The sequence below is a fragment of the Zingiber officinale genome, chromosome 10A (genome assembly GCF_018446385.1).
Source record: "Zingiber officinale cultivar Zhangliang chromosome 10A, Zo_v1.1, whole genome shotgun sequence".
Lineage (NCBI taxonomy): Eukaryota > Viridiplantae > Streptophyta > Magnoliopsida > Zingiberales > Zingiberaceae > Zingiber > Zingiber officinale.
The window spans coordinates 92271083-92343171 of record NC_056004.1 but is presented as its reverse complement, the minus strand read 5'-3'; the positions used below and the strand labels follow the sequence as shown (position 1 = coordinate 92343171).

Below are 72089 nucleotides of genomic sequence, written 5' to 3'. Positions count from 1 at the left end.
AGATGCCTACAAAGTTTCCAAAGATCTTTCAATTCTTAAGTTAGACGAGTTATTTTGTGAATTGGAATTACATGAACAGTCTAACACAAGCCATGTCGAGAAAGGTGTAGCGTTGTATGCAGGTTCAAGCAAGGAAACAAAATAAAAAATGAAGATCGAGCCAGAAAGCGAACCAGACTCGGACTCAACGAACGAAGAAGAATTAGTCAACATGGTCCAAAGGTTGTTGACTAAGAAGAAGTTTAGAAGAAGCACCAAGAAGATCCCACCGAACCAGATCCAAAACAAATCAGAAGTGATCTGTTATGGATGCAACAAGAAGGGGCATTTCAAAAATGAATGCCCAAATCGGAAAGAAGAAAGACCCAAATCAACAAGACGAAAGAAGGCTCTTCAAGCGACATGGGACGAAACTTCTTCCGACAAATCCGATGCGGAGCAAACGAAGCACTCGAGCCATCTTTACATTTATGGCAAGAAATGAAAATTTCGGGTCCGAGTCCGACGAAGGGTACGAATCCGAGATCGACATCGAGTCTGACGAAAGCAACGGATCAGAAGATCCAAATATGGTAACCATTTATTCCAAGTCTAATTTACTTAAAAGTAGTTAAATGTTTTTTTAAAAAATTATCGAAATCTGAAAAACAAAATAACTTGTTACTTAAGGAAATAGACCACCTTAAGCAACAAGTTAACTTGAGTGACTCGACTAACCGAGGTCAAGTCGGAACTTCAACTCAAGTTGAAAAACTTGAGGAAGAAAATTTCGATTTGAAAGGTCAAGTCGAGCGACTCAAGAAAACATTAGAAATGTTCGAAATGGGATCCATGTAACAACCCAAATTTCCTCATTTCGAGTCTTAATAGTGCTTAAAAATAATTAGAAATGCCTTATAAATATTCTAGAGATTTTTAGAAATTTTTAGAGTATTTTTATGTAATTTTTGGAGGTCGTTTGGTATTTTTACTAAACGAAAGAAGTTTCGACAAAAAAATGTCCAAGCCGAGATTCGAACCCGCGACCTCTGGCTGAACCAAGTTTTAAGCAGATACGGCTAACCAAGTGTGCAAGCGGGTTATGCTAACCTAGGAAGGAGAGAAATATATTTATATGGTAATAGTTAATAGAATACCTAGTTATAAAAAAAGAGAACTTAAGTATTATCCCGGAAACCTAATTATTTCTCCCGAAACCTCTCTTCCCTCTCACGTCGGCGCTTCTCGTCGGGCGAAACCGCCGCAGCAAGCAAGGGGTGTTTCCGGCGGCCGGCGAGGGTGTTCTCCGAAGGTTTCTTCACCATCGTGATCCTTGCGTCGAGGAGAAGCCGGGAGCACAAAGAGGGGGCCAAAATTGCCGAGATTTGGAGCTCACCTGAAACCCTAGAGCCTTCCCCTTCGGCTGTAAGTCCAAGAAAACCTAAGGTAAGTTGCTACTCACCTACGGTAAGAGTTGTTCCGAATTTGATTTGGTGTTTTCCTTGTATTTTTGAGTATGCCGTGAAGATGAATGGTTTTTAAAAGGTCTCTGCCGTGAGCTTCATTAAGGATACAAGAGGGGAATTGATATTAGGCAGAGTATACTAATCTGCTGTGAGCTTCCTTGTTTTAGATGATTGCTGCTGTGAACCTCAAAGGAAAAGAAAAGAAAATAAATATAGTGCATAGATAAGGCATATGGGTTTGAGCATGGGCAGTATTGAACTATGTTGCTATTTCCTTGCTATAGATTCATGCATGAGCAGTATCGATTTTAGATCTCTAGATTTCTTTCCTTATGCCTTGCTTTGCTGGAAACGATTCAGAATCTGTAGATCTACTGAATGCATGCTTTAGTATATCATGGGTTAACTTTTGATAGCAGCAGTAATTATCTTTTCCTCATGCTTTGCCTTGTTAGAAATAGCTTAGAAGTGTAGACCCATTAAGTGCAGATTTTTGCATTTTGAAGCAGTGAAGATTTTTACCTTTTGTAGTAGTGCAGATTTTTTTGCATTTTGTAGCATTGCAGTTTATCTCCCTTAGCAGTGTAAATTCTTTGTTTCTTATTTTGAAGCATGCTTAAAGAATTTAGATTTGCTTCCCTTTGTTTTAATTCTGACATAGCATGCTTGAGGAATTCAGATGTGGTTTCCTTTATTTAATTCTGTTGTAGCATACTTAAAGAAGTCAGATTCAGTTTTCCTTTGATTTATATCTGTTGTAGCATGCTTAAAGAAGTTAGGTTTGTTTTCCTTTGATTTATTCTGTATTATATGCAGAACTCCAAGCTTAGAGTAGATTTTATTAAGCATTTCAGTACTGTTTTATTAAGTATTTCCATGCAATTCTGTTAAGCATTTCAGTGCAATGTTAATAAGCATTTTAGTACAGTTTTGTATGAGACATCTTTTTATTAGAAGTATTAACAAGGATAAGTAAGATAAAGAAAAGAAAGAAAAAGGCCAAGGCCTTAAGTAGATCCCAAAGTCAAAACTATAGGGATTTTGGCACACAAGGTGCTTATTAAAATGTCAAGACATTTAAAGAAGAAGTAATTAAGATATTTTACTTTGAAGAGGCTCGTACCCGTCTTCCGAGGTTGTCGTTAAACAAATCTAGGTGTCCAATTCCGAGGTCTTGGCCCTGGTAGACCAGGTATGCTCTTTTAGCATTGGTGGCTCGCTACCCCAACCTATTAGGGAACCCGCATAAGATGGTACTATGCCTGGGCCCAAGAAGAAAGTTTATTATTATTTTAAAGTATTATAAGTATAAGCTTTTGAACAAGTAAAATAAGTTTCACATAAGTATAAAAGTATTAAAGTATAAGTTTTAAACAAGTGGAATAAAAGAATAAGTTTAGAACAAATGAAATAAGTTTCATTTTGTTTTAAATCAGCAAGTTTAGTTTTCTTTTATGCTAACATGTTATTTAGATTAGCTTACTGTTCTTTGCTATTATAAGAGCATGAGTAGCTTTACATGTTTAGCATTTCAGTCTGTTTGATTCCTTTACTATTGGATGAACATGAGTAGTCTTCAGTAAGCATTCAGTTAGTTCATGTTATAGATATATGTACATGAATATCGAGTTTTTTTGTGAGTTAGATAGCGCTTACTAAGAATTTCGCTTATAGTTTGCATTTCCTCTTACTGCAGATACAGGAAAGGAAAAGTTTTAGCAAAGGAAGGCGACAAGGTGGCGCGGATGGTGTGTGATGCCAGGACTATGGGAGAGACTTGGGCATTTTTAAGTTTCCGCATTTTAGTGATTAATTAACATTTAAGATTGTATCTTACATCTCTTGTCATTGGAGATTATTCTGTTTTAGATTGTATGCTAAGAGGAGTTTGACACTTATTTAACTGTGTGAGAGTTTGTTATATGTTCCAGCCACCTGTGGCTGATGTATACTATGTTTGTATCTTAGTTTATGGTCACCGGTACAGGGGAGACTCTGTCAAATTTTTTCGGTAAGGACTCCTCGTGGTTTCGATCATACCGGTTAAGTAGAGTCAGTAGTTAAGTAACGATCACCCTTAGAGAGTAGTAGTAAGAAGGGTGGTCGTTACAATCCAAGTGTCTAAATATGGTACTTGGATCACAACGAGCCGTGTACAACAAATCAGGACTCGGTTACAAACCCAAACAAACAAACAAATCATATTTATCATTAATCAGTCAAAATACTAGAAGGCAAGTCCAAGCATGGGTTCAAACAAAACTTTTTACCAAACAAATTGAATCAACTCTATACTTGGTCCCTAGGAGTCAAATCCATTACTTAGATAGACCTTATCTAAGATATGACTCAGGGGGAGCAAGTAGAAAAACAATACAACCAATTTGATTAATCAAACTCAATACTTAGGATTAGGTTTATTTTATGCTTAGAACGGTTAGATGAAAAAGGTTTACCAAACCCTATAACATAGCATCAGAATGGATTGGGATGATAATACGTCAAGGAAACTTTGTCGAAGGCATGTCTAGGCTGAATATGGAATTCTACCTGGTGCACTAGACCTAGTGGATCTGACCGAAGCTACCCCAGTCAAACATGGGCTAGTTAGATCAAAATTTAGTATTAAGTTTTTTAGGCAGAAACAGTTTGGAAAGTCTTCAGCAAGTGGTCTAATGATACACAAGTAGCTCATATGCCTCGCTACTGAACTGAAAGCTTATCCTTAGGGCGCCTGCTTGATTAACCCAAAGCTAAGTTTGAATCTAACATGGGTTCAATAACCTTTCTCGAATAATTAAATCAAAACTTTAATTCAAACTTTAATTCAAAATTAATTATCAAACTTAATTCAAACCTAATTAAATTCAAAATTAATTATCAAACCGAATTCAAACCTAATTAAATTCAAAATTAATTATCAAACCTAATTTAAACCTAATTAAATTAAACTTTTAAAAAATTATTTTAAACTTATTTAAAACTTATTAAAACTTATTTAAAATTATTTTAAACTTATTAAAAATTATTTTAAACTTTTTAAAATTATTTTAAAACTTATTAAAAATTATTTTAAACTTTTAAAAATTATTTTAAACTTATTAAAAATTATTTTAAACATAAAAAAAATATTTTAAACATATTAAAAATTATTTTAAAACTTATTAAAAATTATTTTAAACTTATTAAAAATTATTTTAAACTTATTAAAAATTATTTTAAAACTTATTAAAATTATTTAAACTTTTTAAAAATTATTTTAAATTTATTACAAATTATTTTAAACTTATTAAAAATTATTTTAAAACTTATTAAAAATTATTTTAAAACTTAAAAAAATTATTTTAAACTTATTAAAAATTATTTTAAAATTTATTTTAAACTTATTAAAAATTAATTTAAAACTTACTTTAAAATTATTTTAAAACTTATTAAAAATTATTTTAAACTTATTAAAAATTATTTTAAACTTATTAAAAATTATTTTAAACTTATTAAAAATTATTTTTAAACTTATTAAAAATTATTCTAAACTTTTTAAAATTATTTTAAACTTTTTAAAATTATTTTAAAACTTATTAAAAATTATTTTAAAATTTAAAATTATTTTAAACTTATTAAAACTTATTAAAAATTATTTTAAAACTTATTTTAAAATTTATTAAAAATTATTTAAAACTTATTTTAAAACTTATTAAAAATATATTTTAAAATTCATTAAAAATTATTTTAGAATTTATTAAAAATTATTTTAAACTTATTTTAAAACTTATTAAAAATTATTTTAAAACTTATTAAAAATTATTTTAAACTTATTAAAATTTATTAAAAATTAGTTTAAAACTTATTAAAACATATTTTAAAACTTATTAAAAATTATTTTAAAACTTGTTAAAAATTATTTTAAACTTTTTAAAAATTATTTTAAAAACTTATTAAAAAAATTATTATTAATTAAAAACCTAATCACTTTACTTGATTAGAACATTAAATAATAAATATTAAATGCATTTCAATCAACTAAATTTCAGAACAACTTACTTACTTAATCTTTTAACCACACTTTGGTTTCATCCTACATTTTGTAGGATCCCAAAGCTCTGGATAAATGGATCTTGGATAGCGGGTGCTCCAGACACATGACTGGAGATCAGCATAAATTTAGCAACATTGAATTCAAAAACTTAGGGTCAGTTGCCTTTGGAAACAATGACAAGCTAAAGGTAATTGGTACAGGTGAAATTCAATTACAGTCCAACATTTCAATTAAAAAGGTTTTACTTGTTGAACATTTTAATTATAATTTGCTTAGTATAAGTCAATTTTGTGATTTATGATTTAAAGTTAAATTTTTAGCTTCTGAATGCTTAATAAGTTACAATGACTCAACTAATATATTACTAAAAAGTTTTAGAGATAAAAATATATACTCTATTCATCTACCTAAAACAATTTCCAAATATTTTCTAACAAATAATGATGAAACTTGGTTATGGGATAGGAGATTAGCTCATACTCTGTAACGACCCGCCTCCTACTGACTAGGCTGTGAGGCCGATCGCTACATTATGCTGTGCTAAATTACTATTGCGGAAATCTGGATTGATTAAAATTTTACTAAACTGATTACTGTAAAATCTGAACTTAATATTCTAGGTGTACCTAGGAGTTGTACACATGCTAGGGAAGATAATCTATGCCTCTCGGATGTCCTGCTAGCTGTAATCAGGCATTTCAATCGATCCATGAATCGATTAGGCTGTCGGATCGATCCAGCTTGATACTGGCACGGAAGAAAACTCTGGATCGGTCGACTGACCGATCCATAAGCAATAATGCTTCTGTATGCGGCTGGATCGGTCTACCGACCAATCCAGGAGCACACTGATCGGTATATTGCTTCTGTATGCGGCTGGATCGGTCTACCGACCGATCCAGGAGAACACCGATCGGTCGGTAGACCGATCGAGTGGCTCCTATAAGCTGTATCGCTCTCTGTTCGCGACTGGATCGGTCAGCTGACCGATCCAGTGGTACAACTCCATTCTGATCGATCTGTAGATCGATCTGGGTTTCTGATTTCGAATCAGAACCCCTGATTTCAGCACTTGTTCGTGCCAAATCTAACACAACAATTATATAATGCATGGAGAACGTTCTGATATCTATTAACTAGCATTCTAACACGATATAGTGCAAGGTTTATTAATTTATAGCATTTAAACCACTAGAAATGCGTAAAAGTATCTTAAGAAAAGAGACTAGGTTCTTAATTTGCTAAACTCCCTAAGGATCTTCGTTCCAGGTTCCTGCCACACACACCATCACTGCATTGACCTTCAGCTTCCTCTGCTAATCCATTTTCCCTTTACCTTTATCTGCAGTATAAGGAAAAAGTATCTATAAGCTTTAAGCTTAGTAAGAAACCATCTACCTCACAAAAACATGCAACGATGCAATCATGTTTTTAAAGAATGCTATTTAAAACATGTACTGGATTTGTTAAAGCATGGCATACTGAAGTTACATGGCATAAATACTTAAACATGGCATGCATAATAAAATCTAAGCATGGAGCTATCTCATGGTATCAACTAGGAGAACTAAACTGAAACTAAAACTGAGCTAAAACTATATTCACATAACTAGATTACGAGTTTGAAAGCTATTATAATAATAAGTGAAAATAGTAATCATGCTTCTGTTTGGGCCCGACAACTGTACTTGCTGTGCGCGCATCCCTAACTAGACCCGGGTTTGCAAGTCCCGCATTTAGTAGGGTTTACTAGGTTATCTGAACCTAGGGACGACTGTGGGAGCCCAACCCAATGGACATCTGATCCAGTACAGTGCCACTGAAAATAAAATACTGAATATAGCTACTAATTGCTTATTTTGCTGTTTCTAGGTTATCTGAACCTAGAGCTAGGTTATCTAAACCTAGAGGCGACTGTGGGAGCCCACCCATTGGACCGTAGTCCCATGTAAGCTGAAACTAGACTAATATACTGATTTAAATGCCACTAATGCATTTAACTAAGCTGTTAAAAATATCTGAGGTGGTATTTAGCTACACTAATCATTTTGTCGAACACCTGGTGTGCTCCAACTCTCCCCTCTAATAGGGAGACCACCTCTAGGCACCCGACAACGTCTAGAGCCTCCAACTGAAGGAGAACAATGTGTCTGGCCCATCTAGAGGTGCTCAACTAGATCCCTAATCTGTGAGGAGGGTTTAAACACACCCTGATAACATCATCTTCTGCATGTGACACCACATACTATGTTATCTACAATATAAATTATATGAACAACTACAAACAAATGTAGACAATTTGACCAAATGTGATTCTTTATTCATAATGAATGTTTACAAAGCTTAGGCTTTCAGTATACACTCCAACAATCTGCCACTTATACTAATGACTAAGCTGCCATATCTTCTACCATACATCTGATTCCCATTCCCTCCACATGCCGATCGAAAGTTTTCGCCGGAAGGGCCTTAGTGAAAGGATCTGCCAGGTTATCCGCTGATGCAATCTTGGCGATGACAACTTCTCCTCGCTTCACGATATCTCGTATCAGGTGGTACTTGCGCTCTATATGTTTACTTGCCTTATGGGCTCGTGGTTCCTTCGAGTTTGCAACTGCACCACACTTATCACAATAAATTGTGATGATTTTGGGCAAACCAGGAATCACATCTAAGTCCATTAGAAAGTTCCTGAGTCATACTGCTTCTTTAACTGCCACAGAGGCTGCTACATACTCAGCTTCCATGGTTGAGTCCGAAACGCATTTCTGCTTAACACTCCTCCATGAAATGGCTCCACCTCCTAAAGTAAACACATAGCCTGATGTAGACTTACTGTTATCCCTATCTGATTGAAAATCAATCCGTAACCCATGTGAGCGATCGTCCGCTTGGTAAACTAGCATATAATCTCTAGTCCTTCTCGTGTACTTTAATATATGTTTTACGGCAGTCCAATGTCCTTGTCCAGGTTACGATATCTGCTGACCATGCCCACGGCAAAACAGATATCGAGTCTCGTACATAGCATTGCATACATTAGGCTTCCTACACTGAAGCATAAGGAAATGCTTTCATGTCCTCTATCTCTTTGATGTCTTTGGAGACATCTCTTTAGATAGAGCTACTCCATGTCTAAAAGGTAAGAAACCTTTCTTGGAATCCTACATGCTAAAACGAGCAAGGATAGTATCAATGTATGAAGCTTGGGATAAACATAACATCTTTTTCTTGCGATCCCTTATTACTTTGATCCCAATAATATGTTCACATTCTCCCAAGCCCTTCATATCAAACTGTTTAGACAACCATACCCTTACGTCTGATAATACTTTGACATTGTTGCCAATTAACAAAATATCATCTACGTATAGTACAAGAAATACCACCACGTTTCCGTCACTCTTCTTGTATACACAAGACTCATCCGGACACTGAATAAATTCATAAGACTGGATCACTTCATTAAACCGGATGTTCCAAGATCTTGAAGTTTGCTTTAGTCCATAGACCGATTGAGCTTACATACGAGATGCTCTTTGCCCTTTGCAATGAATCCCTCTGGTTGCTTCATATGGATGTTTTCTTCAAGACTTCCATTAAAGAAAGCTATCTTGACATCCATTTGCAAAATCTCATAATCTATATGAGCAGCAATGGATAAGAGTATCCTGATAGACTTAAGCATGGCTACCGGTGAAAAGGTTTCCTCATAATCGATTCCTCTTTCGAGTGTACCCTTTCACAACAAGCCTAGCTTTGAAGGTTTCTACCTTCCCATCTGTCCCTCTTTTCCTTTGTAGATCCACTTGCATCCAACGGCTTTTACACCATCAGGTGGTTCTACAAGCTCCCGGACCTTATTAGAGTACATAGACTCTATTTGAATTCATTGCTTGCCAAGATGCTGGATCTATATCTTGGAGTGCTTCATATGTTCAGGGATCAGTTCATGTTTACCAGGGATTAAGTCCAAGACTCTCCCAAAACATGAATCTTTCAGTCGCTTTACAACCCTCCCACTACGGCAAGGCCGTGGTTGTGTATCATGTGACACGTGTTGCAGTCTCTTGTGGTACTTTATCTTGTACTGTTGGTACTAAAGTAGACGTGTCCTCTAAGTTCTTCTAAAACAACTTTACATCGGGCTTGTGATCCATTATATAGTCTTCTTCTAAAAGCCGGCATTGGTGCTAACAATGACCTTCCGATCTTTAGGACTATAAAATAAACCACCTTTTGTTCCTTTGGGATACCCTACAAACACGCGAACTTCAGTACGAGATTCTAACTTATCAAGATCTGTTTCAGACATGTGCTGGACTACCCCAACCGAATATGTCTTAGACTGGGTTTTCCCCATTCCACAATTCTATGGGAGAAGAAACTGATTTAGAAGGTACTAAGTTCGGAACATACACTGCTTTCAGAGCATATTCCCAAAACAAATTTGGTAATTCTGAATAACTCATCATCGATCTAACCATCTCCATAAGAGTCATATTCCTTCGTTCTGCTACACCATTCTGTTGGGGTGTTCCAGGTGCAGACAATTGGGATTGAATCCCGGCCTTTGATAAGTAATTCCTAAACCCTCCTAAGAGGTATTCGCCACCACGATCAGATCGTAGTGTCTTGATACTTTACCTAATCGTTTCTCCACATCAGCCTTGTATTCTTTGAACTTATCAAAGCACTCGGACTTGCTGCGCATTAGGTAAATGTATCCATATCTTGAATAATCGTCTATGGAAGAGACAAAATATTCAAAACCTCCTCTTGCCCGGACAGACATAGGACCACACAAATCTGAGTGAACCAATTCTAACACTTCTTTGGCTCTATACCCTTGGCCTTGAACGGCCTTTTGGTCATTTTACCTTCTAAGCGATTCACAAGTTGGAAAATTTTCCAACTCTAATGAACTCAAAGTCCATCGGCTATAAGCCTCCGAATCCTACTTAGTTAATATGACCAAGCCTTAGATGCCAAAGATATGCTTGGTTCATTTGCGAAGGTTCTTTTCTCTTATTAGAATTAGAAGATGAGTTATAAATTTCCATGTTTTGCTTTGTGGAAGAAATTGGATTTAAAGTATACAAATTGCCAACTAATGTACCAGAACAGATACAGATAATCACTTTATTTCTTTTAATAACTACATCGTTACTGAAAGAAACTGAATATCCATCTAAAAACAGTTTAGAAACTGAAATTAAATTCTTTCTAAAACTGGGTACATAAAGATAATTTCTTAAAACCAAATTTTTATTTCTACTAAAAGATAAGTAGACGTCTCCCACTGCAACAGCTGCCACCTTAGTAGCATTTCCCATGTAGACGGTAATCTCCCCTTCAGATAGTCGTCGGGTTTCCTGGAACCCCTGCAGGGAATTGCAGACATGATCAGTGGCTCCCGTATCTACACACCAGGTGCTGGTAGATAACACCGCTAAACATGTTTCAACAACTAGAGTATGAGATATACCTTTGTTTTGGTTCCTATGAGACGACCCGCCCAATGTCCTGCTTGTCAGATGAAGCACTTGCCTCGCTTCTTCACTCGACTTTTAAATGTCGACTGAGATTTATTCACTTTCTTTCGAGCCACTTGTTTCTTCTTCTTCTTTCCTTTTGGTTTAGAAGTAGAACCATTTTCAGAAAGTGAATTTGAGAATTGTGACGAAATAATCCTTCTGCTGCTTGAAGTTCTCACAGTAGTTCCCTAATAAATAAATCCTTTTATTCATATTATAGTTCAGCGAAACCGCTCAAAACTTCTAGGTAGCGTTTTGAGGATCATATCGATCCGGGTTTCCATCAATTTCTCCTCCAAGGATCAGTCTCGTTCGGATAAGCCATCATCTTTAGGATATGATCCCTACAGGAGTACCCTCTGTATGGTGGCTGCCATTATCTTTCTCATAGCTTCTTGTCTAGAAGCCCTATCCCGATGACCAAAGAGTTCCTTGAGATTGTTCATAATATCATAAGTCGTTGGTAAATCTTGATGTCGATGTTGCAATACATTTGACATTGAAGCCAAATGTAACACCGGCCATCTCATCCGCTTTTACCCATCTCTTATGATATTCAATCTCCTCTTGGTAGATTCACCTAGGTGCATCTGGGCAGTTCAGTCAGTACAAATTTATAGCTTTCAGCAGTCAAAACAATGTTCAGGTTCCTTTTCCAATCTATGTAATTAGGTCCAGTAAGTCTATTTTGTTGAAGTATGATGGACAGTGGGTTGAAAGTCATCCTAAGAATCACAAATAACTTTTGGTCAGAACTCTAAATTTAGAATAATATTGATTCCTCAAACAATACTATTTTAAATTAACCAACACCTTATAACACCGTGAATTTTGTATGTCACGTTAGTGTGGACGTATACAAATTCAACATTTGTAAAAGGAGGGTTTTAACCCATTAATTTTATTATCTTGTCAACCTAACTTTTTGACAAATAAAATTAATAGTTGGTATTATTTGGTCACACAAATAATAGTAGTGACTCCGTTGGGGAGGATACTATTAGATGTGTCTAAGTGTATACCATTACTTGACACTAAGTCCATTAATAAGATTATGTCCCTTCCGTTGGGGAAGATCACACGTTCTTAATTAATTTCCTATAGTCATCCAAAAATGGAAGTCTGTTCTAGTGATCCACAAACAAGCTCATCCGTTATGGAGGAAGGCACTCAGAGCCAACGCGCAAGCTTGTTTGTATCACTTACAAACCAGTAATGGAGACCATGGGATTTATTTAAAATCCCTCTCCCACTTAGTTATTTATAAATGAGGAATTTTAACTATGCTAGCCTACTAAACTTGTAAACTAACATGCACACACAGCACAATATAAAAGCAATAAATAGAAAATTTAATTTTCAACTATTATGGCTTTTATCTCTAGTTGTTCTCCGTGTGTTGTCATCCCAAGCTGCTGCCATATTTGGCCACCGCCACCGGGTCTAGCTGTCGCGTCCATCTTGCTCCTTGTTCCGCTGCGCCTCTGGTCCTTAGAAGGTTCCACGCTTTGCAAGATTCGATCCGCGACATAAATAGAATTTTACATTTTTGATCCTATATTCCATAAAAGGAATGTACATGTATCTAGATCAAAAATAAAATCCTAATAAAACTAAATACAGCTCCTGCTGTATTTTAATACAATCATGCACACACATATAAATGCCCTTGACATGTCCAAGGGTCCAATCACACATAATTACTAAAAGCCATAATAGTTGGATCCTGCATCCACAAAGTTAGCACATCCTACTATTAACCTGCCTAAATTATGTATGACATGTGCATAATTAAACTAAATACCAAATACACAGAGGCAAAACCCTAGCTCTGATACCAATTGTTGGTTGCTACTTGGAAAACCTATAGGTTCCACTGTACAAAAATTTTGTACAAAGGTCTGAACCTTTTCCTAGCTACCATGTGTTCTTTTAAATTAAATTTTGGATCGCCTGCGGAACTTAACACGTTTGATCCAAAACTTAATCTATTTGTTCTTTTAGGTTTTGACTTGGATCTCCTGCGGAACTTAACACGTTCGACCCAAGTCTCCTTAAGTTATTAATTCCATTAAATATTAATTTCCATAATTGGTTCCCAGTACTGACGTGGCGAGGCACATGGCCTTCTTGGATATGGGAGCAACCACCACCGACTAGACAAAACCTTTTATAGAAAGATAATATTTAATTTCCTAAAATAACTTTAGGTTAACCAAAGAGAACAATCAAATCACAAGGAAAAGAAAAAACAAAAGAACACAACATCGAAAAATATATTCGAAATTCTAGAACGTAAGCCTCTTGTATTTGGTATTATTTCCATAAATAACTAGCATGATGCGGAAAGAAAAATTACTAGTTATACCTTGTAGAAAAAAATCTCTTGATCTTCTACCGTATTCCTCTTCTAACCTCGGACGTTGTGTGGGCAACGATCTTCCGAGACGAGAAACCACCAATCACCTTCTTCTCCTCCTAGCTAGGTTCGGCCAACAAAGAGGAAGCTTCACCAAGGAAGAAAATCAAAACACTAACCAAGCTCCAAGAGATGCTAGCTTTCTCTCCTTCTTCTTCTTCTTCTCCGAGTAGTATCCGGCCACCACAAGAGCTCCAATGGAAGAGAAGGGTTCGGCCACCACAAGAGGAAGAGAGGGAGAGGATGGCCGGCCACACCAAGGAACAAAAGAGGGAGAGAAATAATAGATGTTGTGTCTCATGAAGGCACCCCTACCCCTTCTTTTATATTCCTTGACCTAGGTAAATTAGGAAATTTAATTACAATAAAATTTCCTTAATTTCCTTGACATGATTTAATTGAGAAAAATAAAATAAATTTTCCCAAATTAAAACCAATGGCCGGCCACATCAATGAAGGAAAAAATTAGACAAGTTTTAATCAACAATTAAAACTTCCTAATTTGTTTCCGGAAATTTTAAAAAATAAAATTTCTCTTTAAAAATCTCTTCATGGTTGATAAAAGGAAATTTCTATAATTTTAATTTTATCAACATGTGAATAATTTTAAAGAGAAAATAAAATATCTCACCAATCTACAAATAAGGAAAGATATATAATCTCTTTCTTTAATCTTTTGTAGATCTTTTACAAGAGAGATATTTTAATTTTAATTCTCTTTAATAAATTATTTCTTCCACATAATAAAAATTAAAATTAAAATCCCTTTTTAATTTAATTTGGCCGGCCCCCACTAGCTTGGGTTCAAGCTAGGGCCTGCCACCCAATATTATACCTAGGCCGGCCCTAGCTTGTTCCCAAGCTAGCTTGGCCGGCCCCTATTGGGTGGGTATAGAAGGTGGGTATAGAACTCTATAAATAAGAGGCTACGATAGGGACCAAGAGGAGGAATTGGTTTTGGTCTCCCGATAAAATTAAGCATCCCGTGTTCGCCCCGAACACACAACTTAATTTTATCAATGATAATTCATTCCACTAGAGAACTATCATTGAACTACCGCACCAATCCCAAATTACATTTTTTGGGCTCCTTCTTATTATGAGTGTGTTAGTCTCCCTGTGTTTAAGATATCGAATGCCCACTAATTAAGTGAGTTACTGACAACTCATTTAATTAATATCTAAGTCCAAGAGTAGTACCACTCAACCTTATTATCATGTCGGACTAAGTTCACCTGCAGGGTTTAACATGACAATTTTTATGAGCTCCTCTTGAGGACATTATCAACCTAGTATCTCTAGGACACAGTTTCCTTCTATAATCAACAACACACACTATAAGTGATACCATTTCCCAACTTATCGGGTTATTGATTCATCGAACTAAATCTCACCCATTGATAAATTAAAGAAATAAATATCAAACATATGTTCTTGTTATTATATTAGGATTAAGAGCACACACTTCCACAATAACTGAGGTCTTTGTTCCTTTATAAAGTCAGTATAAAAGAAACGACCTCTAATGGTCCTACTCAATACACTCTGAGTGTACTAATGTAATTATATAGTCAAGATAAACTAATACCTAATTACACTACGACCTTCTAATGGTTTGTTCCTTTCCATTTTAGTCGTGAGCTACTGTTTATAATTTATAAGGTACTGATAACATCATCTTCTGCATGTGACACCACATACTATGTTATCTACAATATAAATTATATGAACAACTACAAACAAATGTAGACAATTTGACCAAATGTGATTCTTTATTCATAATGAATGTTTACAAAGCTTAGGCTTTCAGTATACACTCCAACAGTTTCTTACCTCCTGTGCTAGATTTCTTACAAATCTAATCGCTAGATCTCCGGAGGAGACGATCCTTTCGACGATCTTCTCGCGTCTACATGTTCCTCTCGCGGAGGGGAGCGTCCTCGCGTCGAAGTCGTCGCCGGAATGTGCTCCTAGGGCCCTAGGGATGAAACCCTAGGCTTCCTTATGGTTGGCGCCGAGAGAAGGAGGGAGAAGAGAAGGAGTCGGCGTGGCTAGGGTGAGGGTGAGGAAAAATCACGCTAAGGGAAAATAACTCTTCACCCATTAATTCCCTATTTATATTAAGTGGGTATTTCGGCCCAACTTAAACTTAAATATAAATGTTTCCCCTTCCTTTCAGCATGGCCCTGCTGGGTTCACATGGTTACTAGTATTATCCGTAAATCATAGGTCTCGGGTTCAATTCCCGCTTAAGCTATTTTGCTTTTCTAATTATTTTTGCTACTTTCGCTACTCTAAAAATTCCGGAAAAATATCTAAAAATTCCAGAATAATTATAGAATATTTCTAATATAGTTTTGAGAATTTTCGGGCGTTACAATTCCCCATACATTATAAAAAGTTCATCCTCGAACTTAGAATAACTCTGGGTATTTCTGTCTCATACTGGCTTCTGTCTCCCAAGTTGCCTCTTCTGCTGTGTGACTGTGCCAAATAACTTTGACTAATGGTACTTCCTTGTTCCGTAATTTCTTAACTGCTCGGTCTATTATCTGAATAGGCCGACTGTCATAGCTGAGGTATTCGCGGATCTGTACCGACTGGGGCTCAATCACCTGGGTGGCATCTGGGATATGCTTCTTCAGCATAGAGACATGAAATACATTGTGGACAGCTGACATTTCCTGGGGTAGCTCTAGCTCATATGCTACCTTGCCCACTCTTCTGCTGATAAGGTATGGTCCCACATATCTGGGACTTAGCTTGCCCTTCTTCCCAAAACGCATTACTCCCTTCATGGGAGCTACTCTGAGGAACACTGAATCCCCAACTGAAAACTCTAAAGGTCTACGTCGTATATCAGCATAGCTTTTCTGGCAGCTCTAAGTTGTCTCTATCCTCTGGCGGATCTACTATATAGCTGTTGTGGTATCTGCCACTAGATCTGTCTGAAGCTCTAGTTCTTTCTGTTCACCACTCTCATACCAGCAGATTGGAGATCTGCACCTCCGCCCATAGAGAGCCTCGTAAGGTGCCATACCGATAGTGGCCTGATAGCTGTTGTTGTATGTAAATTCTGCTAGACTCAGATATTTGCACCAACTTCCCTTGAAATCTAGGGCACATGCTCGGAGCATTTCCTCGAGTATCTGATTTACTCACTCCATCTGTCCATCTGTCTGCGGATGGAAGGCTGTGCTAAACTTTAACTTCGTGCCCAAAGCTGTCTGTACACACTCCCAGAAGTGTGACGTGAACCTACTGTCTCTGTCTGAAATAATAGTTCGTGGGACTCCATGTAATCTAACGATCTCCTTGAGATATAATTGAGCTAGCTGTTCCATGGAGTAGGATATCCTGATAGCTAAGAAGTGGGATGATTTAGTCAATCTGTCGACTATTACCCAGATGGTATCAAAACCATTTGTGGTTCTGGGTAATCCCACTATAAAATCCATAGAAATGTCTTCCCACTTCCATTCTGGGATCTGGATGGGCTGCAAGACTCCTCCTGGTCTCTGGTGTTCTGCCTTAACCCTCTGACAGGTTAGGCAGGTGCTGACATATCGAGCGATGTCTCTCTTCATCCCAGGCCACCAAAAACATTTCTTCAAGTCCTGGTACATTTTGGTGGAGCCTGGATGCATCGCATAGGGAGTCTTGTGAACCTCGTCTAGGATTTTCCTCTGTAGTTCCTCCTGATCTGGAATACATAGCCTGTCACCAAAATACAATACCCCACTATCTGATATTCTGAACTCTCCACCTTCTGATTCTGCTAAACCTTGCTTGATTCTCTGAATTTCAGGATCCTACTCCTGAGCTGTCTGGATGTCACCGAGCAAGGTAGACTCTAATGCCATAGTAGAGAGCTGTCCGACTATGAGCTCGAGACCGAAATCTGAGATCTCCTTCTGTAGGGGCGGTGACATGGCTGCTAGAGATCATAGGGTAGCGCTGGACTTTCTGCTGAGGGGTCTGCAATACTGTTTTCAGGTGTTCTGCGTGTTCTTCCTGAGTTCTGGAATAGATAAGGATGTCATCAATGAACACGATAACGAACCTATCTAAATATTCTCTGAATACCCTGTTCATAAGGTCCATGAAAGTAGCTGGAGCATTTGTCACGCCAAAGGGCATGACTACGAACTCGTAATGTCCGTATCTAGTCCTGAATGCTGTCTTGGGTATGTCCCCTTCTTTAACCTTCACCTGATGATAACCTGATCTGAGATCTATTTTAGAGAACACTGCTGCTCCCTTTAGCTGATCAAACAGGTCATCTATTCTGGGAAGAGGATACCTGTTCTTGATTGTGACTTGGTTCAGTGCATACACAGGCGCATGCTCCCGTCTTTCTTCTTCACGAACAATACAGGTGCTCCCATGGTGAGTGACTAGGATGGATGAAGCCCTTGTCAAGCAGCTCTGTAGTTGCTCATGAAGTTCCTTCATTCTGCTGGAGCCATGCGGTGAGGTGCTTTGGAAATAGGGTTGGTACCGGAATGAGCTCTATCTCAAATTCAATCTCCCAGTCTGGTGCTAATCATCTCTTCAGGGAAGACTGCTGGTAGTCACATACGACTCGGACCTCTGCTAGCCGTTGGTCCTTGTCCTGACTGACATTGACTACGTGTGCTAAAAATCCCGTACACCCCGAATCCATTAATCTCTATGCTTTCATAGCTGAGAGAAACTTCTTGGCCTTTCTCCCGGGTTCTCCGACGAATTCGAACTGTGCTTCCGCTTCGGTTGGAATATGACTTTCTTCTGACTCGATGGAGGCACCGATTTGATCAAGAAGTCCATCCCAAGATGACATCGTAGTCAATCATATTTAGCACTATCGGATCACAAAAGGTCTGCTATAATGACCGGCACCGCTCTGAGCCAGGGCGTGGATGCCATAATTTCTCGAGGGTAACGCCGTAAGGAATCTCGAGTACCTCTGGAGGTCGCTAACTTCTCAAAGAAATGCCCGGATATGTATGAATGAGTTGCCCCAGTATCGAATAAGACAGTTGTACTTTTGTAAAATACTAATCGAACCTGTAACAACTGCCGAGGCATTTGCTGCGTCCTCTCTGGTGAGTGAGTAGATCCTCGCATTGGTCGTAGCTGGAGGGGCTTCTAATCGCCTCGGCTGATATGTGAACCATCTAAAATGGCCTCGCATCTGATGTAATGAGCCGGTGGCCTCCATCGAATCGGGTGGCCGAGGAAGCGGTCTTGTTTGGACCGCTGGCCATATGCCCTTCCTGTCCACATTCAAAGCATCCTCGTGTGCCCTTACGACAAACTCGGATGGAATTTCCCACAAGTAGCACACTTTGGATAACTTTGGTCGGCCTCCTTTGGGTAACTCCACGGTTTTCGCTTGTTCGGAGTTCCTTCCATTAGAGCCATGGGGCCGTGGCCCTGCTGTTTCTGAGTGTCTGAGCCTCCTTGACCTTTAGCTTCTGAGAGGACTTGCTTCTGCTGCCTGATGCTATTCTGGTAATGCTCAGTGATTAGAGCACTGCTCACTAAATCTTCTGTGGTTTGTGGCCTATGAACGCCACCAGCCACGTTCATCGCTATTTCCGGCCTCAGCATCTTGAGCATCAACCGGACTCGTTCTCTTTCTGTGCTGACTAATTCAGGGCATAGACGAGCCAATCTGTTGAATTTCTTCACGGCTTCCTCAACTGATAGGTTACCCTGACGAAACTCAGTGAACTCGTCGTAGTGACAGTTGGTGACCCGCGTGTGAAAGAATTCCTCAAAGAATTCTTTCTCGAAGTCTGCCCATGTCATCTGATTTACTGGGCGCTTTGCTCTGATTCTCTCCCACCACATACGTGCATCTCCTGTCAAGCAGAAGGAGGCGCACTTCACCTTCTCGTGTTCTGGCCAGTCCAGAAGCTCCATCGTACTTTCCAGTGTTTTGAACCATGTCTGAGCATCCCATTGTTCACTGCTGCCTGAGAAATTCTCGGGCTTGACTCTCTGCCACTGGATCAAATAGGCTTCTCTCTTTGCCTCTACTACTGCTGGGGTTACTGGTGCCGTATGCTGGACTGGTGGAACCTCTAAGACCACTGGTGTCGCTAAGTTAGGTTCCGGGGTGACAGTGGGAGTGTTCTGCTGACTAGCCTTTAAGGTGGCTATTTCCTGTTGCTGTTCAGCTAGCTGCTGCTGTAACTGAGCCACTAGTGCTATAAGGTCTGGGGGAGGCACTGAACTGCCTGCCTCATGCTGGGGCTCAGTGGCTGCTGCCCTTCTAGCTGAGCGTCCTCGTGCCATTTCTAGATACATAGAGGACATACATAGCTAATACAAACATACTGGAGTAACTATTGTTTTCATGTTAGCTATTATCATAAACAAGCATGCTGTAGTTATATCTGAACATGAAAATGAGAAACATAGAGAAAGTGGGAGATGTTCTTACTTGGAAGCTGCAGGTACAATGCTGATGTGTGTGTAGGAAGTATGGAACACTGCTCTGATACCACTCTGTAAATACCCGCCTCCTACTGACTAGGCTGTGAGGCCGATCGCTACATTATGCTGTGCTAAATTACTATTGCGGAAATCTGGATTGATTAAAATTTTACTAAACTGATTATTGTAAAATCTGAACTTAATATTCTAGGTGTACCTAGGAGTTGTACACATGCTAGGGAAGATAATCTATGCCTCTCGGATGTCCTGCTAGCTGTAATCAGGCATTTCAATTGATCCATGAATCGATTGGGCTGTCGGATCGATCCAGTGATCGATCCAGCTTGATACTGGCACGGAGAAAAAAACTCTGGATCAATCGGCTGACCGATCCACAAGCCATATATCGCCTCAGTATTTCGAATCAGAACCCCTGATTTCAGCACTTGTTCGTGCCAAATCTCACAGCAATTATCTAATGCATGGAGACCGTTCTAACAGACACTAACTCTCTGTTCGCGACTGGATCGGTCAGCTGACCGATCCAGTGGCACAACTCCATTCTGATCGATCTGTAGATCGATCTGGGTTTCTGATTTCGAATCAGAACCCCTGATTTCAGCACTTGTTCGTGCCAAATCTCACACAACAATTATATAATGCATGGAGAACGTTCTGATATCTATTAACTAGCATTCTAACACGATATAGTGCAAGGTTTATTAATTTATAGCATTTAAACCACTAGAAATGCGTAAAAGTATCTTAAGAAAAGAGACTAGGTTCTTAATTTGCTAAACTCCCTAAGGATCTTCGTTCCAGGTTCCTGCCACACACACCATCACTGCATTTACCTTCAGCTTCCTCTGCTAATCCATTTTCCCTTTACCTTTATCTGCAGTATAAGGAAAAAGTATCTGTAAGCTTTAAGCTTAGTAAGAAATCATCTACCTCACAAAAACATGCAACGATGCAATCATGTTTTTAAAGAATGCTATTTAAAACATGTACTGGATTTGTTAAAGCATGGCATACTGAAGTTACATGGCATAAATACTAAAACATGGCATGCATAATAAAATCTAAGCATGGAGCTATCTCATGGTATCAACTAGGAGAACTAAACTGAAACTGAAACTAAAACTGAGCTAAAACTATATTCACATAACTAGATTACGAGTTTGAAAGCTATTATCATAATAAGTGAAAATAGTAATCATGCTGCTGTTTGGGCCCGGCAACTGTACTTGCTGTGCGCGCATCCCTAACTAGACCCGGGTTTGCAAGTCCCGTATTTAGTAGGGTTTACTAGGTTATCTGAACCTAGGGACGATTGTGGGAGCCAACCCAATGGACATCTGATCCAGTACAGTGCCACTGAAAATAAAATACTGAATATAGCTACTAATTGCTTATTTTGCTGTTTCTAGGTTATCTGAACCTAGAGCTAGGTTATCTAAACCTAGAGGTGACTGTGGGAGCCCACCCATTGGACCGTAGTCCCATGTAAGCTGAAACTAGACTAATATACTGATTTAAATGCTACTAATGCATTTAACTGACCTGTTAAAAATATCTGAGGTGGTATTTAGCTACACTAATCATTTTGTCGAACACCTGGTGTGCTCCAACTCTCCCCTCTAATAGGGAGACCACCTCTAGGCACCCGACAACGTCTAGAGCCTCCAACTGAAGGAGAACAACGTGTCTGGCCCATCTAGAGGTGCTCAACTAGATCCCTAATCTGTGAGGAGGGTTTAAACACACCCTGAGTGCCGAAAAATCTGCATATAGCTAAACTAAAGGCATGCAATCAAACGGAAGCTACTTATACTGCAGGTGAGGGGTTTCTTGCCTCCTGTGCTAGATTTCTTACAAATCTAATCGCTAGATCTCTGGAGGAGACGATCCTTTCGACGATCTTCTCGCGTCTACACGTTCCTCTCGCGGAGGTGAGCGTCCTCGCGTCGAAGTCGTCGCCGGAATGTGCTCCTAGGGCCCTAGGGATGAAACCCTAGGCTTCCTTGTGGTTGGCGCCGAGAGAAGGAGGGAGAAGAGAAGGAGTCGGCGTGGCTAGGGTGAGGGTGAGGAAAAATCACGCTAAGGGAAAATAACTCTTCACCCATTAATTCCCTATTTATATTAAGTGGGTATTTCGGCCCAACTTAAACTTAAATATAAATGTTTCCCCTTCCTTTCAGCACGGCCCTGCTGGGTTCACTTCATTACTAGTATTATCCGTAAACCATAGATCTCGGGTTCAATTCCCGCTTAAGATATTTTGCTTTTCTAATTATTTTTGCTACTTTCGCTACTCTAAAAATTCCGGAAAAATATCTATAAATTCCAGAACAATTATAGAATATTTCTAATATAGTTTTGAGAATTTTCGGGCGTTACATACTCACTTTAGAAATTTATTAAAATTAAGCAAACATGGGTTAGTAAAAGGTTTGCCAAAATTAGGGAATCCTATAAATAAATTTTGTAATTCTTGTCAACATGGAAAATAAATTAAAACAACTCATAAACCTACAAATCAAAATAGAACAAATAGAATACTTGAATTAATACATTTAGATTTATTTGATTCTCATGGAATAAAATCCTTGAATGGAAATCTTTATTGCTTGGTAATCATTGATGACTACTCTAAATATACTTGGGTAAAATTCCTATCTAATAAAAGTGAAACCTTTGAAACATTTAAACATTTTTGTAAACAAGTAGAAAATGATAAAGAAATTAAAATTAAAAAAATTAAGAAGTGATAATGGAGGAGAATTCAAAAATCAAAACTTTAATAATTTTTGCCTAGAAAATGGCTATCACCATGAGTTCTCTTGCCCTAAAACTCTACAATAAAATGGCTTAGTTGAACGTAAGAATAGAACCTTACAAGAAGCTGCCCGAACAATGTTGAATGAATTTAATATACTAAAATATTTTTGGGCTGAAGCTGTTAATACAGCTTGTTATGTCCAAAATCGAATTATAATTAATAAAACTCACAATAAAACATCTTATGAAATTTATTTTAATAAAATACATAACATAAAATATTTTAAAGTTTTTGATTATAAAGTTCACATTTTAAATCTTAAAGATCACTTAGGCAAATTTACTTTAAAAACTAATCAAGGAATTTTTCTTGGGTATTCATCTACAAGTAGGGCCTATAGAGTTTACAATAAATCTACTTTGAAAATTGAGGAAACAACAAATGTAACCTTTGATGAAAATGATCACATTTCAATTAATGCACATGGCTCAAATCCTAATCATCCAGTTAATCAAGAGGAAGAAGAGGAATTAACAAACCCCAAACAACCTGATAATTCTAATCCAAGAATAATAAAATCTAACCCTAATCATCTAGTTAACCAAATCATAGGAAATCCTGAATTAAGGGTTCAAACAAGATCTGCTTTTAGAAATCTAAGTCAAATAGCATTAATATCTAAAATTGAACCTAAAAACATAAGTGATGCATTTACTGAACCTGTCTGGATAATTGCGATGCAAGAAGAATTAAATCAATTTAAAAGGAACCAAGTTTGGGATTTAGTACCTCCACCAAAAGGAAAAATGATTATAGACACCAAATGAATATTTAGGAATAAATTAAATGATCAAGGTGAAATCATAAGGAATAAAGCTCGTCTAGTAGCCAAGGGGTTTAGTCAAGTCGAAGGACTAGATTACGATGAGACTTATGCCCCGGTAGCCAGACTTGAATCAATTAGAATGTTGCTCGCTTATGCAGCATTTAAAGGTTTCAAATTATACCAAATGGATGTTAAATCCATATTTTTAAATAGATACATTAAGGAAGAAGTCTACGTAAGTTAACCACCCGATTTTGAGAATATAGTAAACCCAACCTATGTCTTTAAGCTAAAAAAGACATTATATGTCCTAAAACAATCACCTAGGGCTTGGTATGAAAGACTATCTAGCTTCTTAAAATCTAAAGGGTTTAAAGAAGGACAAATTGATCCTACCCTATTTATAAAAACCGTTAATTCAGACATTTTCATAGCACAAGTTTATGTTGATGATATTGTATTTGGTTCAACTAACTCACAATTCTTAAATGAATTTGTAACCTTAATGGGAAATGAATTTTAAATGAGTTTAGTTGGTGAATTAAATTATTTCTTAGGTCTTCAAATTATACAAACTAAAGATGGTAACTATGTACATCAAACTAAATATACAAAATATCTTATTAAAAAATTTGGTATGGAAAATTCAAAAGAAAGTAAAACTCCTATGACAAGTAACATTAACCTTGATAATGATGAAAATGGTAAACCTATTGACTTAAAACTTTATAGAAGCATGATAGGAAGTTTACTTTACCTAACTGCAAGCCGACCTGACATTTTATTTGCAGTTAGTATGTGTGCCCGTTACCAAACTTGTGCGAAAGAGTCCCATTTGTCCTTGGTTAAATGAATTATTAAATATTTAAAAGGAACTGTCAATGTAGGAATTTGGTACCCTAGAACTTCACATTTTGATCTAGTCGGATATTCTGATTCTGATTATGCCGGGTGTAAGTTGAATAGAAAGAGTACAAGTGGAGGATGTTAATTGCTAGGTTCGTCTTTAGTTAGTTGGTTTAGCAGTAAACAACAATGTGTTGCCTTATCAACCACTGAAGCCGAATACATAGCTATGGGTGAATGCGTAGCTCAATTGCTATGGATGTCACATACATTAAAAGATTTTAATCTAGATTATAAGAATGTAAAAAATCTATATTGATCATATAAGTTCTATAAACCTAACTAAAAATCTAGTACATCATTCTAGAACTAAACATATAGAGGTTAAACATCACTTTATTAGGGACCATGTGTCAAAAGGAAATATTGAACTAAATTATATAGAATCTAAATCTAACTTGGCAGACATTTTTACTAAACCATTACCTGAAGCAGAATTAGTAATCTCAGACGACAATTAGGAATGTGCTTTATAGAATAGGTTCTTTTATCTTGGATATTATTACTTAGTTTATTTTTCAAAATTATTTTTGTAAAAATCCCCTTTCAAATTTTTGGTTTTCAAAATTTCTTTCAAATTATTTTAAATTTTCTGGAGTAGCCTAGGTCTTACCGTAGAACTGCATGATCCTATAGTCCTAGAAGCCAGCATCTCACAAGCACAGCAGGATCCCTTGTTTGATAACTTAGAATGGGTGAGATGCTTAGGTCTTAGCACTAGATTTCAGATGCTTATGTCAGTGCATCGATATAAATCTGGGCTTTAAAAAACATACATGAATCAATTTGAGTTAACTAGCTAGTAAAAACCTAGTTAGTACTAAATACTTAAATTGACCAACCTGAGTCATTAGCTACTATCTTGTGGTAGTTAACCTTGAACAAAGGTTGGATATTTCATCATAAGGACAAATTTTCTTTAGTTTTCCTACCCATGTTTGGACTTTTAGGAATTTGTCAATTTTAGGGGGAGCTTCAAAACAAGATTTTTAAGTTTATATCATTTTTACTTAGTGACCAAATCATTTTCAAAATATAATTTTTCAAAATGTTTTTCAATATTTATTATTTTCAAAATTTACTCTTTTCAAAATATAATTTTTCAAAATGTTTTTCAAAATTTACTCTTTTCAAAATATTTTTCAAAATTTATTCTTTTCAAAATATAATTTTTAAAATGTTTTTCAAAATTTATTCTTTTCAAAATATAATTTTCAAATATTTTCAAAATTTTTATTGACTTAGTAAACTTTTTAATTGTTATCATTTTTAAAATTATTTTGCTTAGTAATGTTTTTCAAAATTTTATTCAAACTTAGTAATATGTTTAAATTTTTTACTTAGTCAAATTCTTTGACAATTCTATTCAAAGTTTACTTTACTTAGTTAATATTTTTCATATTTTAATCATTTATACTTAGCAAAACTTTATGGTTAAAATCTTACTTGGTTTTTGAGTCTACCCCTATTTTTGATGTATGTCAAAGGGGGAGAGATAGTGAATTCAGGGGGAGTTGTTTACCTCAGGGGGAGAAAAGTTAAATTGTTTGCTTATTTACTTTTTGCATATTTATAAACTTAACTTTGAACCTTGGTTACCAAACATCAAAAAGGGGGAGATTGTTGGTGCAAGTTGCACCAGAATCAAACCTGAGTTTTGATGTTGTCAAAGGTTCAAGTTAAGTCTTGTTGTGATCTAACAAGTTGACTGAGTGTGCAAGATGTTTACTCAACCAGGAAAGACCTAGTTGGAGGCTAGGCAGGAGAAATCTTAGCAGATCGTGGAACCCAGGTGCAAGTCCAAGTGAGTCGAGGGAACCGGATGCTTGGCGGTGTGATCGAGAAGTCTGGAGGACCGAAGATCAAAGGAAAAGTCCTGGGGAGTCGATCAAGGCTGAGTGAAAAGTCCAAACTAGATCTGGAGGATCTAAGTTTGGCAGGTAGGTTGAGGTAAATAAACTGAAGGAGCGACAGTGAGGTCGGGTTCCCGAAGGGAACAACCTTAGGTCGCTGATCCAATTGAAGAAACCGGGAAGGTTTCCAAGTTGAGATCAAGATAGTTCTACTGTCTTTTAATATTATTCTTGCATTATACTGTTACTGTGCTAATCTCTGTTTTGCAGGATGTTTTGCCTAACACTGTTCTGTAGGTACTGCACGATCGGTTGACCGAACTAGAGGATCAGTCGACCGAAATAACAAAGTTCAGTTCAGTATTCAGATCGAACCAGAACATAGGCCGAGCCCGATCAAAGCTTGATCGGTTGACCAAACAGTAAGATCAATCGACGGAACTATAATGACTCAGCACAGGACAGATCATCAGCACCGATCAGCAGCAAAGGAAATAGGTTGATCGGTCGACCAAACCTGGGGATCGGTCGACCGATCCAATCAGCATTTATTCTGCATTAAATGATGATCTCGGCAAAATCACGACGAACAGGGAAGGAAGTTGTTCGGTCGATCGAAAGGCGTGATCAGTCGACCGAACCATTAAAGACCAGTAAATGCAAAAGATCGAGCCAGCTTCAAACTTCAGCCAGGAAGGAAGGGAGCGAGTTCGGTCGACCGAAAAGTGGGATTGGTCGACCGAACCTCTAATACTCCTATAAAATTAGGCTCAAAGACAGAGGCAAGTAGACAACTCTCTGATCAAAAATCCTATTCTGCAAACGACTCATCTTCGTCAGCTCAGCAAGCTACTGCATTCGGAAGTGCCGACCTAAGCTTCATCTACAATTTACTTGTCAGTATATTTTAATTTAAGCTTGCATTGTAATTTCATTTAAGCAAGATAGTAGGGTGTTACTATCTTGCTCCATTGTACGATCTACTTCTTTCCGAAGGATTTCGGAAAGAAGAGTTATAGTGTTTTTGCCCATCGGTGCGGTCAAGGACCGCGGGCCTTCGAGTAGGAGTCGAGCTAGGCTCCGAACGAAGTAAAAGACCTTGTCCCTTTTCTTATTTCCGCTGCACGACTTTGGTTTCAAAAGGTTAAAAGAAAAAGTTTTAAACGCGCGATATTCAGCCCCCCCTCTATCGCTTCAAACGATCTATCACCTGTAGATGGTCCCACTGCACAACACAGACGAGATATTGATGCCTATAAGGCATGGAAGAAAAAGGACTCCACTGCAAAGGGTATATTGATTAGTTCAATGGTAGACAACCTAGCTTTTGAGTATAAGTCATATCTTACGGCTCATACAGTCTGGGTAGCCCTTAAAGAAAAATACAGTGGAGTAAGTCTGAGCAAGTTTTGACAGCTGACAATCAAGTTTGACAGCTACAAAAAATGTCCGAATGTATCAATGGATCAACACCTCAGGGAGATGTCGAACATGATTCGGGAGCTTAAAACTACTGGTCATGAGTTGACTGATGAACAATAGGTTCAAGCAGTTATTCGTTCACTTCCAGATTCTTGGGAGACCATGAAGCAGACCCTAACTCACAGTGAGAGTATCAAGACTTTCATTGATGTCTCACGCCATGTAGAATTGGAGGCGGAGAGAGTTGAATCCGCAAGGATTTCTGGACAAGCCTATGTGGTTGTAGGTTCTGCAGGATCATATAGATCCAAGAAAAAAAATAGTTCAAGAAAGGGAAGGGAAAGAAGAGGGAAGCTGTTGTTGTGGGGCAAGACCCAATCAACAAGATAGTAAAGAAGACTGGAAAGAAACCTAAAAACAAGTTGACTTGTTTTAACTGCGGCAAAAAGGGTCACTTCGCTCAGGAGTGTACTGAGCCGAAAAAGGTAAATCCAAGCGTGTCTTCTTTTCTAGAGCATTTTGTTGCTAGTTCAGTGTTGTTAGCTGATTCTTATCCTTTGTGCATTATAGATTCGGGAGTAACCAACCATGTAGCTCGAGAACGAGTTACATTTGTTGAGTATTGTCGGGTACCAGCTGGCAACAAGTGGATCTATGTGGGAAACAATGCAAGAGTTGAAGTCAAAGGAGTCGGCACTTGCAAACTCAACCTCCGTGGTGGTAGAGTTTTGTTTCTACATGATGTCCTGTATGCTCCTGAAATTCGATGGAATCTTGTTTCCGTAACATGTCTTCTTGATTTAGGGTATTGTATTAATTTTTATAGTCGGTCTGTTGAACTTAAGATTGACTCAGTGTCAATCGGATATGGTTTTTTAACAAATGGTTTTATGGTTCTTGATGTAGAACCAGATGTCAATTATGCTATTGATGGTTGCTTTTCAAACATTGCTTTAACTAGTGATGTAGATATAACTGATGAGGTTTGGCATGCTAGATTAGGACACATAGGACAAGAACGTATGAATCGGTTAGCTAGAGAGGGTTCATTGGGCACTCGGGCTAAGATTCAATTGTCTATATGTCAGCATTGTCTTGTTGGAAAAGAAACTAGGAAACCATTTGGTAAGGCTATTAGATCTGAATCAACATTGCAGTTAATTCATTTGGATATTTTTGGTCCAATGAATGTGAAGGCTAAACATGGAGCTTCCTATTTTATTACATTTATTGATGATTTCTCTAGGTTCGGTCATGCGTATTTGATTTCTCACAAATCTGAAGCATTAGATTGCTTCATTCGTTATATGAACGAAGTTGAGAATCAAATGGAATGTAAAGTTAAGACTTTACGCACTGACCGTGGAGGGCAGTATTTGTCTGATATGTTCAAGACAATATGTAATGATAGAGAGATTATTAGACAGCTGACAATCCCTGGAACTCCACAGCAAAATGGGGTAGCTGAAAGAAGAAATATGACTCTTCTTGAAATAATTAGGTCTATGATGGCGCAAGCTAATTTGTCGATCTCCTATTAGGGAGATGCATTATTAACTGCAGCCTATATATTTAACAAAGTATCTTCAAAGTCAGTTCCATCTACCCCATATGAACGTTGGACAGGAAAAAAACCATATTTAAGTAATCTGAGACCCTGGGGGTCAGCTGCTTATGTTCATGATAGTTCTCACAAGTATGGAAAATTACGGTCTAGGGGTAAGAAATGTATCTTGATAAGATATCATGAGACCTCCAAAGGTTATATTTTCATAGGTGAGCAACTAGATGGAACCATCTCCGAAATAGACTCGAGAGATGCGACTTTTCTCGAAAGAGAGTTCCCAATCAGAGGTGATGTTGATAAAAATGTTCCTCTATTTGTGGAGGATGAGATATTATCAACAAGAGAGGTGTCAAAAGGGATACCTGAGTCTAGTCAACTGAGTGAGAGTGATATGCCGAGTCATGAGTTGACTTCTCAACAGCCCAACTTACGGAGAAGTGTTCGTAAGATCAAACCTAAGAAGAGGTTTGATATTGAGAATGAGGCATTGGTTACACTTCCAATTGACGATGACGAACCTCAATCCATTGAGGAAGCGTTGGGATGTAGAGTTATAGAAAAATGGAAAGCTGCAATGGTTGAAGAGATGGAGTCCATGACTCAAAATCATGTTTGGGACTTAGTCGATCTTCCTCCGGGCCGAAGGGCTATTGGGAATAAGTGGATTCTCAAAATAAAGAGGAAAGCAGATGGATCGATTAACAGATATAAAGCTCGTTTAGTTACAAAAGGATATACCAAAATGGAGGATATTGACTTTGAAGAGACATTTTCTCCCGTAGTGAAATTTGTGTCAATACGAGTTATTTTGGCCTTTGTGGCACATTATGACTTGGAATTACATCAAATGGATGTAAAAATTATTGGATCGAAAAGAATTTAGATATCTCCATAATTGTATAATATTGTCCACTTTGGATCTAAGCCCTCATGGTTTTGCTCTTGGCTTTCCCCAAAAGGCCTCATGTCAATGGAAATATCTTTTCTCTTTATAAACTCATGATCTTTCCCATGTGTTTTCAATGTTGGACTATGTTTGCAACCTTGCAACCCCAACAATCCCCCCCCTCAAACAAAGGACCACGGGCTTCCCATATCCGATCCTCGACCCATCAGGTCTTCTTGCCCCACGGTCCACCCGACCTACTAGGACTTCCTTACCCAGCCGCAACTAGGACTTTCTGTCTGGTATCTAGTCCTCTTGATCTGAACATAGGAGTCCCCACTTTCTTTGTTCGAGGTCAATATTGTACCCACATGACTTAATCAGACCATAGCTCTTGTGCACAGTCGGCGGTTAAACCTTCTAGCAGTCCAGGCTCTGATATCAATTATTGGATCGAAAAGAATTTAGATATCTCCACAATTGAATGATATTATCCACTTTGGGTCTAATCCCTCATGGTTTTGCTCTTGGGCTTTCCCCAAAAGGCCTCATGCCAATGGAGATATCTTTTCTCTTTATAAACTCATGATCTTTCCTATGTGTTTTCAATGTGGGACTATGTTTGCAACCTTGCAACCCCAACAATGGAGGGTATTGACTTTGAAGAGACATTTTCTCCCGTAGTGAAATTTGTGTCAATACGAGTTATTTTGGCCTTTGTGGCACATTATGACTTGGAATTACATTAAATGGATGTAAAAACCGTTTTCCTTAACGGTGATCTTGACGAAGAAATCTATATGGTTCAGCCAAAAGGTTTCATTGCCGAAGGCCAAGAGCAGAAAGTATGTAGACTTAGAAAGTCTATATATGGGTTAAAGGAAACGCCAAGACAATGGAACATAAGATTTAACGAAATCATTTTATCTTATAGTTTCGAGATGATCAACGAGGATCATTGTGTTTTCTTGAAAAGGGAAAAAGGAAAGTATGTTATTTTATCATTATATGTCACTACAAGAAAAAGCCTCATAGACATCGGTGGAACAACAACAGTTTTAAGCAAAAACCGATGTCTTTGAGTATTTTGCACCGGTTTTTCCAAAAACCGGTGTCTATAAGCGCAGATTTTCGCTCATAGACATCGGTTTTTTAGCCGATGTTTATGAGCGCCTTTTTTTTGTTAATAGACATCGGTTTTAACAGCGGTTTTTAAAACCCGATGTTAATGAACCAAAAAATAATAATTTAATTTTTCCACCAGCCAAAATTTATAACACTTCACAAAAGTTCCCTCCAAACCTAAACCAATATCGCGCCCCTTCTCTCAGCCTAAACCTAAATCTAAACCTCCGACCATCTCTCTCAGCCTCATCTCCCTCTTCCCCTTCCTGGATCGACGCCCCTTCCTCTCCCGATTAGGATCAAAACCACCTGCTTCGATCCTAAGCAAAATCGTAGTTCCATTCTGCCTCCTCGTCCGATCCTCTCTTCCTCCTCCTCCTTCCTCTCTTCGCTCTTCCCGGCTAAGGTAGGGGCCAACAAGATCCGAACAGCTAGAGGACGCCCACGACCACCATGGCACGGTTGGTCGGCAACATGAGGGAATCCGAAGGAAGAGAGAACAACACCGAGATCTCTGATCTTGTGTAAAGGGGTCTCCTTCTTCTGAAGCAAAGAGATCGAGTGCAGTACAAGAATAATGAAGTATGTCTGCCTGTTAAAACCCTAAAATTGCAGGCATAAAGGCTCTCCGTGCTTCATTTTCTCCTTCTCGGCCTCTTCGCTCGCTGGGTACACCTCTCGTTTCCTCTTTTCATTCTTCTTAATCGTCTGATTGCTAAAGGTTGAGGATGGGGTTTGGGGTTAACCTCTCTATAAAGTGCCGAAGCCTTTTCTTTTCCCCCGACTTTCTCCTCTTTTCTTCCTCTGCTTCTCGCGACTTCGGACTTCACGCGACCGAGACCGGCGATTTCTTCTTCTCTCGGTGGCGCCGGCGAAGAGTGGACCTTGGAGCGTTGAGAGGAAGAGAGGTTAGTTACAACCGAACCTTCTTTCTCCCCGATCCCTTCCTCCCTTCTCTGATCTCGGTGAACAACGGCGACAGATCTCGATCGGTGGATTTCGCCGGCTGTCGGGAGGGAACCAAGGGCATCGGCGTTGGATCAGGCCAGCATCGATTGTTTGGAGGAGGTAACAACCATTGTTCCTTCCCGATCTCTGTCCCTGTTCGTCGGTGATCCTGTCCGAACCAGGAGTCAACGGACACTGGGCACGTGGCGCTCCCCGCTGGATCCTCGAGTGCTCCGACGAACCTGCAGCAAAACCGAGCCGGGAGGGGTGTCCCGGCGACGGCCCTCCGACGCTCAAGTCAGGCGAGGAATAACAAAAAGGTGGCCTCAAGAAGAAGACTTGCATACCTCCGGTGAAGAAATGGAGACCTTATATAGACCTCTCGAAGAAGTCTGGGCGCGCCAATCAAAGCAACCACCTGCTTTTGACCATGCCCAGGTATGGATCCGTCAGAAAGACGTCCATGAGGCCATACTGCTACTGTATCAACCTTTCCATGATGTGACTGCAAGATCCTCCATTGTGCACTTTTGTGTACGGCGTAATCATCAGACATGCCGTTATTGACATCCCATATCCTGAGCCAAACGAATAGGCCGCTCGGCTAACCTTCGTACCCTCGCCCTTATCCTGGCCGAACGGACCACCCGCTCGGCCCCTTGATCTCAGCCGGGCAGACTCCCCGCTCGGCCCTTCGGTTCTCCCACCTTGGCGTCGGAAACCCCAGCCCATGACTGGGTTATCTTTGGTTCTGCTCGGACCTACTCAGCTGCTCGGCGCGGCCATTAACCGCTTAGTCAGCCCTCCATCAGTCCTCAAGATGAGACCCTTCAGGAAGTGGATCCCCCATTCTTACCGCCGGATCAGTCGGCAAGAACAAGTCGTTGCCCTAACTTTGATCTTGGAGGTAAGGGTTTGGTTTTGGTTGTGAATTCGAACCTTGATCCTTTCTAGTGTTGATTCAGGTGGTTCTTTCTGGGAAGCAGAGACTGGTATTTTTGTCCCGGCCACCACAGCTCTGTTGGATCGATCTCTTCTTCGTATCAGTGATCGTCTCCGGTGATTGAAGGGTGCAGAGGTAATGAGGTCGATCTATTGTTGTTGTTAACAGGTTGTTTTGATGACTTCTTGTTATTCTTTCTTCTTGATCCGGCTAGTGAAGATGCACTATGTAATGTTCTGTTTGTAGGGGATTGAGGTACGGTTTAGTTCTTGTTCCTTACCCTTGTGCGATCATTAGTTGCAGTAGATGTTACCTAATGAATCCTGTGTGTTTTGAGCTGGATCCACGGCAGAGGCAATAAGAATTTGTTTGTTCTGGTGTTGGAGGTTAAGGGTATGATGTGTTACTAGTTAACAAGGATAAGAGTTGTTATATTGGGTAATTGAATGTTGTAAATAAAGATTAACCTGAATCTGAAATGGTTTCAGTGACATTTAGGTTTCATGTTAGGTGATTATGGAAGATTGTAACCTTGAAGATCTAATGGGAATTTAGATATTGGATGGTTTAGGTTAGAATATAAATTTAATATGGTTATGTTAAAAGAAGGGAGCCGTACCTATGGTTAGCGTTTCTTTTGTATGTTCATTTCCTCCAGGTTTTTGTAATTTAATTTCCACCCTCTAGGGTTTCTTTTTTTAATTCAGTTTTCGATGCCTAATTCCACCTTGCTTCTTTCTGACATACATTTACACATTGTTTCAGAGGATGCGATGTGCTTATTTTAGATACTGGATTGGGAAGTGCAGAGAATCAAGCAAGGGTCAAGGAGTTGCTTCATGTGGAGGAATCAAAACTAGAGGAGGATGAGGGTAAGTGTCTTTACTCATAATATTATTTTAGTTTCTGTTCAGATCAGTTGGCACTCGATTCTGTGCTTTAGGAAATACCACCCCAGCAGTGAGATGGGTTCGAGATGATAAATATGATTGCATCCGATTAAAGCATTGCAAGGTGAGCTATATTCACTGTGTATCCCCCCTTCAGAGTGCATATGTATCTGTATAGTAATTAATTTCAATATAGGCACATCAAATTACCTTAATTGTTTCTGGACATAGACTTAATCCTTTGGATTACTTTATTTTTAATTGGTAGAGTATTTGCCACTACCTTTCTATTATTCATTCTTTTGCTTTGCAGGTTGTGAAAAAATTGATTGGCATCGGAAAGGAGACTATTTCACTACTGTCGTTCCTAGTGATATCCTAATTATGAATTTTAGTTGTACTTATTTTTAGTCATTCCTAGTGCCTATTTTATATCTCAGTTTTGTTTCTTTCTTTTTTCTAATACACACTGACAAATTGGAAATATATAAAAATCATGACATTATACCTAGTTACCTAGCCTTTGAGGCTGGAATCAGGATGAAACCTAAAGTGCCCTGAAAAGTTTAGGCATACCAAATTCTCTCAATTTAATGACAGAGGTCAGTTGTGTTGCAAACTTTGTTATTTTCCTTGTTTTTCATTTATCGCGTCTAGATTAAGAAACTATGGCTTTCTAACTCAAATAAAAATTGCAATTCCTGCCTATCTTAGACCTAACATTAACTTATTAATTGAACAGGTGTTTTAGATTGTAAATTTCATTTGAGGCAGTCATGGCTATTCACAGCTGGAGCAGATTCTGTCATTAAACTGTATTGCCACTAATGATAGATTCTCCAGGAAACTTTGAAGAATCTCCTCGAGTCAAGATACGTGAGTACTTGCTGATCCTACATGACTACGGTAGCAAGTTCATGTTCTTTGCTGAAGCTGCAACCTATTTATGAGGTCGTTCTATATGGCACCGGCACCTAGAGAAAGTTCGTGTTCTTTGCTAAAATTGCAATCTATTTACAAGGTCTTTAGGTTAGTTTTGTTGTTAATTTATTTTATTGTTGGCTGCTAAAACTGTCTATAATTTCTAAATTACTTATAAAATTATATCCTTTTATGTCGACTTATAATTTATTTTATTAAGATTTTTGAACTTACGCGTCACCTTCAGATTTAAGTTAGTTACTTTATTTTCATTGTCTTTGAAGGACTACTGTTATTATATATTTTCCTGGTTTCTTGTCATGGTTATTCCTTATCCTCTATCCTTTATGTACTTTCTTTTGCTTTAGATGCTAGAACAAAAAGCAAACTAATGTAACCCAGTGTGCTGATGTAGCTGCTTCAGAAATAAAGCATAGTTAAAGATCGCCAGTAGATGATGCAGTGCTCATTCCTTGCATAAACAAATCCAAACACCAAGCAAGGTATATACAAAAAATACAATGACGGTCATTTGTAGACACGTTGGAAGGTTTCATACCAAAACATTGTAGTCGTCACCAAAACCTCCAAGGGTCCTTAAATGGGGGAACATAATTTTCCGTAGGAGGGAGGAGACGAAAAGATTCTACCGTCTTTTGAAGTACAGGGCCCAACTGCAAAAAAAACCCAACCGTTCAGAATGTTATGGATTTGAAAGAATTTTAGTTCTGAAACTGGAATCATATGATCCTGAAATCAGGGCGATAATAACAAGTTGTTTTTTTCCTTGTTGAATAACTTCATTTTAATAATTTTTCCCAAGTCATGCTTTGCTTTACAACCTAACCATCCACAAGCATTGTCAAGCCTTGGCAACATATATATACATGGATTGGTAAGCTTTAGAAATGTTTGATGACAACTGTGCGGATAGTTTATTTTTGTTCCTTAATGAAACTTCTCTTCATGCAGTAATATGATGAGTGTTGCTGCATCATTCTATAAGGCAATTTTAGTAGTTACAACAGGGATATCTGTGCCCTTCAACAACTTGGCTATTATATACAAGCAACAGGTAGAGTACTATATCTGCCTTTTTCATTGCTAGTTTGAGAGTTACTGCATATTGCCTCATTTAATAGAAGAAAGTCATATAATTTGTCTATCATCTTCTTTGTTGTCTTTGCCCCTAGTTGGAAATTGATAGTTCTCTTGTATTACAATAGGGAAATTATGCAGAAGCCATAGCCTGTAAATTTGATTGGATTATAGTTTTATATTGATTGGATTATAGTTTTAAATTTGATGGAATGCTTGCCTTTATGCACAGAGACTATGCTTTGCATCGGAAGTGAATGACATCGTTATCCTTCTTCATTTTTTATGCCTTCGTACATTAAGGAAGTTCAATGGATAAATGAAGGATTTAGGGGTCTTCTCCCATATCCTTTTAATTCAAGTTTGGGAGGCATGACAACTACCCCACCTTATTTCAATGACAAGAACAAGGGTTCTCATGGCCAATATGTGTCTATTAATGGGATTTTCAATGTCTTGCTTACCACGCTAATCCTACTTCTGATTGGATTTGCAGCTTCAAGATATCAAACTCTACACCTTCTATATGGAGCTAGATTTGCAAAAGCCATATCCAACTCGAGGAAGTGACTTATTAACATGGGAGGTAGGTGTACCTCTTTAGTTCCGCTTTTAACCAAATATCCCTATAAAGATTCATTTGTGTGCTCTTAACAGATATATTCCTACAACGTTGTTATCTAGGATTAGCATTTATTTTGTTAAATGTGATTTATGCACCTATAATTATTCTGGTGAAGTTAGCATTCTATTAAACTAGATTATGACCTTTGTAGAGAACTTATTGGTAACCAAGGACTTTGTGAAGATAGCAAATTTTGGCCTTGCTCGTGAAGTTCATTCGAAGCCATCATTCACAGAATAGGTTTCAACACGCTGGTAAGCATGTTTATGACAAGCACTTGTGATCTTATATTTTTTATTTGATACATGTACACATTTGTTTTAGTTATTTGACATATGGTGGATTTATGTGTTTTTACAGTTTACAAATCTCAAGTACTCCAGAGTTGAAATTGATGAAATGCAGTTCGAGTGGGCTGAATGCATGCTAGATTACATTTGAAGTGCGGTTCTACCTTGATGTGTTAAAAGAATGTTCTACCTTGATTTTGATATCTATTAGCTAGCTTTTGATGTAAAAAGAATGTTTGGGTATTTTATGGATATTGTTGTAAGAAGATTATTTATATAATTTGTGAATATTTGTGTATTTTATGGATATTATTGAATGAAGAATATTTGTATAATTTTTGAATATTTGTGTATTTTTTTTTGTTATTGTCGATTTTTCATTGTTTCGGAAATCAAATTTGTGCTGTTAAAAAATATACATATTACATCGGTTTTCCACCGCTGCAAAACCGGTGTTATTAACTAATATTACATCGGTCATTTACTGCTGCCAAAACTGGTGTTATTAACATACAATATTACATCAGTTTTACACCGTTGATGAAACAGTGTCGTTAAGTGATACTACACCGGTTAATAACCGATTCGAAGACCGGTGTCGTTAAGTGATACTACACCGGTTTTAACCCGATGTCTAAAATGGCAGACTTTTAAGTCGAAAATGAAATAGACACCGGTGGAAAACCGATGTCTATGAAGGTTTTTATTGTAGTGTGTTGATGATATGCTGATAGCTGGAAATGACATAGTATATGTGAATGAAGTCAAGAAGTGGCTGTCATCACAATTTGATACAACATATATGGAAGAAGCTGAATACATCTTAGGAGTGAAGATCATAAAAGATCATCCTAAAAGACTTTTGGGTCTGTCACAAGAGTCTTATATAAATAAGATGTTATATCATTTCAGTATGTCTAATTGCAACATTGAACATACACTTATTGTGAAAGGAACTATTTTGAGCAAGAGTATGTGTCCTAAAACTCCAAAGGAAATAGTTGAGATGAATAAAAAATCATATGTCAGTGCTATTGGTAGTTTGATGTACACTATGTTATATACACGTCCTGATATCAACTATGTTGTGGGCTTGGTCAGTCGCTTCAAGTCAAAACCAGGATCGAGACACTGGAAGGCAGTAAAAAGGATATTTAGACATCTGAAGGCGACAATAGATTATTGTCTCTATTTTCAAGGATCAGATATGAGTCTGAAAAGTTATTCAGATGTAGATTGGGTTGGAGACCTAGATAATAGAAAAACCACATCAGGCTATGCATTCTTGCTGAATGGTGGCGCCATCTCTTGGAACAGCAAGAAACAAGCTTGTGTAGCTTTGTCGACTATGGAAGCTGAATATGTGGCATGTTCAGCGGCTATGCAAGAAGCAGTCTGGTTGAGAAGGTTTCTGAAGCATCTGAAAATTACTGAGGATAGTGGGAGTCCAATAACTGTCTACTGTGATAGTTAAGCTGCAATAGCTTTTTCCAAGGATCTCAAATATCATAGCAAAGGCAAGCATATAGAAATTAAATATAATTTTGTAAGGGATATTGTGGCTAAAAGAAAAGTCATTCTTGAGTATGTTCCTACACGTGTTATGCTTGCAGATCCTTTTACTAAGCCAATGACTAAAGAGTCATTTAAAGAACATGTAAAGTCTTTGGGACTTCGTAGAATATAACTATATTGAAATAATAATCAGACTTGTTTTATGATTATGTCATTTGCCATAATGTATTCAGTGTATATGTTGTATTTGTTACATTCATATAAAATCTCGGTGAGCATGTTGGCAGGTGGAGATTGGTCCACTCACATGGGCAATCATCTCTGTTTGTTAAGTACAAATAGGGGTAAGACCGTTACTTATGAAACAGCTTACGTAGCTGAAATTATGAAATTAGAGACAGATTCATAAGTTGAGGTCGTCTTGATAATTGTGTCAAGATGAGATTATTTATGTGTAAATAATGATCTAAGTAAATGAACCCACCATTTACTAAACCTGTTGAAGGCCAGATTAAAATTCATATGTTGAATTTAGGATTAGACGTTAAGTATGTCTAGATCAAAATCTGTACGATGTTAAATTTGAAGACAACATGCACTCTTTTTTTTAGTAAAGAGAATAACATCGTAGCATGTGATTCATACCACATGTGCTATTGCGACAATAACGGTAGTAGGAGAATGAATCCCTGTTTCTCTACTATGTGAGACCTTTGAGATTATATGTTAATCTCAATTTTTGTCTTAGTGACTATTTAGCTGTTTACTTGAAATTTTAATCAGTGTCTGCTACTTTAGCATATATCTTATGGATATGTATGATTCGGTCTATGGAGCATAACTAGGAAAGCGACTGATTAAAATGAATAGATTCTAGCTAAAAAGGAAGATTAAATATATTTACATCTTTTGATTTTATTCACTGGTCGACCCATTTCTGTTATGTATAGAAATGAATGTGAATATTGGATATGAAACATGCTCTTGACATAATGGTCATTATAAGGGATTAGAGATGTTCATATTGATGTAAATAAAAATTATTTAATCTGGGTAAATAGCAAGACATGGATATGTCTAAGATAATGGTTGTGTGTCACTTGAAGATTGGATGGATCCTAGATAAAGACTATGTGCCACCAGGAAAGTGGTTATGCAGAGTGTGTCTCTAATTTATATGAGCAGCTAAGTAAAGTGTAACAACTTTCTTAGCATTGATTGCTCAAGGAGCGACTAAGTCAAGGTGTAACAATCTTCTTAGCAACTATCGCTCAGTGTGCTTGCTGTCGCACGAACCATTTTCTCTAAGTATGGATTGGATGTTCTCATATGGTTTATGTGACCAAACTCTCTAGTCTATGTGACTTATTAAGTCTTTGTGACTTACCTGAATGAACAAGTCTTAGTGACTTACCTTGGACGAGTGAGAGATCTTGGAAATGGGGAGAGTGGGGATGTGGGAACATAACCCTCGTTCCCCACTACTCATAATGGAAAAGTCCATTATGCCCATGGTTTATTTCCCTATATAAAGGGGGTGCGTCCAAGGATCAGAAGGGGTGTGTGAAATTGCTAGTGTGCAACGCAGAGAGAAGAGGAGAACATCTGAGGCGGTGAGATTTGGTTCGTGGAATCGTGGAGGGCTAACCGATCCTGTGATCGCTCTTCCGACAGCGAATTTTCGCCATTGCCAATTATGGATCTGTGAGAGATCACTGTAAATTTTTACCGTTTTAATTTAATTCTTTTTTCATGCATTTAGAATATAATCTACAAAATCCTCAGCGTCCGCTGAGTCAAATAACGAGAGACATCTCTTATGAGATAAGATCGAGCTAGATCTTCATTTAAGCAAGTAAATAATAATGTCGTATTGATTTCACAAATTGAGCCAAGACTTAATTTGAATTAGGTAGTATTAATACAAGAGAAGCTTGCTCGATCTGATTGCAGTATTAGTCTTAACTTAGAATATTATTCAATTGCTAATATCGGTCAGGTTGCAAACAAACTAAATGAAAAGGCATTGGAGGTTCGATATAAAATTAGATTAGTAGCTTAAGTTTTTAGTTAAATATAAAGTTTAGACTATGTTGCTTCTCGAATATATTCTTAGCTTTTATGATCTTAAACTTTTTTAAAAATGGATATAAAATCAAAATTTTGAATGATTTTATCAATGAACTAGTTCATGCGAGCCAACCTCTAAATTATGAAATTTGGTCTTAATAACTATTTAACTTTTAGGGCCTTCAATGCCAATTTTGATAAAACTCATTAGATTTTCTTTACTAAACAATTTAAATGGGTTGATTGAAATTTTATTAACTTATTTAAAAGCAGGCTTAAATGAGTCAGCTTGTATGATTTACGGGTCCAGACCGATAGTCTTGTGGTGGGCTCGTGTTGGTCTATGGATTGAGAAGGAGAAAAAAAATCAAAATTAAATTATGGATATGAATTTATGATGATATATGTTTTTTTTTTTTTTTAGTGAAAGTTATGAATTTTTTTACCAATTACTATACTTTGGCTAATATGGATGTATAAGTGTAAAATCAAGAATTTAAATTTTATTAGGGATTTTTCTAGAAATATTTATTTATATATGAAATTATCAAATTCAAAGATTTTTTTTTTTTTTTTTTTTTTTTTTTGACAAATCCGCCTAACCTACAATCCATCTTGGGTTGAACTGGGTTAAGAATTTTCTAATCCATCAGCTAAATGATGGATTTTTGAAGGATCGACCTGCTTGGTCATAGGTCGATCAGTCGGACAACTCTAGTAACTTCCATCAAGAAGCACAAATTAGTGTATTGACTAACTATCAGTAGTCAATGTCCTCGGTATCCATCAATAATCATTAGTCAATATTGATTGATGATCATTGTCAAAAGTTTGTCAATATTGCTCAACACTGGTTAACACTGATTAATTGTGATCAATAATGATATGGGAATACATAGCAATTTCAATCTTTTTATTATTTTATGAGAGTTGAAATTTTGAGGGTATTTTTATCTTTGCAATGTTAGGTCTCGAGTCTTTTTAAATTTTAGTTGATTTTAAGTTTTTAGTTTTGAATCAATAAAAATTTATAATCATGTTGTTTTTTCTCAAACGTCGAGTCTGATTGTCTATCTCATATTATCTTATCGAATCAACAGATTTAAAATGCTTCTGATATTAGTGCTCGAATTAATAAAACTGATATGAAAACAGAAAATAATTTTAACCTTTTTATTATTTTATCGAGTTAGAATTTTAAGCGTATTTTCATCTTTCCAATATTCGGTCTTGAGCCTCTTTAAATCATTATTTATTTAGTTGGTTTTAAGTTTCTAGTTTTGAATAAATAAGAATTTATGGCGTAGTTCGGCATCAAATAGTCAATCAATCTTGATTGTTCTTGAATATACAAATAATATTCAAATTTTAATAAATCATTATAATCAAAAATAAAATTAATTTAAATAAGACTTTTATATTATAATTTTAGATTTATGTGTATGACCCCCCCCAAAAAAAACATTATATCCCAAGTCGCCTGCTTTTAATTTACATCTCCTTCCTTGCAAAACGAGCAGCCAAAATCAAGCAAAATGCGGCTGGCGGCATGCTTCCTCCTCACTTGATCATGCATGAGGCAGCAAGCAGTCACGCCACTCGAGGCCATCAGCTCGATGCACCTCGCCATGGCTAAACAACAATTGCATGTGTGCTATAACAAGAAGATCATGACTGCGAAGAAGGCGATAATTAAACTCGGAACAGAGTGCTTAAGCTAAGATTATTGTTTAACTTCAAGTAACATTGATTTAGGGAAGAAGGTCGCTGTGATCGCCGAGGAACTGGTAGAACTTGGACACCAACTCCCTCTCCTGCTCCAAAATGGCGTCGACGAATGGACTGGCAGATGAGCTACCGCAAGGCACTCCCACGGCGGCCGCATCCAATCCACGGTGCTGCAAGTCTACTGCGACATTGCTGTCGCTTCCAGAAGCGAGCGCATCGCCGTCGGAAGAGAGCAGGCTCTCCATGAGGAAGTCGGTCCATTTAAACTCCGTCGAGGAGCAAGAGGCTTCGCCGTGGGCGAGCTGCGGCTGTGGGAAGATCGGCGAGATCGAGGTGCCGATCGCGACGTCGGCGTTCTGGAGGCCGCGGATGGTCTCCATGACGTGGGAGATCGGGCGGTGGGTGATGGGGTCGATGCCGCTCTGGTAAAGCTTCTTGCTCAGCTTCGTGTTCCAGTAATTCTTGACGTCGTTGTCCGTCCGGCCGGGGAGCTTCTTCGCTATCACCGACCATCTGCAGAGGCAGAGCATTAAGAAATATTATAAGAGAAACCTGAGAATGAAATTCGCAAATTGGGAAGCGAGACAGAGACCTGCTGCCTATCGTAGCATGGAGTGCTATGATCTTCTCGTCTTCTTCAGGAGTGAAGCCGTCGTGCTTCAGATTAGGCCTCAGATAATTAGTCCATCTCAATCTACAACTCTTCCCGCATCTCTTCAATCCTGCTTTCTTAGGAACAGAGGTCCAATTGCCACTTCCGTGGGTGGCGGTGTACGCCAGCAGCTTTGCGTCTTCCTCCGGCGTCCAAAGGCCTCTCTTCACTGTAGACTTATCGCAGCAAGGAGGCCTGCCCATCGATACTCTCTTGATAACTGTTAACTGTGATGTAATGTCGCAGTTTTATAAGATCAGAGGAAGGCGAGGAAAGTGTGTGGGAGTGTTCTCTCCTCTCCTCTCCTCTGGCTTAACAGATTTGGTGACATGTTTGATTAAATCTATATGATTGAGAAGAAATGTAATTAATGATGATGAATTATCATGGAGTTTATATTGATTAATTATATCTTTGCATGGGTTTCTTTTCCACGAGCTTCTCGTGAGACTTTCACAACTAAAATGCCTTCGATCGGGATAGTGCACTGGAATTGTAACTCAGATCGATTCTAATTTGTTAGCATTTTGGGCACGAACTCAATCCTAGTCTAGTATTAGAATGAAGGATTAAAACTGGTCCTCGATAAGACAAGTCTATCGCGTGAGTCAATTGCGGAGCCAAGTAAGAAAGTTTAAGTAGATTGAACGTGCTAGGCAGATCTGTCGCGAACTAACCAACGCTCAATATTATTTATGCACACTCAAAAAACTAACCAACGCTCAATATTATAATATTACAGAGTCTTTTAACGGTATATATAAATGTTCAAATATTATACTTATAGTGAAATTAAAGTTTTGATCATCGAGAATAAACATTCTATAAAATGATGTCCCCTTGGTAGAGATTGACAATGAGAAAAAAAATAGACATCTTTATAAATCCAAAAAAAAGTTTTAGAAATAAAGAATACAAATCTTATATAGCTAGATTAAGAAATTCTAAACTAAAAAAATAAAGGACTAAATTGTCCTAAATATTATAAATAAACAATTCTAATAATTATATATAATCTAACATGCCTTGAAATTTACGATGCTACAACTAAAAGTATTAAGAGTTTGTCAGACAAAAAAATGAAAATATGAACTATCTACAGCAAGGTGGAACAAAAGGCAGCATGATAATATCAAACTATAGATGATGACGAGTAAAATATCAATCAATCTCAATATGCCTCGTTCTCTTATGAAAAATTGTATTGTGCACAATCTGAATAAGATTCTGATTATCACAATGAAGAGTAGTACGTTGTTAAAGAAAAATATTCATACCTGCAAGCAACCAACGTAGCCAAACAATCTGACAAGTAGTGGTAGTCATGACACGATACTCAACTCCTGTGAAAGATTTGGAAATAACATCTTGCTTCTTATTCTTCTAAGAGATAAGAGAATCTCCAAGAAAATACAGAAGTCTGTGGTCGACTTACAATTCATAGGATGACCCACCCAATCAGCATCAGAGTATGTACACAGCTCTAACAAGGAAATAGAAGGGTAGAATAGACTCTTAAACTGAGTTCCTTGAAGATACCCGAGAGTACAAAAAATAGCAGCCCAATGAACTATGGTCGGTGCAGTAACAAACTCACTAACCACATGTATAACATGAGCAATATCAGGACGAGTCATAGTGAGATAAATTAAGCTTCCCACAACTATACGATAGAGGTTAGGATCTGGCAAAGGAGAACCATCTGATAGAGAGTACCGAGAATTAGTCTCAAGGGGAGTATCAACTACCTTGTTGTTAGTGAAATGTGCACGCTCAAAGAGGCGATCTCAATCCCTAGAAAAAACTTAGTAACCCCAATTTTTCATAAAGAAACAACAAGCTAATTCAAACTTCAAAGACTCAATTCTATCAAAATAATCATCAGTAATTATCATGTCATCCACATATAAAGATAAAAGTATACGACATGCATGCGTACACTTGACAAATAAAGACGAATCATGATTACTGGGATGAAAGCCAAGCGAGGTAATCACCATGGAGAACTTTACAAACCAAGCATGTGACGGTACTGAAGGAATCAATATGTCAAGTGGATAAGATCTACATGAGCCATGTTATGTGGTAGAAGAGGTACAGAGATTCAGTGAAGTCATCATGTGGAAGAGTAGCTCTGGGAGAGGCTTCCTCGATGTCGGTACTGAAGGAATCAATGCGAATAATATCTACACGAGTCATGTTATGTGGTAGAAGAGGTATAGAAAAGAAAGGAATATGCTCAAGAAATACAACATGACAAGAGATATACAATTTTTGACCGACTGGATCAAAACAATGATATCCCTTTTGACCAACATCATAACCAAGAAAAACACACAAAGCAGACCTAGAGAACAATTTATCATGCTCGATGTGTGGTCGGAGAACAAAACAGGTACAACTAAAAATATGTAAAGAGGAATAATCAAGAACACGACCATACAATTTTCGAAAATGAGACAAACCTGAATTGTGAAAGTTGAAATCCTATTAATTATATGAGTATCATTAAGAATTATTTCTCCTCAAAAAAACACTAGGAACATCCACAGATAATAAGAACGAGCGTGCTGTCTCAATAAGATATCTATGTTTTCTCTTCACAACTCCATTCTGTTCAGGTGTTTCTGAACACGAGATTTGATGTATAGTACTTTGTTGATGCGGTGACGATGAAGGGCTCTTGCCCCCGCTGCCATGGTGGAGGTCATAAGAGGTCAAAGTCGAGACGGTCAACGGGTTGATGGTGTTGATGGTGTTGGCAGATCAGGCGAATTATACTCCGACCAGGGATTAGGCACCAACCCACCGACACAAGGAATAATCAAACCGACGCTCAAGGATCACGCAGAAGCCGAGCGGCTCCTCCGATCGGCCTAACAGCAGACTCGACATCAGCCGAGCACGCGGACAGTGAACTTCCCGTCAAGCGGCTATCCTGCTCGGCCAAGCAATAGAGCATGTCGACAGTGGGCTTTCAACCAAGTAGTCATCCCGCTTGGCCCAACAACTAACGACACTTGGACAGGGGACTTTCAGCCGAGTGACTATCCCACTCGGCGTGATAGCAGACAGCGCGAGGATAGCAGAATTCCAGCCGAGCGACCATTCCACTCAGCGTGGAGCAGTGCAAGGCGGTCAACCGCCTTATCTTCTACATAGCGATGCCGCTATTCACATTTCAGTTTACGTTCCTCTGGCGATGGCAATGTACGCAGCCCCGGTCCTTCGACTCAGGAGGTTCTAGACGAAATCATAAAATGAGATCCTAAATAAATTTTTAATAATATATAATTTATCTACAATGACTTCTTATAGCATTTTTATTTGCAAAATCTTCTATAATATTATCAGTTTAAAGATTTTCCAAGATGTCTTTCTCAATACATAAAATTGTCAATTCATTTAATCTTTCTTGAAACATTGACGATCTCATATATGTTTTAATAATTTTAATCTTGAAAAACTCCTTTCAGGCGATGATACCGTAGCAGACATAGTCAATAAAATTCTATAAGTAATTACAACATTTGGATAACAATTTACACTTTAAACAAATTCAAGAATATCAATTGCAAATATTATCATATTTAGTTAAGTCATTTGTAATATTTTTAATTCAGTAAAGAAATTATCTAACTCAACATCGGATGAGTTGTCATGAGTTAGAGTAGATTTTAAATTGACACAATATTTTCTCAATTCATTATCATCCAAAGTTCTTAATGTTTTTGAATCAAATAAAAAACCAAATATATTTTCAAAGGTTTTTATTTACTCGAATCTATATTTTAAAGAAGCAATTGTCATGTTCACAAGAATAATAAAATAATCAATTCTAAAGGACTCTTCTAGTGATAGTGAAACTTCATTATCTTCTCTTTCATTAAATTATCTTTTCCTAAAAATACGGTGCTTTGTTATAAATATTGGCTCTATATTCATATCTAATGCAAGACTTTTAGCAATAGTCAAACTTGCAGTAAAATCATCATTCTATACTTTTCGAAAAATGATATTACACCTTCTAATTATTTCATGGCAGAGTCAATACACATAGATTTTGATTGTAATTTCTTACTCATCATGTTTATAGCAAATAAGATATCATACCAAATGACCATACCAAGTAAAAATTCAAATTTTTTGATTAAATTAGCTAAACTTTCAATTTCACTTATTGACTTTGCATCATCACAAATATTATTTAATTCAAGTAAAGCTACTCTGACTTCCACAATTTGTAATTTAATAGCTTGAATACTTTTAATACTTTCCCAACCCGTATTCGACAAAGATTTGACAGTTAATCCCTTAACATTATTAAGTAAAATTTTCCTCTCTTAGGAGAACTTGAAAATAATATATATATATGTGTCGCACTACTCTAAAAAAAGAAACAGCTTTAATACAAGAATGTGTCATATCACTAAGAGTTAGATTAAGACTATGACAAGCACATGACATATACAACGCCCTTGGATTTATTTCAAGTAACCTCTTTTGAACTCCTTGGTGTTTTCCTTTCATATTGGAATCATTATCATAACCTTGACCTCTAATATTTTCAATACTAAGATCAAGTGATTTTAACACATATTGTAATTCGTTAAAAAGTCCTAAATCAGATGTATCATCTACTTTTAGAAACTCTAAAAAGTTTTCCTCTATTTTCACTTTATTACCTGACATATTAACACATCGTTCTATAAAAGTCATTTGTTCTTGATGACTTATATCTGGTGTACAATCAAGAATTATTGAAAATATTTTGCTTTTTTAATTTTATTAATGATAACACTTTTAATACGATTAGCTAAAATATAAATCAACTCATTCTGAATTTTATGACCCAAGTACTGATAATGAATTTCATTACTTTGAATACGTCTAATATGATCTTGCATCACATAATCAATTCAGCAATCATTTCAATCAACCCTAAAAAATTTCCATTATTGTCTTGATAAAGTTTTTCATTAGATCCTTGAAAAGTCAAATAATGTTTAGAAAGACATTTTACAGTTGCTAATATTCTTGCTATAACTTGTCTCCAACTCTCTTTTTCTTTGGAAATTTCTTGTTGTATGTCTTTATCAATTGTTAGATTTTTATCTAATCACAATTTTAATTCATTCCAAATGTTCATGTTAGTTATATGTTCAATAGTATTTTCATGTTCTTTAAGTCCTTCACTAAAATGTTTCCAATCTCTAAATCCATCCTTTGCTAATGAACTTCTATTGTTTTCATATTTAAACAACTTGCAACAAAAGCAATAAACTTTATCCACATATTTACTATAAACCAACCACTTTCGGTCTCTTATTTCTCCATTACTTAAATGTCTAGAATAATGAGCACAAGAAAAATGCCTAGAAGTGTCGTCCAAAGGATATACAATATTCATTTCTCTTATAGGCCTTTTTTCAATTAAAATATCACGTGCATTGTCATCATGATTATCCTAATTTCTTGGATCATATATATCAAGTGAATAAATAAATTGTTTATCAATGTCAATATTCTCATTATCTACCCTATTTAAAATATTTTCATGCTCACTCAAATTTTCCCTTTCTTCGTTAACATCGTGAATCACATTACACTCATCTACATTATCCACAATCATAGTTGAATTTTATGCATTTTCACGATAACTTTTAATAAAGAATTTATTAATAGTACCTTTTTGTGATTCTATCAATTGTTCTAGTTTTTTTTTTCCTTTTTTTTACATTCAGAAAGATGTTTTTTAGGCAACATATTATAATGTACAAAAGCACAATAATTACAAAAAAAATAGACAATTAAAATTATTTTACTAGTAAAGGAATAATAGCACTTGGAATATGATAGTTTTCAATATTAATGGAAATGTCCTAGGTTGTTAAGTTAAGCATCTCATCAGACAACACATGTTAAAGAAAATCATTATCAAATTAAAACTAATTAGTAAAATTATGGCACTTAAAGAAACAACAATACTAATTATAACAACACAAGTTCAAGCGCATAAGTTCAAGCAGAAGTAGTGACTAGTGACTCATCGAAACAAGATTATTAGATTGTCTGATCCTTGTAAAGTCTAACTCATGCTTATATTATATTTATATACAACAAAATCATGGCTAATATAACAAGCTATATCCAAACAAGTGCAATTGGTTGAAGCACAATGGATACTTCCTAAATTTTCATCCATGATGAATTGAACAATTTGTGTGACTAAAAAATTATCTTGTAAACCTAAACTTATTATCATTGAATCTACATAGAAACTACAAGTCTACAATAGTAGCTATCACAGAAGGAAGTGAGCAGAAGATGAATTTGAGGTACTCACTCAGTTTTAAATCAGAGACATCAACAAGAGATTAATAATTGATCATAGGCTAAGGAGAAATATTGCACACACCCTATAGAAATTTTTAATTTGATTAGCAAGTACCAATTTATTAACAAAAAGCAATTCTTCAAGTGAGTAAAGAAAAACAACACCTTAGCTTAGCTAGCAAGAAACCACCAAGGCTCACACTGTCACACACCAGTCACCAGAGACCAGACACCACTGAACGAATAAAATTCTCCTCCAAAAAATCAAATCTAACAAAAAATTGAGAGCAATTTTTCACGACAATAGACAACCAAAGCTCACAATTCACAATGAAAATTTTAATTAAATAGGCTGTATATATCATCTCTGTTCTTGGAAATTTCACAAAACATAAATAACGGTAAAAAATCTTGAGAAGGGACAGATGGTAAAGAAGAAGAAGAGATGCGACAAAAATAGCCATTGAAGACTTAGATGAGTTATGAGTGAAAGAAGAAGAAGAGATGCGACGGGGACAAAGAATTTCAAATAGAAAAGGAGGAGAAGACATATCTTGAGTCCTCTTTCTTGTAGGCACAGGTGCAGCCGTGCAAGCAGTGCCGCGGCGGGCGCCGCAACGAGTGTTCATCCGCAGGTGCAGGCAGCATAAGCAGAAACTTTTGCCCTAAATTTGTTTTTCACTATTAAACATAATACTTTTTAAAAAAATTTGCCCCCCCCCCCCAATCTAGGCCCCGAGCCATCGCCCAGGATTGCCCTCCTCCAAGGCTGGGCCTGGATGTACGGGCAGTGGCCGAAGGAGGTGGTGGTGCAGCTGTCGGTGGTGCAGGCTGATAAGAAAAATAGACGAGTCGAGGACACAAGGAGGATAAAAAAATAAGTTTTTCACACACCTTCATTGATCATTACATATCCTATTTATAGGCTAATACATCACACATATTAAAAAAACCAACTAACTCCACTAACACCACAATATTAACCACTAACACCACATTACAACCATTATCCTCCACCACTAACTCAACTTGCCAACTCATTAACCCACTAACACCACATTACAACCATTACCCTATTATTTCTCTCCACTAACTCAATTAAAACATGCCCACTAACACTAATTTTATCAACAATCCCCCCTTAAGCTGATATTCCAAATGTAATAATCAATTTAAAAAGAGTCAAACTTTTAAACTCCATGTAGAAACACCAAGTAGCTTTCTGAGCTTTTGAAATGTAGCAAATTTGAGAGGCTTGGTTATTATATCAACAATTTGATCCTTGCTTCTGCATAAAATAAGATTAATGACTTCATCATTTGTGAGATTTCTCAGGAAATGATACATCACATCTATGTGTTTACTTCGACCATGTAGCACTGGATTTTTAGAAAATTTTATTATTGAATTGTTGTCACAATAAATCTGAATAGGTCCATCCTTTTTTAATATAATTCTGTAAGAATCTTCTTTAGCCAAATGGTTTCACAAGCACAAGATGTTGCAACAACAAACTCAGTTTTCGTGGATGATAATGTAACAATTGATTATTTTTTCCGAAGACCATGAAATAACTCCTGTACCCAACATAAAAATATACTCAAATGTACTTTTTCGATCATCTAGATCTCCTGTATAATCACTATCGGTAAAACCAAATAATCTGACTTTTCTCCCTTTTTATAAAATAACCCAAACTCTTTAGTACCTTGCAAGTATCAAAAATTCTCTTTGCAGCTAAGAGATGCATTTCTATAGCATAATCCATGTATCTACTAAACATACTTACAGCATGCATAATATCAGGTCTCGTCACTGTCAAATACATTAAACTCCCACTATTTGTTTGTAAAGTGTGGCATCAACCTTCTTTCCTTCAATATCTTTATGTAACTTCACTCCAAACTTAGAAGGAGTATTTACAGGATTGCAATCTTTCATTTGAAACCTATCCAGAATTTCTTACACATATCTTCTTTAAGAAATAAAAATTCCAACATAAGCTTGCACCACTTCAATACCAAGGAATTAAATAATGCATCATACCAAGATCAGACATTTCAAATTCTTTCATCATAGATTTATTAAATTTTCCAAATATAGATGTACTATTTCTAGTGTAGATTAAGTCATCTACATATAAACAAACTATCAATATTTTTCCTCCATCATCAATCTTAATAAAAAGAGTATGTTCATAAGAGCACTTTTGAAAGCCTTCCTTCAAAAAATAAGTTCTATACGATTATACCAAGCCTGTGGGGCTTATTTTAATCCATATAGAGATTTCCTTAATCTATAAACTTTATGCTCATTACCAAATTTCACATAATCTAGAGGTTGATCGATAAATACCTCTTCTTTCAAATCTCCATGGAGGAATACTGATTTTACATCCAATTGAAAGATAGGCCATGAATTTTGTGACGCCATCGCTATCACCACTCTGATTGTATCATGTTTTGCTACAGGAGCAAAAACTTCTTTATAATCAACACCAAACTCTTGCTTGTAGCCCTTCACCACCAAGCGTGCTTTGTACTAGTCAATCTCACCATGTTCATTTAGCTTTGTCTTATAAACCCACTTTACACCAATTGTCTTTTGCCCTTTAGGAAGATCACATAACTCTCATGTATTATTTTTTTCAATTGTTGTAATTTCATCATCCATAGCCTTTCTCCATTTTAATTTTTTAACAGCCACTTCAAAAATAGTGGAGTCACAATCTAAAAACAAAGCAAAATGTGTAAGAAGATCATAACCTTGATCAATTCTAGTCACCTCATAATTAGACATCCATGTTGTTCTTCTTCAAACACGTTGCGACTTTTGTGATTCTGCTTCAACCGAAATTTGAACTGCTATAGGAATATTTTGAGAGACTTCCTCATGTTGCTCATCCTCCATAGGTTGTTGTACTTTCTCATCATCATCAAAATCAACAAGGATAATTTTTTTAACGCCATTTTGATTCCTTGGCCAAGTGTCTTTTTCATCAAAAATAACACCACGACTTATAATGATTTTCTCATTGCAGGGATTATATAATTTATAAGCTTTTGATGTATTACTCATACCAAGAAAAATGCATTTTTCACCTTTGTTGTCTAGCTTCTTTCTCCTTTCATATGGAATATGGGCACAAGCGATACACCCAAAAATCCAAAAATGATCAACAGTTAGTTTTTTTCCACTCTAGGCTTCCTCCGGTGTCATGTTTTGAACAGATAATGTAGGGCTTCTATTTAATATATGGATGCTCCAATTAACTACTTCTGGCCAAAAACTTTTAGGAATACCACTTGTCGTTAGAAGGCTTCGCACCATATTCATAATAGTGTGGTTCTTCCTCTCGCATACACTATTCTGTTGAGGTGTGTAAGCTATTGTAAGTTGCCTCTTGATTCCATGATTCTCACAAAAATTTACGATCTGTACGCAGAACTTTAATAGAGTTGCCAATTTCTTTCTCAATAAGTACTTTATAAGTTTTGAAAGGTGAAAAGGCTTTGGATTTTTCTTGCAACAAATAAATCCATACTTTGTGACTATAGTCATCAATAAAGATAATTATGTATCTTTTACCTCCATTAGAATGCGGTGTTATTGGTCCGCAAATATCTGAATGAATAAGCTCCAATGCTGCCTTTACTCTCCAAGATTTTTCACAATTGATTACGGTGTTGTTTGCTAACAATACATTCTTCACAAACTTGAGAAGGAGTTGTAGTTTAAGGAAGATCGATCACCATATTCTTCTATTTTAGTGTTTTCAATCCATCAAAATTTAGATGCCCGTAGCAAAAGTGTCATAACCATGCCTTATCATCAAATTTTGCTGAAAAACATGGATGTGATATAGTATGAAGATAAAGTGGAAACATACGATTTTCTATCATATTAACTTGTGCAAGTAAGCCTGACTTTGCATCTTGAATCCGACAAACTCCTTCTTTAATAGCAATTTCATATCCTTTTTCTTGTAATTGACCCACACTAAGCAAATTAGTTTTTAAATCTGACACAAAAAAAGAACATTAGAGATAATATGGGTAGAATCTCCTTTTGCTTGTATGGTTACCTTTCCTTTTCCCATAGCAAAAATTGTAGAGTTGTCACCAAATTTGATAGGACTGCGAAAGGATTCATCTAAGTATGAAAATGTATCCTTTTCTCCACACATGTGATTGCCGCAACCTGTATCTAAATATCATATATTCTGTTGAGTTTTCTCTTTCTCATGGCATACCATTAAAAGGGACACTTCTTCTTCTTCTTCTTCAAAGTTAGTCTGATCTCCATTTTGTTTCTTCAAATTAGTATAACATTCTGATCTATAATGGTTATCCCTATGACATCGGTAACATTCAACATTAGACTTGTCTGCTAATTTTGTTCTATTAGTTGTAGAACAATGGCCTCCACGTCCTCTATCTCTTCTTTGAAAATAGTTTTCCTGGTGTTGATTTTGTTATTAGTTCCCATGATCATTGTTGTTTCTACCTCCTCTTCCACTTCCCCGACCTCTGCCTCTTCCTCTTCCTCGTCCTCTATCACTTCTACCATTTGTAGAGTGATTTTCTAATAAAGACTTTAATGCTTGATCCTCTTTTTCATATTGATTAATTTTCTACTCATGAACTTTGTAATTCATCAATTGAAAGTAGACTTACATTATTTGCTTCTTCAATGGCATAGACAACAAAATTAAATTTTGGTGTCATAGATCGAAGAATTTTTTTTCGATGATGAGAACATCCTCTGTCTTGTCACCAAGGATTCGCATTTTGTTGACAATTGCCATCGTTCTTGAAAAATAATCTGAAACTGATTCTCCTGATTTCATTCAGAGCATTTCGAACTCCGAACAAAGTGCTTGAAGTTGCTGCCTCTTAGCTCTTGTCATACCTTGGTACTTCTTTTTCATAGAATTCTAGATATCTTTGGCAGTATCCTTGCAGAGAATGATTTCCAAGATTGAACGATCAATAGCTTGGAAGAGATAATTCTTTGTTTTAAGATATTTCAATTACGCATCTGTTAGAGCAACACCTTCTATCGGTTCTGCTACTCCAGAAATCACGACCATCCAATATTCATTGGATCTTAAAAAATTCTCTATGAGCATGCTCCAATCGTCATAGTGAACATAAAATCGAGGAATGGCAGGTTGTACAAAACTTTCAAAAGACATAACTCTCTTCGAAACCTCGCTTTGATACCACTGATAAGAAAAATAGACGAGTCGAGGATACGAGGATAAAAAAATAAGTTTTTTATATTCCTTCATTGATCATTACATATCCTATTTATAGTCTAATACATCACACATATTAAAAAATCCACTAACACCACAACATTAACCACTAACACCACATTATAACCATTATCCTCCACTACTAGCTCAATTTGCCAACTCATTAACCCACTAACACCATGTTACAACCATTACCCAATTATTTCTCTCCACTGACTCAATTAAAATATGCCCACTAACACACTAATTTTATCAACACAGGCCGTCGTGTGGCTCATGATGCTGCAATTTATGTTTGAGATCCAGAAGGCCAGGCGCGACCTGCTCTCTGGTGCCTCTCCGTCAGCTGCCAGGGAGGTGGAGGGCAATGATGGGGAGGGAACGGAGCTAGCGGCGGTTAGGTCATCATATTTCTCATTGATCAAGGTGGTAATGCTCAGTTTTACGAAGAACCTAAACTCACACGCCTGTATAATCGGCATCACGAATATTTTTTTTTTGACTTCTGATTAATCTTTGATAAAGATAATTGATCCTGTCCGAAATTTGAGTTAGACAAAGGCAGGCTGAGATGGTGTCGGCGTTGACGGAGAGGCGGCTTGAATACACCTAGCGTACGTGCACTAGAAAGAAAGACCCCCATGTGGAGCTCAAGTGCAACGACCCGCCTTCTACTGGCTAGGCTGTAAGGCCGGACCGTCACAATATGTTGTGCTAAGCTATATCCATGACCATCACTAAGTCTAGGTGCGGAAGCTGTACTAATTAAAACTTGGCTAAACTGTTATCATTTCTTTATTCTATATGTGCTAAGGGGTGTAATCAAACTATTCATGTCAAATATTACATTCCCCATGGTCAAGGAACTGGAATAAGGGGTTTCCCGCTGCTATCAGGCTTCCCAATCGATCGGTGGATCGATTGGAATGGCCTAATCGATCCAGTGATCGACCAGCATGCTACTGTATGCGGAACTTAGGTTGGATCGATCCAGTGATCGATTCAGCATGCTACTGTGCTCGGGCAATATTCTGGATCGATTGGCTGATCGATCCAGACTGGCCAATCGATCCAGTGATCGATCCTAGGGCTTTCTGTTCGCGACCGAAGGCATCCGGATCGATCGGCTGATCGATCCAGGAGCTTTCTGTTCGCTACCGAAGGCATCCGGATCGATCGGCTGATCGATCCAGGAGCTTACTGTTTGCGGTACGAACTTCTCAATTGATCGGCTGATCGATTGAGAAGCCTCCAATCGATCGGCCGATCGATTGGGGTTTCTGATTTCGTACCACCAGTCTGATTTCAGCACTGTTTCGTGCCAAATTCACACACACAAGTTCTAACATGACCATAAACATCCCAATAACACTAACTGACATTCTGAGCAGGAACACTAACAATCTAACCAGGTCTTCCATGATTCATAGCATTAAAATAACTGAAATAAGGAAAGTAACAACTTAATAAAATGCTAAAGTTTCAGATTTATTTCTAGTTTCTCCAAGGTCTTTATTCTAAGTTCCATCCACACACATCTTCATCGCATTGCCCTCCAGCCTCCGCTAGTCCATCTTTCCTTTACCTTTATCTGCAGTATAAGGAAAGAGTATCTGTAAGCTTTATGCTTAGTAAGAAACCATCTACCTCACAAAACATGCATACGATGCGATTTATGCTTTGAAAACATGCTATTTGAAATATATGTATACTGAATATGCTAAGCATGGCATGACATACAACACATAGAAATCGAACTAATCATGGCAATAAAGCTAATCATAACTATCACATTGTATCAATAGGAAAACTAATCTGATACCGAAAGCTGAGCTAAGCTAATGCTAGACTAATGCTGAGGCTATACTGCATTCACATAACAATCTTGTGAGAGTTTGGAAACTATATATAATAAGTGAAAATACATAATCATGCTGCTGTTTGGGCCCGACAACTGTACTTGCTGTGCGCGCATCCCTAACTAAACCCGGGGTTGCAAATTCTGAATCTAGTAGGGTTTACTAGGTTAGCTGAACCTAGGGACGACTATGGGAGCCCAACCCAATGGATATCTAATCCAGTACAGTGCCACTGAAAAGTAAAATACTGAACATAAGCTAATAATTCTTGTCTTGCTCTTACTAGGTTGTCTAAACCCAGAACTAGGTTTTCTGAACCTAGAGCTAGGTTGTCTGAACCTAGAGGCGACTGTGGGAGCCCACCCATTGGACATCTAGTCCTATAAGAGCGGTAGCAAGACTAAATAAGCTGTGAAAATGCTTCTATTGCATTTATCTAAGCTAATAAAATGCCTAAGTTGCATTTTAACAGTGCTAACAATTTATTCGAACACTTGGTATGCGCTAGTTCGCATCCTTTGTGCCGAAAGACTACATACTACTAAACTGAAACTTAAAATTCATACGAAAGCTACTTATACTGCAGGTGAGGTGTTTCTTACCTCCTGTGCTAGGTTTCTTACGATTCTAATCGCTAAATTCCCGGTGGAGATGATCTTCTCGACGATTTTCCCGCGTCCACGTGTTCCTTTCGAGAAGGAAAGCGTCCTCGTGTCGGGGTCGTCGCCGGAAGGTGCTCCTAGAGCCTAGGGGCGGAACCCTAGCCTTTGCTTGGTGCGCCGAGAGAGGAAGAGGAGGGAGGGGGCGGCGTGAGGTTAGGGTGAGGAGGAGGAAAGTCACGAATAAAATCTAATAACTCCTCTTTTAATTTCCCATTTATATTAAGTGGTTAAATTCACCCAACTCAAATATAAATATAATTGTTTCCCTTCCCTTTCAGCACGGCCCTGCTGGGTTCACTTGGTTACTAGAGTCCGCTATAAGTCGTAGGACCCAATAGGTCTCGGGTTCAAAACCCGCGTAGGCTATTTACGACTCCATTTATTTTTGCTACTTCCGCTACTCTAAATATTCCCTAAAAATATTCTAAAATTCCAGAAAAATCATAAAATATTTCTAAAAATCATTTTGAGAATTTTCGGGCGTTACATCAAGGATGGTGGTGATGAGATCAGCGGTACTTAGGCTTTGTGCACACTCAGACAAGCACATGGAACGTTAGAGACTAGAAACCAAAGAAAAACTCCCCGGCACAAGCCCTCCGACGTTCAAGTCATGTACCTTTTCCCCAAAAGAACAGTGTACGAAGAAAAAAAGAACTATAGAAGACGAGTGAGGATGTGCGCGTACCTGCTCAAAGGAGAGGACCTCCCTTTTATATAACAATACGTACCTATGGAGCCTAACCGATGTTAGAGAATATCAGGTGTTAGGGCCTATCGGGTGCTGGAGGACACGTGGCACCCTCTTATTGGTTGAAAGAATGTTCCATTCTCAGATGATAGCAGACCATTAGAATATTCCCTGATGTATGGCAGTTATTCCCTGACAGGAGGGTACGATTCCCTGACAATGTTGTCGCCTAGTGCTTTCTGTCCCGCCCAGATTTAGCTACGGACAACTCGGGATGATCATTCAGGTGTGATGCCTGGCTCAAGTCTTGATGAGGGAGATGAGTTGTGGCGAGGGTCCTATCTTTCACGCTTGGATCACTGAAGGGTTGACTGGGAGTAATCTTACTAAAAGTATTAGGCATGGCTATGAGGACCAGGCTGAGGAAACTCGACTAGTCGGGGCAGGTCAGGAATCACTCCAGGCTACATCTTATATCTCATATATGAGACCCTGATCTGTCTATACACGACTGGAAATTATGCGGCTGATGTCATGTCATTGGTTGTGAGAGCATGCTCACTTATAACTCGCACTGGGGCGAGAGTCTAGAGCATGAGAGCGTGCTCACTTATAACTCGCGCTGGGGCGAGAGTCTAGAATCACGACCGAGAGTTCGTTGGGTGTGAGAGCATGCTCACTTATAACTCGCGCTGGGGCGAGAGTTTGGAATCCCAACCGAGAGGTCGTTGGGCATGAGAGCATGCTCACTTATAACTCGCACTAAGGTGAGAGTCTGGGACATCGACTGAGAGGTAGTTATGTGTGAGAGCATGCTCACTTATAACTCGCACTGGGGTGAGAGTCTAGGACACCGATTAAGAGGTCGTTGGACGTGAGAGTATGCTCATTTATAACTAGCGCTCGGGTGAAAATCTGGAATCCCGGCCGAGAGGTCGTTGGGTGTGAGAGTTTGCTCACTTATAACTAACGCTGGGGCGAGACACAAGGACACCGACCGAGAGGTGTTGGGCGTGAGAGCATGCTCACTTATAACTCGTGCTAGGACAAGAGTCTAGGACACTGATAGAGAGATCATTAGGCGTGAGAGTATGCTCACTTATAACTCGCGCTAGGGCGAGAGTCTGGGACACTGACCGAGAGGTCATTAGGTGTGAGAGCATGCTCACTTGTAACTCAAGCTGAGGCGAGAGTTTGGGACACCGACTGAGAGGTCATTGGGCATGAGAGTATGCTCACTTATAACTCGCGCTGGGGTAAGAGTCTAGGACACCGGCCGAGAGGTCATTAGGCTTGAGAGCATGCTCACTTATAACTCGTGCTGATGTGAGAGTCTGGAATCCTAACCGAGAAGCCATTGGTGATTGAAGGAAATGCACCCGTGGACTTAGCCCAATTCACTTATGATAATGAAGCGTATTAGTTAAATTTGAATCTTACTCTAATTCCGAGGTTGGGATGAGGTGCCAAATTTTGATCAACGCTTCCCACCGCCTCCTACTTCATTTTCTAAGGTAGCTGCATGGAATTTTCGGTCCTCAAGGCATGGTCCTCGTGAGGCATGGTGCCACTATTCCCATATCAACTCCATGATTTCCCTATACTTTTCATCATAAATGCCACTTCATAAGAAGCTGACACGTGCCCCATAAATTTCCCTTGAAATGATGTCTGACGCATGCTTTTTGCACGTGACCCGATGACGGTTCCTTCCCTTAATTCGACGGCTATCGTGTGACCCACTATTTTGATTGTTTGGCTCAAATCCCCATGTTCATTAAGGGTTTTGGTTTAAAAACCCTAAAGTCCTTCCACAGCTATTCATCAGCGTTTCGTCTTCCTTTTGTTGGTTGCTACTCGGAAAACCTATCGGTTCCACTGTACAAAAATTTTGTACAAAGGTCTGAACCTTTTCCTAACTACCATGTGTTCTTTTAAATTAAACTTGGATCGCCTGCGGAACTTAACACGTTTGATCCTAAATTTAATTTATTTGTTCTTTTAGGTTTAGACTTAGATCTCCTGCGGAACTTAACACGTTCGATCCAAATCACCTAGGTCACGAAGACAATTAAATATCTATTTCCAAAATCGGCTTCCAGTACTGCATGGCGAGGCACTTGACCTTCTTGGATATGGGAACAACCACCACCGACTAGACAAAGCCTTTTAAGGAAATTAAATATTTAACCTTCCCATAGTAACCCTAGGTTAACCGCTACGAACAATCAAATCACAAGGAAAAAAAAACAAAAGAACACAACTTCGAAAACTAATTCAAAAAACTAGAATCGCATGCCTCTTGTATTTGGTATTTTACAAAGAAACAAAACTAACATGATGCGGAAAACAATTATTAGTTATACCTTTCTTTGTGAATAATGACCTCTTAATCTTCTACCGTATTCCTCTTCTAATCTCGGACGTTGTGTGGGCAACGATCTTCCAAGACGAGAACCACCTAGCACCTTCTTCTCCTTCCTTCAAGTTTCGTCCAAGCACAAAACTTCCAAAGGATGAAGAACTTTTTCCACCAACCAAGCTCCAAGGGATGCAAGCTTTCTCTCCTTCTTCTCCAAGCTAAGATCCGGCCACCACTTGATCTCCAAGAAAGATGAGAGGTTCGTCCACACCAAGGAGAGGAGAGAAATTGAAGGAGCCGGCCACACCAAGGAAGAAAAGAGGGAGAAAATATAATAGAGGTTGTGTCTCATGAAGGCACCCTAACCCCCTCTTTTATAATCTTTAGCCTTGGCAAATAAGGGAATTTATTTACAATAAAATTTCCTTAACTTTCCTTGACATGAACTAATTAGGAAGAATTAAATAAAATTCCCTAATAGCCCATGTCATGGTCGGCCACATCATGGAAGAGCAAATAAGACAATTTTAAATCAACCAATTAAAATTCCTTATTTGTTTCCAGAAATTTTAAAAAATAAAATTTCTCTTTAAAATCCCTTCATGGTTGGAAAAAATTCTATAATTTTATTTTTTCAACATGTGGATAATTTACAAAGAAGAAAAATAAAATATCCTTTTAATCTACAAATAAGGAAAGAGATTTAATCTCTTTTCTTAATCTTTTGTAGAAACTTATAAAAGAGATATTTTAATTTTTTTAATCTCTCTTTTAAATTATATCTTCCATATAAGAAAATTTTAAAATTAAAATTCTTTTCTATTTTATTAGGGCCGGCCATCTAGGCTTGGGTTCAAGCTAGGGCCGGCCACCCATGGACCAAGGCTTGGCCGGCCCTAGCTTGGTCCTCAAGCTAGCTTGGTCGGCCCCTATAACATGGGTATGAAGGTGGGTATAGGTGGGTATAGTACTCTATAACTAAGAGGCTACGATAGGGACCGAGAGGAGGAATTGGTTTTAGTCTCCCGATAAAATTAAGCATCCCGTGTTCGCCCCGAACACACAACTTAATTTTATCAATAATAATTCATTCCACTAGAGAACTATTATTGAACTACCGCACCAATCCCAAATTACATTTTTGGGCTCCTTCTTATTATGAGTGTGTTAGTCTCCCTGCGTTTAAGATGATGAATGTCCATTAATTAAATGAGTTACTGACAACTCACTTAATTAATATCTTAGTCCAAGAGTAGTACCACTCAACCTTATTATCATGTCGGACTAAGTCCACCTGCAGGGTTTAACATGACAATCCTTATGAGCTCCTCTTGGGGATATTATCAACCTAGATTTCTATAACACAGTTTCCTTTTATAATCAACAACACACACTATAAGTGATATCATTTCCCAACTTATCGGGTTTATTGATTTATCAAACTAAATCTCACCCATTGATAAATTAAAGAAATAAATATCAAATATATGTGCTTGTTATTATATTAGGATTAAGAGCACACACTTCCATAATAACTGAGGTCTTTGTTCCTTTATAAAGTCAGTATAAAAGAAACGACCTCTAATGGTCCTACTCAATACACTCTAAGTATACTAGTGTAATTATATAGTTAAGATAAACTAATACCTAATTACACTACGACCTTCCAATGGTTTGTTCCTTTCCATCTTGGTCGTGAGCTACTATTTATAATTTATAAGGTACTGATAACATTATCTTCTGTATGTGACACCACATACCATGTTATCTACAATATAAATTAATTGAACAACTACAAATAAATGTAGATAATTTGACCAAATGTGATTCTTTATTCAAAATAAATGTCTACAAAAGCTTAGGCTTTCAGTATACACTCTAACACCTTTGACCTTTCCTTATCTGCTTGTTTCTGCTCTATTGCTTTCTCCTTCGTGCATCTCTTTTGTAAGTGCTTCTCCTCCCTCATCTTCTGTTCCTTCATTTCTTGATTAGATTATGGCCGGAGAAACTGTAGTACCGTGGTATGCATATTTTCATTCTGATTTTGATAGGAGTGACCTAAGGTTGGTACAATCTAGCTTGCAACTTTCTGAATCATACCAGCTTCGCCTTCCTCGACCCGATGGCCATCCTTGTCGTCCTCCCACTAGCCTCGTGACCTTCTTCAAAGACCAGCTTCTCGACGGTCTCCGCTTTCCTATCCCTTCCTTCTTTTCCTCTTTGAGTCAGTATTTTGGTATCCTCTTATCCCAGTTCACCCCCAATGCCTTCCGCGCCATACGTGGAATGGTTATTCTATGTCGTCTCTATGAGATTCCTTTGAATCCTCAACTTTTTTACCATTTCTATTCTCTTAAGAGATCAGAGCCAGATATCTTCATGGTACAATCTAGGACCAGTTATAAGTTTTTCGAGGGGATGCCTACTTCCAATAAGGGCTGGAAATCTCGCTTCTTCTATGTCTAGTTACCTGAATCCATGACTTGGCCTATTGAATGACATCCTAATTTCCCTTCTCCTTTTGAATTGGGTGATCATCAGCATCGGCCCGCCTGCTTCACTACTTCTAAGAAATTGGATGGAGTACAACTTCGGCTCTCTTTTCTGCTATGAGAGAGCGTGTTGTACACTTTCGAGTTGAGCCCCATCCAGACGCCTTTGAGTGCACCTTTTGGTAAGATTACCCAACTCACCTTTCATACTTAACTAACTGAGGTATTTTCTTTTGCCTGTAGAAGTCATCATGTTCCGAGCATTCACCCTCGACTCCTCCGTGATGCCCAACTAAATCCTGTGGAAGTGGGGCAGAAAGATTATGTCTGACTAGGAGGTTCCTCAAGTCAGCGCCTCATATGACTCAGCTTGATAGCTTCAGGTCTGGTGAAGGATGGAGCATCCGAGGGACCGTGGACAAGGCAGCAAGGACAAGGGATGAGGGAAGTGACTTTGAGGCATACGCGAAGGATGACATTGGGGATGAGCCGCAGGCTTGAATGCATCTGAGGGATGAGAGCCAAAGGAAGTAGGCTTGAAGGCAAGAGGTCAAGGCTGCAACAAAGAAGAGTCAAGTGAGTCGTAAGGGTGAGGGTTCGAGTGCTGAGAGGCTGTACTTGGGGTTTTAGTTGACTGATGGAAATAGCAGTCAACTGGTATAGTCGACTAGGAGCGAACAAAATGCTTCTGTTCGCTTGACCAGTGTAGAGCAGTCGACTGGTACTTTCCCTAGTCGACTGGTATCGAGCCGTTGGATTGTAATGATCGAATCTCCACAGAGGGCAGTTGACTGACACTTTCACCAACCGACTAGTAGGCGGGGTTTTCCAACCCTAGCCTATATAACCAAGGCTTGGAAGCTTGGTTAAGGTTGACGAAATAGAGGTGGTTAACCCCTATTAGTTGTCTACCAGTGCCCTAGCTTCTCAAGAGTTCTTGTGAGAGTTGTGGTGAGGTTTCTCCACCCAAAAGGAGCTACATAAACTAGCCAGAGGTCTTCTAGGTAGTGATCCACCGACAGATAGGGACCGTCCACCATACGGATAGCCGTGGAGTGTGAGCCTTATCTCTGAACCATGTAAATCGACGTGTAGTGGTTTGCTTTTTCTTGTCTTTATCGTCTTTAGCATTTGTATTCATATTCATATTTGTTTTTGTATTATTTAGCTGTGCAACTAACGAATATGTAGGAAGCAATTAATTTGGGGTGCACAACTACTCAACCCCCCTTCTAGCCGGCCATACACAAGATCCCCTACAAGTGGTATCAAAGTGAGGACGCTCTCCTTCGGACTAATCGTCGAGGAAGTAAGAAGATGGCCGACTCGATAGCACCTCCAAAGTTTGAAGGAGGAAGCTTATGGGACATCACGTATTGGATGATGAAGATAGAGGTCTTCTTCGACACGGATTGGGACACCATGATGGTGATCAAGGAGCCTTTCGAAGCCCCAAAAGATAAAAAAGGAAAGAGACTCTAACCATGACATTAGACGGAAGAGCAAACCTCACGATCAGAGGCAAACTCAAAGGTAATATCAATCTTAATAGATATATTACCGTCTAATGTGATAAGTGGTGTAGGTGAATATAAGAATGTCCACGAGTAGTGGAGCAAGGTGAAGATGGTTCTATGGGAAGAACCTAAACCTACACGAGAAGAAGAAGAACCCAAGGTGATGGGTTTAATTGCTCAAGTTGAGGAGGAGCAAATGGAAGTTGAGCCATGCTCAACATCCGAGGAGGAGAAGGAAGATGAAGTATCATCTATATCCTCAAGAATTGAAGAAGATTCCAAGACAAGTGAAGAAGAAGAAGAAGTCTTGGAAACCAACTTAGCGAGCATCTCCATCGAAGTAAGTCAAAAGATCATATCATATGCTTCGGGTGCAATGAGAAGGGACACTACAATAGTAGGTATCCATTGGGTAAGAAAGAGATAACTCCTAAACTCAATTCAATTTCTTTAGAATCTAATTTGAGTTGTAGGAAGAAGAAGGAGAAGAAGCACATTAGATGCTTCACGTGTTATGAGATGGGACACTACCACACAAAATTCCCAAGGAAGGGAGAGCTCAAGAAGTTTGCACATTTGAAGAAGTGGGAGAAGAAGAAGAGGAGCTCAAGTCGAGGGAGACCTTCAAGGGTAATGGAGGTATATCCTAACTTGAAGGTTAATTTAAATTCTTATACTCCCATGTATGCTAGGAATAATTTTCATTATTTACCCATACAAAATTTTAGCTTTAGGTATCATGATAGAAATAGGGTAAATGTCAGAGATAACCCTAAGGTACCTATGCATGATAGACCTAGACATGGTAGATTCTCATTACCTAAGGAAAAGAAGGTAATTGAGAACTTAGGCATCAATCCCAGAAGGGGAGACACATGCCTAGGAAGGGACATGTTGACTCTAGGTTTAGGAATCTAGAAAGGAAGAATCAAACTTTAAAGGAAAAGCTTGATCAATTGAAGAAAATCCTAGAGAGATTCAATGTTGGATCTAGAGGGTTAGTATGATGTTGGATAGTCAAAGACCCAACAATAATAGATCAGATTTGGGATACCGATATAATGTCTCCAATGCTAAGGGAAAGTTTTATGCTAGGGGTGCATATGATTATAGCAAGGAGAAGCCAATAAATGGCAAGGGAAAGCCATTTAAAGGTAAGAATAAATTAACCAAGGATAAGGTGTCCAATGTTAAGAAGGTTAGGTTTGTAGGTCAAGTGTCACCGGAGGCCCACCGTTGTGGCCTAACAATTGTAGATGAGTCACCTAGAGAGGTGACCAAGGTTAAGAGCTCTAGGGGAGCTCAAAGAGACAATTTGGGACCTATAGCAAATAGATCTTAAGTGGGTTTTACTTGGAAGTCTAAATTGGATAATGAAATATGTCAAGTGGTTTGGAGACGAATTTGAGTCTCAGCCTTAGGAAATTGGCACAATTGGGTTGTAGTTCATACTTGGAAATATGACATTGGGGTCATATTGCATGATAATTAGTTTTGGATGTATAGATATCATGTAAACCAATGCTAGGGATACAATGCAGTTTAGTATGAGCAAATACATCAAGAGGAAGCCAAAACTAGGACTTTAGGTCAAGGTTCAATTGAACCATTTAGCTAATTTTGGATTTTATGTCAATCTTTAGATTGGTGATAGATACATTTTTGAATATCTTTTTCCCAAGTAGACATGGGTAAAATAGAACTCTCCACAAAATTTGAGGATTTTTGGATGTTTATGGAATTTCTTGTGTATTTCTGAAATTGGGTCAAAAATATTGAATTTGGCTTAAAACAGTGTGTCAGTCGACTGGTGCAGTTACCAGTCGACTGGTAATAGTATATTTCAAACACAGAATGGTTCTGTGTGTTGAATTCAATAGGAATAGTCAACTGATACTTGGGGCAGTAGACTGATACTAGCCTGAAACTATTTTTCAACAGTGGTTTTGACCATGTTAGCTCCTATAGGTGTATGAGACCCATGGAGGATAAATACATGAGTTTATGGTCAATTTAAGTGATCAAGTTTTTGACAATTGGGATATTGTTGGAGCTTTTTGATATTAGGCAAAAGGGGAGAAGTAAAGTTTAAGTGGGAAAACCTGAAATACCTTTGCAGTGGTAAAAATCCTAGCTTAATAAAGAGCTTAGGTATAGAGGGAGTCTTGTGATAGGTTCTTAAATACCCCTATGGTAAAAATCCTAGCTCGGGAGCTTAGGTGTAGGGAGAGTCTTGTGATAGGTTCTTAAATAGCCCTGTGGTAAAATTCCTATCTCAATGGGGGAGCATAGGTGTAGGGGGAGCCTTGGGATAGGTTCCAATGCATGTTTGTACTTTTGTTTCGGTGGTGTAAGTCAAAGTGTGTAGTCTTGGTAACGTAAGTTCATTCGGAGGTGTAAGTCCAAGTGTGTAGCCTTGGCAACGTAAGACCATTTGACGGTGTAAGTCCAAGTGTGTAGCCTTGGCAACGTAAGTCAATTCGGTGGTGTAAATACAAGTATGTATCCTTGACAATGTAAGTCCATTGTTTTTAGCATGTTTATTTGCTATTATGTTTTCCCTAACTTAAATGTATTGTCAAACATTAAAAAGGGGGAGATTGTTGGAGCAATCCCAATGATCCATACGACCATGTGTTTTGATGTTTGGGCAAAGGGTTTAAGTTAGGTTTACCCTTGTATTTGATATGTGTATGTGAGTGTGCAGGTTTGTAGGATACACATACGACTCAGCTTGATGGCTTTGGGTCCGATGAAGGATAGAGCATCCGAGAGACCATGGACAAGGCAATAAGGATAAGGGCCGAGGGAAGCGACTTCGAGGCATATGCGAAAGATGACATTGGGGGCAAGCCGCAGGCTTGGATGCATCCGAGGGACAAAAGCCAAAGAAACTAGGCTTGAAGGCAAGAGGTCAAGGTTGTAACGAAGAAGAGTTAAGTGAGTCATAAGGGTGAGGGTCCGAGTGCTAAGAGATTGTACTCAGGGTACCAGTCGACTGATGAAAATAGTAGTCGACTAGTATAGTCAGCCGGTACAGTCGACTAGGAGAAAATAGAATGCTTCTGTTCACTCGACCAGTGTGGAGCAATGGACTGGTATCGAGCCGTTGGGTTGTAATGGTCGAATCTCCACAGAGGACAGTCGACTTGCACTTTCACCAGTCGACTGGTAGGCGAGGATTTCCAACCCGTGGCCTATATAACTAAGGCTTGGAGGCTTGGTTAAGGTTGACGAAATAGAGGTGGTTAACCCCTATTAGTAGTCTACCAGTGCCCTAGCTTCTCATGAGTTCTTGTGAGAGTTGGGGTGAGGTTTCTCTACCCACAAGGAGCTACGTAAGCTAGCCGGAGGTCTTCCGGAGAGTAATCCACCTACGAATAGGGATCGTCCACCTTACGGATAGCCATGGAGTAGGAGTTTTATCTCCGAACCACGTAAATCGGCGTGTAGCAGTTTGCTTGTTCTTGTCTTTATTGTCTTTAGTGTTTGTATTCATATTTGTATTTGTTTTTGTATTATTCCACTGTGCAACTAACGAATACGTAGGAAGCAATTGATTTGGGGTACACGACTATTTAACCCTCCTTCTAGCAGACCATACACAAGATCCCCTACATAATCTTCCCCTCAGAGGCCTCCTATGTCGCGGGTGTCCTTGAAGGCCAAAACTCCCGCCCAGGTAAGCGTTCTGGCTTCATCGAAGGCTGCAGCCTCCTCTCCTGTCCCTACCCCAGTCTAGGAGCAGGCAACCTCCCGAGCAGAAGGCCAACCCAGGATTTCTATGCCCTCTGCTCCTCTATCCTCGAGCCAGCAACCGCCTTCGGCTCCTGCTTCCTCTTCTCACCCTAAGGAGCGATTCAAAGGAAGGTATGCCTTCACTTCTTCATTTCAACTGTCCTCCCTCCAAGTGCTGGGTCCCCTCCCTTCCTCCAACACTTCCCCTAACTACAGTCAGGTGCAACTTCATGGTGCCTTGTCTGATTCGTGGAAGAGCACTATCGACTAGATTTTGGAGTGCCCCAACTAGATTTGGCCGACCAGTTCTCACAACGACTAGTGTCAATTTTATCTGGTTCCTCTCCATGCCCTTAAGACATAGCTAATCCTTTGTTCTGTGTATACCTGTGTCATAGGATTGAGCCTCTCCCAGTATGTAGCTGGTCTGCATCGAGAGAACGAATCCTTGAGGGCTCGAATTCAAGAGCTAGCATCTCATGTATCCCTGAGCCGCGCCTTTGACCTAACGACCCCCTAATAGCCTGCATGATTCAGTCTCACCTGCTGACGACGGAGGAACAAACCCGAACTGCCTGGGACCTGGCTCACGCAGAGTCGGAGAATGTGTAGTCCTTGAAAACCACCATAAAGACTAGCGAGTCCAAGCTTAAGACTGAGGGTATGAGGCGAGCTCAAATCCTGGCCGACTTGGAGGTGTGGGACGCAGAGGTTACCAACCTCTCCTCCCAGTTGCGGGAGTTCCAAGAGGCACATGTCTCCCTGACGTCAGACCTGACAGCTAAAACAGCGGACCTATCTGCCAGCATTGATCAGGAGGTTGCCCTTTAAAAATAGGTGGATGCGGCTCGGGCTACCCTCAAGTCTGTGCAGGCGGAGCTCTCAACAGCCAAGGCAGAGACAGCGGTTGCTCACCAGGAGTTGGCTAAGGCACGAGACGACACAGACTAGGCCAGGGAAGAGCTGAAGGATTACCACGCGGGCGAGGACTCTCATCTAGCAGCTCACAAAACCTCCTTTCTAGCTTCCAAAGATTTTGGCGCTAAGATAGGCCACCTCATCGACCATATGCTTTGTTATGGTGGCGCAAGGGCTTTGCTGCAGCTGCAAGAGAAAGGTTTGCTCCAGTCAACTCCTCCTAAAAACTTCTTGGACCGGACCTGTCTCCTCAACGAGCTCCCTGACGAAGCCTTCCCTACTTTTGAATAGTTTGTGTCCCTTTGTACTTATCTTCCTCTATTTTGAATGATGATGTAAGGTTTCACACCTCTCCATTTAAAATTTCTTTCAGATGTGGTGAAAGCATTATGTAAATGAACGTGTTCCCAATGTGCAATGTGGTGCTTAAGTGACCTGTTAAGTGTTTGACCCCTTTGTAGATGCCTGGTCAGCTTATCACCCTGGCAGGCATCAGCAAGGGTCATTTCACCTATTCGGGCTTTAATCCTTATGAACCACTCTATCTTCCCGAGCGGGTTGCGGAGTATAACTACTCGACCGATCACGAGCCACAGTGATTACAAGGTCCTCCCACTTGTCCAAGCAGGGATTACTGTAGCATCGCCTACCTCCACTGTCATAAAGGCTTCCAACTCCTCTTCACCACGTGTCCTTCGACCTAGCTTTTTCTAACAAGACATTTCTGCACAGTTTTCTAAGGCGATCCAATGGCCAACATCCCCCATGCGCCTACCCCTGTCGCCACACACATTATTTATGGATCGCATGATTGACGCTAATATCGAGGCATTTCCTCTGGCGTCCCTCCTGGCAGCTATAAATAGTCTACTCTACATCTCTTTGAACTCCTTATTGTTAGCTTGAGCCCTCCTCCCTTCTCTTCTTCCTTCTGCGTTCTTGCCTTCTCGCCTGCCGTTTGCTCTCCATGGATCCTTCAACACCTAGGCTTGCTCCTAGCGTGTTGACCTTCAATGCCGTGGATCTAGATGATGTTCGCTTCAACTATGAAGTGTCCACAGTTGATCCTGTCCAAGAAGAAGAGTTGGATGTTGGGGATGTGGCGCTCCTGTTGACTGGTCGAAGACTCCGAAGGCGTAGATCTCCCGATGACGTGGACCTGCAAGAACAATGTCGAGCCGGGGAGGGGTTCCCCGGTGATGGCCCTCCAACGCTCAAGTAAGACCTCCGACGGAAAGAAGTAGAGTAAAGAGGAAATGAAAACTGTAGCTACAGTAGCCAAATGAGCATACCTCCGTCGAAATCTGGGGGTCCTTATATAGGGCTCCCCAGAGGCGCGCACACGCTCCCCGAGGTGTGCACGCTCCTCAAAGTATACCTGGAATGAATGTGTCAGAAAAGCATGTCGGACGCCATACCTTAATAGTATGAGCATATCTCTGACGCGACAGTGGAAGTTTCCACCGTACGATTCTCTATTTGACCATACCGCCGACCATGCCTCTTGTCGGCGACACTGGTTTCTAGGAAGATATCGCCAACTGCTCCCTTTGTCCTTTACCGGGCCGAGCGGAGGCACCGCTCGGCTAGCGCCTTCCCCGGGCTGAGCGGAGGAACGGCTCGGCTAATGCTCTCCAGGCGACACCAAGGTCGGACCGATTTGGATGCCCGCTCGAGCGGTGATTTGATGTCCGAATCCATCCTGCCGAGCGAGTGAGCCTTAACTGTTGGGTTGATGTCGTGTCCACTGTTAGCCGAGCGGGATGGTCGCTCGGCCTTCGTCTCTTCCCTCTGCCTTATGAGCATTGGAAACTCAGCGTCAAGCCGAGCTGTCGAGATGTCAGGTCGGTTATTCTTCCTGTCGCTCGAGAAGGTATCACGCCCGATCGAACGCCTACCCTGGATGTTGACCACTTTGACTTCCTACCGGCGGGCCTCGTCTTACCACTGAATCACATGTCATCAACATATAATGATAAAAGAATACGACCTACACTCGTACATCTGACAAACAATGTTAAATCATGATTACTAGGATGAAAACCAAACGAAGTAATCACTGTAAAGAACTTCTCAAACCAAGCATGAGGTGTTTGTTTGAGATCATAAAACACTTTGCGAAGCATGCAAACTGCACCAGGTTTGTGTGAAATACCAAGAGGAGGTGTCATATAAACTTCTTCATGAAGATCACCATTTAGAAACGCATTCTTGACATCCATCTGAGATATTCTCCATCGACAAACAGAAGCAACAACAATCAGAATATGAACAGTTGTCATTTTTGCAACAGGAGCAAATGTTTCTTCATAATCCATGTCATACTCCTGAGAATAACGTTTAGCAACAAGATGAGTTTTGTATCGTTCGATAGATCCATCAGATTTAGTTTTGATATTATATACCCAAAGAGAACCAATAGTATGTTTTCCTGGTGGCAATGGAACCAAATCCCATGTATAACTCTGATGTAAAGCAGTTAGTTCCTCGGCCATAGCACTCTGCCAAAGTGGGTTACAAACAGCTTTTCTATAGGATTCAGACTCAGAAAGACAATAAATAGATGCAAGAAATGAAGCAAAAGAACGAGAATAACAATAGTAAGCAAAATCTGATAGTTTAGTAGACTTACGAACACGAGTGGATTGATGATAGTGGAGAGAAGGATCATCCACAACCTTAGGAGATAATTAGGTAGTGACAGAAGGAGGAACATGTGGAGCGGATATCTTGAGAACCAAAGTACCAGATTCAGTTGAACTACCAGTAGAATTTGTGGGTGAGTCTTCCTCAGTATCGGTATTGAAAGGATTAATGCAAAGTAGATCTGACTTTGTCATATTATGCGAACTAGCCAGAATAGAAAAGAATGGAATGTGCTCAAGAAACACAACATGATGAGAGACATATAATTTTTTACTAATGGGATCAAAGCAACAATATCCTTTTTGACTAACACCATAACCTAGAAAGACACAAAGAGCAGACCGAGAGGCTAACTTATTACGCTCTGCATATGGACGAAGGACAAAGCAAGTACAAACAAAAACACACAAAGAGGAACAGACAGGAGCATACCCATACAATTTTTCAAAAGGTGACAAACCTAAATTGTGTGAGGTTGAAATTCTATTAATGATATGAGCAGCAGTAAGGATTTCTTTCCCCCAAAAGGCACTAGGAACACTGGCAGACAATAAAAATAATTCAGCTGTTTCAACAAGATGCCTATGTTTCCATTCAGCCACGCCATTTTGTTCAGGAGTATCTGTACACGATGTTTGATGAATAGTACCATCAGAAGCAACTAAATGTGAAAATTGATTCGAAGTGTATTCACC

At 38.5% G+C, this 72089-nt stretch overlaps 1 protein-coding gene and 1 long non-coding RNA gene across 4 annotated transcripts; one reads left to right on the top strand and one right to left on the bottom strand.

The window, feature by feature from the left end:
• Positions 1–32222: 32222 nt before the first annotated feature.
• On the top strand, positions 32223–34149 carry LOC122027902. 3 transcript variants are annotated; one of them, XR_006124570.1, is made up of 4 exons: positions 32223–32298; positions 33144–33256; positions 33887–33993; positions 34065–34147. It is a non-coding gene; the product is annotated as an uncharacterized LOC122027902 (long non-coding RNA). The 3 variants fall into 3 exon arrangements; XR_006124572.1 differs by having other exon boundaries at positions 32240–32298; positions 34083–34149; XR_006124571.1 differs by having other exon boundaries at positions 32240–32298; positions 34080–34148.
• An 8132-nt stretch (positions 34150–42281) lies between these two features.
• On the bottom strand, positions 42282–43113 carry LOC122026789 (transcription factor MYB35-like). The gene is made up of 2 exons (XM_042585505.1): positions 42851–43113; positions 42282–42771 (listed from the first exon to the last, which is right to left on the bottom strand). Exons 1-2 carry the CDS (start codon positions 43111–43113, stop codon positions 42282–42284), a joined length of 753 nt encoding a protein of 250 aa, XP_042441439.1.
• Positions 43114–72089: the final 28976 nt, after the last annotated feature.

What these genes read in the sequence shown, in the direction of transcription:
- LOC122026789 (XM_042585505.1), bottom strand. Translation starts at nt 43,113, where the DNA reads ATGGGCAGGCCTCCTTGCTGCGATAAGTCTACAGTGAAGAGAGGCCTT. An exon ending in CATGCTACGATAGGCAGCAG is followed by an intron (nt 42,772 to 42,850) that starts GTCTCTGTCTCG and finishes CTGCCTCTGCAG; the next exon opens with ATGGTCGGTGATAGCGAAGA.